Below are 60,948 nucleotides of genomic sequence, written 5' to 3'. Positions count from 1 at the left end.
TACATCTTAAAACACAAATCTCTATAAATTACCCAAAAAAAAAATCATCACAATCAGGCGTGAGAATGCAAAATTATGACCTACAGAAATTTGCACACATTTGATGTACAACCTTTGATCCAATCACTGGGTGAAACTAATCAACGGTCCAACCACCCAAGGGTCAGGTCAGACGGTTTATAACCAGATCAATTTTTTACCAGCTTCTGGATTTTTCCAAAACCAAACCCAAAATCTTAGCACAAACGATTCAACAACCGGGTCTCATACACGAATCTGGGAGAGAGCGAACTTGGATCTACCGCATAAAGCTGTCAAATTCCCCGTTCGGGAGTTTAATTTGACGCAAAATTCTGAAATGGTTTGAGTATAAACGGACGGCATAACTTGGATCCATCGCATAACCTGTTAAATTCCCGTTAGGGTTCTATTTCTATAGTATGTGATGGAGAGAAAGAACAGTTGGAAGGTCAAAATGGCCTTCTTCAACCCAAGTATGAAAATAGCATAAAAAACGAACACCCAATTCTTTGACACGATTATCACACTAATCCATAGACTACATTAAAAAACTAAAGCAGCCCTGAAGTGCAAATACCCGACACACAAATTAGTCTCATGGAACACTGCCCGAAATGTTTTCAGATGCTCCTCATCATCAAGGATGCCCTGGAATAAAGATCAAAATGCTCAGTATTGCAGATGCGCAGAGCCCAAGCTTGAAACAATGTGTTTAAGAACCAACCCCAACTAAGCACATTCTGGGCCTTCACTGACTCGCTGCTTCTTCACCACCCTCTCACCTGAGCTCTCACCTGGGGATGAACTCTTGCTGGCAGAGGCATTCTTGGCTTGGGGATGTTCCTTGGAAGCATCAACTTGGGCTGGGGTCTCAAGTTCTTGATTGGGGGAGTTGGAGGTGGGAGCAGAATCTGATGCAGTGGGAGAAGGGGTACATGCTTCAGTCTTCTCAGATTCTGGACAACCGTCAGTTAACAAAGGGACAGAAGTGCCTGCACCAGATGCTTCTGCAAGAACATCACTAGAGCTCTTTTGTTCTTCAGTTATCTTTGGGGGTTTACTATTGTCTTCTTTTCCTACCTCCAGTTGCCTCTGGACCTGTTGTACTTTGAACATAAAAAAATAATAAATCAACGGACAGGTGCTCTACATGTCCAGACATGATTCAACAGCGTCAAGGTTGAAATTGAATACTCGAACACCACATGCAGAGGCTCAAAGCTTGAAATTGAAGCAAATGAATTTTCTCTAAAATCTGAATGTAAAAATTTATATTATGCAATGAGGGAATACTCGAATATTTTTAACTACCACCAACGGAATATGACAATCAAGAACAGCGTTGTTGAAAATGGTTACCTAATTTAAGTACATAATCCCCCCCCCCTATTTCTGCCACATGATCCAAAACCACTGACAGGGAACCCTCTGGATTGACCACCTGTTCAATCCTCCAGTCAAAGTCAAAGTCAACCCATTAGAGAGACCAGAAGAACATGTGGAGCCCCAAACTTACCATATGAAAGATTTCTGTCTCGACTGGCAAAACCAGTTTCCATTGTAACGCAAACTCTTCATAGATACATTGTCTCACAAGGATGGCAACAGGGCAGGTTTGGGGAGGGCTTAGTAAATTCTAGACCCCACCCACCTCCCTAAACCTCCCAACCCATACCTGCCCAAAACCTGTAGCAGTTGGATTTTGAGAATCCAAACCCTACCCGCACATGAAAATGCAAAACCCTCCCTGCATTCAATGGTAGGGTGGGTCGGGTTTGGACCCACATCTAATTTCCTATTATTTGCTGTTATACATAAGCAATAAATAAGTAAAATAACACAAATAAAAAACAAAGTTTCCAATTTTTTGATTAAAACATGTAAAAAAACACAAATTATCAATTATCCTTCACTTAAAATTCAAGATATTATTAAATTCAGCACCTAATACATAAATTTTATATGCTTTCCAAAAGTATGTGGGTCGGGGAGGTTGGATTTAGCCTATATTGTATCCTACCTGTACCCAAAAGTATGTACTTAAAATTCAAGATATTATTAAATTCAGCACCTAATACATAAATTTTATATGCTTTCCAAAAGTATGTGGGTCGGGGAGGTTGGATTTAGCCTATATTGTATCCTACCTGTACCCAAAAGTATGTGGGTCACAAGGAATAGTTATACTCAGTGATTTAAAAGGCGCACCTCAGGCGCACAGGCGAGGCACATTTTAGGGTAAGCACCTCGCCCAAGTCCTAGGTACAGCCCATTCACAAGGTGCATGCCTGGTGTGCCTTTTGAAAATTTTCCGCTTTTTCCTTTTTTGAGTCTGGCGGCTGGGCTGGGAGCTCCGTCCCCGGAACCCTATGCCATGCCCCTCGAGGCTAGTTCGCTTGCTCACTAAAGCTTCGAGAACCCCCTATTTGGTAATGTTGTCCATTCATTCATCCAAATAAAATATCTTCTTAACAACAATTAAAACTATAAAATCATTATTTTTTGTGTGAAAGCTAAGAATTTAAGGCCCTAACATGGACTTGTTTGGGCTTGCCTCGAGGGGCGTGGCACAAAGGCGGCTCGTAGAATTAGGAATGTAATATGTCACATTAGCTATGAGAAAAAAAGAGATTGTGGGTTTTATATGCTTGAAAATATTTTATATGTTTGATTTCATTTTTAAATTCTCATTTGAACATGCTTTACATATTATGTTTATGTATTTTAATTTTAGATAATAGGTTTTTTAAAACATTTATTTTAAAACTTAAGTTTATATTTTTATTAATATTATGTTTTATATTTTTTTATATTTTTTAGCTTTTTTTTAATTGTGTGCCTTGCCTCAAAAAGGCGCGTGCCACTCCTTGCACCTTTTGCTTTTAAAACACTGGTTATACCTACCATATATTCTAACCCTAAGGGTATCTTGAATGCCATATCAATTGTCCATATACCTGAGGGCATCTGGAACACCATCACATCTCAATTCTCAAGGTCTTCAAGGCCAAGGTACCTTAGTCCCAAGTCAAGTACATCATAGATGTATCAACTCCCCCCTCACCCTCTTTCATGCAGAAAAATTAAAGAATTCTTGAAAGCCTGTTTGACTATTTGTGAATGCTACATGGCTTCCTTGTGCCTTAGGTTTTGGATCTCAAAGATGAGAGGGATTTTGAATTCAATTTGGATTTTGTCATGGGTGTAGAGGGGGGTAGAATGCAAGTTTGCTTTGTCTTTCCTTTTTCATTTTCCTTTTTGGAGACTTCAGATCATTCTTTTGTGCACCCTTATACTTAATGGTGTACTTTGATTACTTACAAAAGGGAAAAGAGAAAATTTGACTTTGAAAATGCCGGTAACAAATTTAAAGAGACTTGCCTCCAACTGCTCGTGCAGACGCTTTTGCACCTCAGCCTGCAGCTTGAGAGTGTCCATTTTTTGGATCTGACTGCCAAAAAATCCCCACATCATCTCAGACATGTCTCTTTAACAAGCAAAAGAGCAGTAAATGTGTTGACAAACTACAACCATCCAACCCTTTGTTCTACTTGATAATTTGGGATGTTATGAAGAACACAAAAGGTAACGGGAAACATCTCATGATCAATACAGTAGTACCTGGATGTGCACCAATGTAGAACCATGGAAGGGACTTTCAAGGTGTCAGTTTTCCTAAACTTTAAAGTATTTTAAGATCATTTGCTCACAGAAATGTATGTTACACAAAAAAGAAAATACACTTCTACTTACGAGGAGCCTTCTGTTAGTTGAACCAAAGCACGTGCTTCTCTCCCCATTTTTCCTACATTTACAATACAAAATTAATTCTTCCACAAGTTTTTCATGTGAACACATACTTGAGATACTACTATTACTATGGAAAGAGCTACCTAATTCACTTTTTAATAACTTTTTTAATCAGTAATTTACTTCAAATTAATAAAAGAATGTTCTAGGTCAGAGATACATACCATGAAGTTCTGGATGGTGTGTTGCAAGACGATATTTCTGGATGCAATATAAAATAGAGTTCAAACACAGGTAGAAATATAATGTAAGTAATAAACACATGAAAGAAAGGATGTTTCAAGGATGGCTGTGTATATTTACCTGTAAGTGGCTTTTGACATGGAATGTAGTCAAACCTAATACACCCATTGCCCTGAGAACACCTTTAGGAGTGGCCTCTGTGAGTACGAAAAAGATAAAAATGAGAATATGAAAAGTGGCTAAATAAAAGTCCTCATATTTAGACTCCTGATGATAACATGGTTGGAATTCTTTTCTTTCTTTCTTGAAAAGCTTGTTCATCGATGTTATTAAAGAATTACCACAATCCCCTTCCCCACCAGAAATCTACATTTTTGGGTACTATGTACTACTAGAAAATCTATTTGGTAATTCCATAAAGTAAATAATTCACAAAACTATCTAATCATTTCTCAGATTCAAGTTGCAGTAAATTGACTCACAAAATGAAAGGAAAGAAAACCATGAACAGGACTTCTCAAAAAGAAAACTATAATGGAGTCTGGACACCAAATTCCAGATTCTGAGATGTTGCCCTCTGAAACAGAAGGTGGGCTATGGTACAACAGTTGGGTTGATCCATTGCAACCTTTGTGACCAGGGTTCAAATCTTGGAAACAGCCTTTTTTATGTGCAGGGGTAAGGCTGTGTATATCTGTCCCTCCCCAGACCCCACATTGGTGAGAACCTTGTGCAATGGGCTATCGAGATCTCATCTCAAAATGTCTTCTAAAACACCTTTCTAGTCCACCATTAGGATTTCTATGCCATGCATCTAGACTTTTGAAAAAATACAATTTTGTACTGATTGACTTCACAATCACTTCCAACATCTACCAAGCATCACACATGGGACATCACATTCACAATATACCAAACTCAAATCAGATGGGCTTTGGTTGAGATAACTCACTGTCTGGACCACCAAGTTTTGCCACAGCATCCACAAAGCGTTCGTGGAGCTCATGTGTCCAACGCAACCGTTGCCTGGTGCTCAGAATTGGACTGTTCTTGCTACTGTTGCTAGTTTCAATAATGCTCCCTCTGCTGCTAGATCCCATTGCACTGTCAGTGCTATTTAGATGCTGGCGAGGAAGTAGCGCATTGCTGCGAACAAGACTTGAACTAGAAGTAGACTTTGGTTGATGCATTTACCATCTACCTATGAATAAGGAACTTAGATTTATCACATCCATGAAGATATATTGTACAATAAACTGTCAATAGCTATTGTATATTGTATGTATGCATACAGAGACACCCACACAGAAACACTGTCACCTTTCCCCAATGGCATCTAACTGCATCGACCATATTTTTATGCATCAGTATATGTTTGCAGAAATATAATATCAGATGAAGAATACCCAGCTGCTGTATCCCAGTGACATCAGATTTTTCTGAAGCTATGTTACATTAACACTTCAAAGTGAGTGCTTTATACATATTGATAAGTGATGACACTGATATTTACATTGAAGCTGAAGCAAGTCTCAAACATGGTAAGGTTTAATATAAATGAATTTACAATACTTGGTAGTTTAGTATGTGTATAACTAATTATGAATTATTTTCATTGTCTAGTATTGTCTGCATTGACATATGCTTCTAGGTTTAATCTGTTTTCTTTTCTAACAGATAATCCATTACATAAATAAAATAAAACTAAATTATTAATTTTTATTATAAAGATAAACAATTAAAATTAACATATTTAATCTGCATTGACATATGCTTCTAGGTTTAATCTGTTTGAAATATTGAAATTAATGGATTTAATATGCTGTTGATTTTTTTGAGGGTAGAATGATGTTTATTTTTAGGAATAATGAACTGTCATGCTTAATTCTTTCAGAGGAAAATTAATGTAAAGATCAGTGCTATTATATGCATGCTGATTAGTATATAAAGCTATGGAACTAACCGAGAATTTTTTTTATTGTAAAATTCTATAGCCTAGACAGGTGACTGGGTGACTACATAGCCGCTCACTTAGAATTGGCTATATGCCTTGACAACTATGAGTTTGCCACCTCAGAACCATCAGTTATCGTGACATAATCCCAATATCCTTGTCAGGTTGGTCGGAAGTGACGAACAAAATAAAGGGAAGGCCTGGTGCTATTAAGCATAAGAGAATCTCAGGGAGCTTGGTTTTGTTTTGAGCTCTTTCATACTGTTTAATACTAAACAAATTCACAGGTATCGATCCTCCTTATGTCCCATGGCGAATTCATTTGTGCAAATGCCCTGGGCTTGTGTTCCATGCTCATAATAACACTAGTTATTTCCAGATTCTCTAACTCAAGCCCAAACTGGAGAACTAGCACCACCATGACCACTGAACAACAAGAGCATGCATCATGGCGAGTTATGATCAGTACATCTTGGCAAAATCGAGGAAATTCATAAGTTTATGCGATCTAAGGCTAATGACATAAAAATCTAGCCCAAAATGAAAAAAAAAAACACTAAATGGCTTTAAACTCATCAAATGCCTGGGACCAAGAAAACAAAATCCAAGAATAAAGCGTTTCATCAATATTCAATTCCCAAAAACAACTTTCTGAAAAGCAAAGAGAAAGGAAAAATATTAACAAAACAAAGGCCTATAGTACATAGGACAAATGGACGTGTACATTCATTTTCAGCTTTGGTTCCTTGATTAACCCTCAAGTAGGTTTTTCCTTGATGAACTATACACACACAAAAAAAAAAAATAATAAATAAATAATTAAATAGCTCACATGTTTGGTGTCTCCATTCCCAAATATGCATGTAAATGAAAACAGAAAAGAATCTGTAGAAGAAACCTAATATTTCTAAAACTAAAGGGAAGAGCAAAGTCCTATTTCCTAAAACATCATAGACCAAAGCCCCTTTGGAATTACAATTTATGTTTTTTCCACTAAAACAAGCTCATAGTAAACCATGTCACTAACAGTTGAAATTTACAAATTGGCGTCATGAGTTGGTAGGAATAGGATTCCAAAGCGAATAAGAGAAGATCCAAAAATACTTAATATAAATCTTCCACCAAAAACCCACTGAGAGTCTTCCAGGAAAGAAATCCCACTTTCTGAATTCAAAGTTTAGCCCAGGCATGCAATTTCCGGTTAAAACGACAAAAAACCATATTACAAACAGATTAGTCACACAAAGTTGCCTCATAAATTGATATTACTAGGGTTCCAAAACCACAGGTAAATGATAATCCCCAAACTACATCAGAAAATGTATATAATAAGTAAATAAGACTCAATAATCTTCTGAGGTAAAGAAAAACCAAACTTATAAATTTCAAAGAAAAAAAAAATAAAAATTTCCTATCAAAACAACAAATAATCCACGACACTATCTCTAACAGCAGAAATCTACAAGTTCATTTCATAGATTGATACTACTAGGGTTTCAGAAAAAACGAAAATTCGCAAGCTTCATTTACACTTACCACAGGCAAACAACTTTTCAACCAAACCCAAATCATCTATTCTCGGGAACCAAAAACCTAGATGCGAATTCAAACACACACACGACCTTCCACTCAAATGCAGAGAATCTAAACTCTAAAGATCAACCAATTCAAACACGAAGAAAACGCAGATCAAGAAACAAAGAACAACTCGGAAAACAATAGAGAGATGAGAAGGGAAAAGAAGAAGAGGAAAGTAAAAGAACCGTTACCCAGATCGAGAATCCTGGAACTCGTCGGATGATAGAGGTGCTCGGAGAACCAAAACCTGAGTTTCAGAGGTTTTGCCAAGACGGGTAGCCGAGATTCGGTGCGAAAAAGGGCTCTCCGGAAAGAAGCTTAATTTATTTAACACGCGTAAGAATATAGCTGTATCTACAGTGTTCGTGTAGATTCCGTACGTTCACCGTCAGATTTTGATCTTGTTCCCCATGAATGGGTCCAGATTTTGTGTAACGTGGATCCAAAGAGTCCTGAGCCCTTGATCGAGGGTTAGTTATATGGACCACCATAATGAGGTGGTTCTTATTTGTTGTGCCATTCAAGAATCGTACGTGTCATTAAAAAGCGGGTTCAGAATCAACGGTCGGGGTGAACAGTCCACAACACATGAAGTGATCTGAGTCATCTGACAATCTAGGGATCCGATGCTTCGTCGGTCCTACCGGAGGATGCAAATCCCTAGGACGTTTCAGATCAACGGTTCAATTGTCAGAGATAAATGTTTAGGCAAAATCCCTTTGTCCTCTTGTGATTCGGCATCTCCGTGACGGACACGGCCCGTTATGCTAGCAGTGCACAAGGACAAATTATACTTGGCGGAGTACAAGGTGGGCCCGTATTTGCCGAGGCATTACCTCTGTTGGATGAGAACTTTTGGTTTTTGTGATGGTAATTTCCCCCCTCCACGGAGACCCGATGGAGATTGTTTTGGCGAGGTGGAGAGAAGGACGGGGATTAATAAGAGTTTTCTATCAAAGTTGGGGCGGGCAGGGAGGGGATGGAGATTGACGTCCCTGCCCACCCCGACTTATTTTTCAACGGTGTTCAAACCACAACAGAACGAGGACTTTGGATTTTAATGGCAACAACAATGGTGTTGACGGAAAGTTTCAAACATCGAGTATTCAGAGGAAAGTTGATATCTATGTCTAGGGCTTTTCATCTTTCCTTATTGAATGCCGATGATACAATCGCTTTTTATTTTCCTTTTAATTCCAACAAATAGTAATGTTGTATGGATGTTTGGAAGTATCCATTTTTTGTGCTATTTTACATTTGTTGTTTGAATTAACTTATATTCGTTGGTCAGAAAACTCCAACTCTTAATGGGAAGATAAAGTCTTCTTGCGGTTGTGGCTTTGGATTTGCAAGACAAACCCAAGACACGAGGCTGTCTTATTCTTCTCTTCCATGTGAATCTTTTTCTTCGTATAGACAAAAAATCTAAAGCTATTAACTCAAATCACAATCCCATTCTCTTGGACACCCTACCCACTTGTATGCCTGGCTCCCTATGTGGGTAGACCATGCAGCATGCCAAGAAATCATAGTCAGAAATTGGAACAAACAACCCCCTGGCTCTACAACTTTCAAAATTACAAAAAGACTAAAGTTCATCAAAAGCGAGTTAAAATCCTGGAACAAAATAACTTTTGGTGACATCTCCCAAAGCAGCAAGACCAATGTGGCGCCTTACAAGAAGAACTCCAAGGTTTGGAAAGTCAGTACAATTGTTGGTTAGCCTATGAGGAAGAATTATGGAGACTGAAATCAAGAGAGCTATGGCTCAAAGAAGGAGACAGAAACGCCTGATACTTCCATCTCCAAACAAAACACAAGTGAAGATGGAATAACATCGAATGGTTAAAATTAGGAGCCCAATCATGGATCTTCGGGAGAGAATAGATAGGGAAGGCTTTCCAAGAGCACACTCTTAAAATATGTGGACAGCCTGAGAACTTCAATCCCAACTCTCTGGACGGGCTGATCCAACTGGTCATCTCAACATCAGAGGGAGATCAACTTATTCACACACCAACAGAAGAAGAGGTCAAAAAACTCTCTTTCAAATGAACCCTCACAAGACGTCCAGGCTTGATGGTTTCACTCCCTTCTTCTTCCAAAAGTATTGGCACATACTAGGAAGCGACCTAACACAACTCATTGTAAATTTTTTTCACAGCCAACACCTACTTAAAGAGCTAAACCATACCCACCTAGTCTTCATACCAAAAAAAGTAGGGGCGGGGTCAGTAAATCAGTACCATCCAATTAGCCTCTGCAATGTGGTCTACAGGGTGCTAGCAAAAGTAATGGCTAACAGGCTCAAACATCTTATTCCCAAGATAATTGCCCCAAACCAGACAACCTTCATCAAAGGCAGAAACATTGTCGATAATGTAATCTTAGCTAAGGAGATAACCCACAAAATCAAGCACTAGAAGGGAAAAACCAGATGGGCAATGTTAAAAGTTGATATGGCCAAAGCTTTTGATAGAATGGGGTGGGAATTCCTCATCCAAGCCCTAAGAAAGCTGGGGTTCCCAGAGAAATGGTGCAACCTTGTCAATCAGTGCATCACCACTGTCACCTACTCAATAAAACTAAATGGGAGCCATCTTGAATTATTTCATACTAACAAGGGACTCCGGTAGGGGGCCCCCCTATCACCCTATCTATTCATAATTGGAATGCAGGTGCTAACAAAACTTCTGGAGAAGGAGGGTACGGAAGGCAGGCTGCAAGGCATAAAGTTAGTCAGGCATTCAAAACCCCTTTCCCATCTCTTGTTTGTTGATGATTGCCTCATTGTCAGTAAAGCCACTCTAGAATCCCTCATTGTTGTCAAATCAACGCTTCTCTAATTTGAGCAAATAGCTGGCCAACAAATAAACTTCAACAAGTCAGGCATTGTTTTTAGTAGGAACACACACAGAACTCATCAGAGGCTCATGGGCCGTCTGGTAGGCATGAAATTAATGCAACCCAGAATGAAGTACTTGGGCTTGGATGGATGAAGCAAGAGGAAGCACTGGCCCTCATGCGAAAATTCTTACAAAAACAGAAAGCCAATTGGACACTTGGAAAACTGAAGTGCTCTCTCAAGTAGGCAGGACTACCATGCTAAAAGCAATTGCCCAGAATATACCTGTCTATCAAATGTCCACCTTGTTATTCCTAAAGAAGACTTTGAAGAGACTGGACCAAGTCCAAAGAAATTTCTAGTGGCAGGGTGAAACAAGCAAGCAAGGAAGCCACAATATCCCTTGGAGTAGGATCTGCAAACCTAAATCTAAAGGGGGGCTAGGCCTCAGGAAAGCAAAACCAATGAACAAGGCATTTTTTGCAAAACAATTTTGGTGGCTGCTAACAGGAGAGCGAAACCTATGGGAGGATCAAATTCAAGCAGAATACTTAAGGAACAAGTCCATCTTTAAAGTCCAACCAAGGAGATCTCACTTGTATTGGTGGCAAAACATCCTATGTATCAGAAATAGTCTCACACCACATCTTTGTTGGAAAGTGGGGAATGGAACTCGCATAAACTCTCATGATGATCCTTGGATCCCAAGCCTTCCCTCCAATAAACCCTAGCCCCAACAACTGCAGGACCCAAGTGTCAGAAATTGGGTGGTTAAAGACTTCATCACTTCTTAGGGGGTTTGGAACTCCCAATCTTTATACCATGTCTTCACAGGTCCATCAGCTGAAGCTATCCTAAACATCCCTTTGACCCCACAAAGCCAAGAGGACAAGCTTCTTTGGAAAAGATCAAAGGATGGGGAGTACTTGGTTCAATCGGCTTACAGAAGTTTCTCAAATTCCGAAACTGTGGGTCCCACTCTAGAACAAATCAGGTGGTCAAAATTATGGACCACAAAATCCCCCCTTCGATGTCAACTCTTTGGATGGAAAGTTTTAATGAGCGGCGTAAAAATGAAGCAGTCAATTTGGTTCCTAAGACACTCGGGGGACTCCTTTTGTGTCCTTTGTGGCACTGCACTGGAAACACAGGTGCATCTTATCTTCGAGTGTCCCCTAGCAAGGGCAGTCTAGCTGTCAGTGCAAATTGGCTTTAACCTAGATGCCTTCACCCTCTCAGGAACACCAGACTTCCTATCTTGGTGAATTGAAAGGAACCTTGAAATGAAAAGCCTCACAGACTTCTCCTTGGCTAGACTGTTAGCCATCTTGAGGGCTATATGGGATCACAAAAATGAAGTAACCTTCAAAGGGAAGTCCCCGGACCCCCTTGAAGTCATAAGAAAAGCCAACCTGTATGTTCTAGATACAAAAGTTAAAAAATGGTTTCAGTTTCACCACCAATTTGAACAAAATGACACCCACCCACAATCTACCCCTCGCATCTCACTCCATTGTGATAGTTGATGGATCTTGAAATCCAACAACGACTTCAGCCTCGATAGATTTATATATAGTCTCCTACACACACAATGTTTGCTTTGCAGAAAGACAATAATGCAATGCCATTAACTCCTCAGAAGCTGAGCTCTAGGCAATCATCCGAGGCCTAAGAAGACTTATCTTGTTGGGTATCAACCATGCTATCATTTTGTCGAATGCGAAGGAGATCTTGCAGAAACTCAAGGAAACCAGAGTAGACACAAGGTGCAATGAACAGGCGCTGAACGAGCATATCAAATTCCTTTCCTTTTTTTGTGGAACTTAAAAAAATTATGTAAACAGGAATGATGTAGGCCCAACTCATATAGCAAAAAGGGCCAATATAAATAGATCTTACATTCTAACTCCTAAACCCCTCCCCCCAAGACACAACTCATACCTCAACATGAGGGGTCTTCTTTTGTATCCTTAGCTTTCTTTCTGTGCAATGGATCTTTTGCTTACAAAAAAAAAAAAAAAGAAAATGCTTCCTAAAGACCTTTCTGTACATCCAATCAAAGAGTGCCATGTAAGCACTCTCTTGTGTTAAAATTTCACATGTGTGAGTTAGAGTAACAGACGTTTCAAACGTATTCCTTATTTTTAGTATATTAAAATTTTAAAACAAATAAAAAATACGGCTAATTTTTTCCTTTTTGATTCAAATATAAAATGCTAAAAGGCTGAGGCGATTCTCCGACTGATAAACTAACTGGAATCAATAATCAAACGATGGAGAATAAGAGTTATGCCTTGACTTTCGATTTCTAGGAATTAAACGCGTGAACACTGAGATGATTCTCCAACTGATAAACACGTTCTTCTTCAGCACCCCTCTTTAGAGGCTTTCTTTCTCTTTTCTCCTTTAGTTATATTTTATATAGAGCATCGTTGACTGGTTTCTGTTTTAACTCCAAAAGGATTTCTCCTTGGTTTTCTTTCATGGGAAGGAAGAGCAAGAATAAAAGAATCAGATCTTTCTCGGAACTCGACGATCGATGGTTTTACTTTGAGTAGAAATAGGAAAAGTAGAGGCAAGTCATTAAGCATCATTTCTTTGACATATTTGCAAAAATATATTTCAGATTATTTTTTGTAATCTTAACTTTCGATGGTTGATCACGGTTAAGATTGGTTTTACTTGCTATTTCTATGAACTTATACTAAAAGTAGGGAAGACGTTTGAAACGTCTGTTACTCTCTCACACGTGAAATTTTAACACAAGAGAGTGCTTACATGGCACTCTTTGATTGGATGTAAAGGTCTTCAGGAAGCATTGTGTAGGAAATCCGGACTCATTAAATAAGGGGAAATGATAAGCAAGAACCATATTTTAGCATCCGCAAAAGGTGCCTTGGCCTTAGGCTTCTTCAGTCTAGGCAATTTTACCAAGCGGTATCTCGGTAAATGATACAATAACATTTTCGTGTCCGTTTTGCAAGTACTTGGCTTGGGAGCAGATCCTGAGCAAAGTCAAGTGGCTGATGCATTAGTACCCAGATGAGGAACTGAGCATAAACATGATGCATCAGTACCCAGCTAAGTGCTTATAACATAGCAGAGACGAGTGTGAATGTGACGGAGTACGACCAAGCGGTTCTGGTGATGATTTTCTTATTCTCAGAACCGAGAGTTGGGATTATGAGCTTCAAGGTTAGAGGTGTAAATCGCCCGGCACGAACTTGACCAGCCCAGCATGGCCTGACACGATGGTCCACGGGCCATGCTAGGCCTGGGGTTTAAGGTTCATGGGCCAGCATGACACAGCACGACCAAGCGGTCCGTGCTAGCCCGCAAGCCGTGGGCGACATGACCCATATATATTATTTATATATATAAATTTATATATACATATTATATAGTTATATAATATTATATAAATTATAATTATATAATAATATATTAATAAAATAAATATTTTTTTTTAATTTTATTATACTAATTTATTTAATTATTGTATATATAAGCAATTTTATACACAAAATTCATATAAAACTAAAATTTTAAGATTTTGTCAAATTTTTAAATAAATAGCTTTGGCCCGATGCTTGGCCTAACCTAGCCCAAGGCTCGGCCCACGACACGGCACGGGCTCGCACGGGCCTGGGCCGTGGGTCGTGCTGGGACGACCCCCAAAATTTTCACCGGGGTGGGGGCACGACCTGTGAACCAACACGACACAGCCTGCACTTTGTGTAGGTCTCCTGTGGGCCATGTCGTGCCAGCCTGACATGTCCCACTTTACACCTCTATTCAAGGTGCGGGTGGAGAGGTTGGGAGGTGAACGTTCATGACCGGTGCCAAAGGTTTCAGGTATACTGTTCAACGAGTACATGCCGGAGTTGGTTCACAATTGGCACAGTGGTTGTCATGGTGTTACTCACACGTCGAAGTAGAGCTCATACTGGACCACAAACACTCTCTTCCTCGATTTTTATATTTAAAAATATTTTATTAGTCATAAAGCTTCAACCGGTTGTAGGTAATGGCCTGTTGAGCATCGTTTGACATGTCAAAATTTTAGTGGACTCAAAAAGAAAGTCCCTCTGAGTCCAAATGCACTGGATCCAGAGTCCCACCAGTGGTAGTATGAATCTAATTCATATTCAACTTATGGATTTAACCCGAATGCTAAGAGTTATGTATTTTGGGTTTTTTCTCTTGTAGCCTTTAGCTTGTGAGAGAAGTTGAATGACTTTGGGTGTATTTGGGATTTTAGGCTTTTATTGTGAATGAGGTGATGAATGCACAACTTTGTATTTTTCTCCATTGTTGATTTTGTAGTGAATTTTTGCTCCTCCTTTGCCCTTAAATTTGATTAACCAATACATTTGATTTTTTAAAACTGAATCGATCAATTTAATTAATTTAATTTTACATTTTTTTATGAACACTTCTAGCTACAATGCTAGACTGATAGGATGGATCACATGTATTAAAGTGAAATTCTAGCATCAACTATAAAAAGACTAGCAGGGACTCATGCAATGCACGGGAAAATCTGAATTGGTTACCGAGAAACACTGGGATGAGAAGGGATTTGATGAGAAAGGAAAATTTTATATCCTCAATTTGGGTACCTGTGTTTGTTTGTTGAGACATTATCCCATAGAATTTACTTTCCAGTGTTTGGTTGATAAGAAAATTTTGTGGGATGTTTGATTTTAGTGAACTTAGTATCCAACTCCACAACACAACCCTACCCTATTTATGGGATGACATGGAAAAATATTATTTGATTCTTGCCACATGGTATGCTGACATGGTTATATTAAAAACATGTGCATTGAGAAGATTTGATGCTAATTGAGTTTTATGTTATGGGGTTAGAATAATACATTAAAGCAACAAAAAACACACATAAACCAAACATATTAAAGCAACAAAACACATTAAATAAACAATATTCAATAAATAACATGAGAAGCTTAACACAGGCCGATTGAGGTTCAACAATGTCTTTCCTCTATCTTAAATTGGGGAAATTGACACACCAACTTGGGATGGGAAGTGTTAATGGGTGGAAAATGATCGAAACTATAGTCAATCCAAGGAAATAGTGGGAGATACATCAGATCTTGAATGAATACATGCATTCACGTCATATCTAGAACACTAGTGTTAAATAGCAACGGATTTGGATCGAGCACATGAATTTTCTAGATCTGTAACTAGGGTTAAACTAGGCACTAACACACCAGATTAGGATAAGGGATGACTTCTTTCTACTTGTCGACGGTGAAAAAAATCATCCGACTGACCATGATTGAAGGTGCAAGATTTCGAGAGGCCAATGGAGAAGAAATCAACGAAAGTGAATGAAAATGGTACAAAAATAAATGGAAAATGTGAGAGAAAGTTGGATCTATACTTACCGTCGCAAGAAATCGTCGAAAGTGTCGCTGGAGAGCTTGTTGTTGGAGGATGCATAGTAGAAGATGAGTGCCAAAGTGTTGGTGGTCTAACAGTCTCGATAGATTTTCTTAGTATACTCGATCTATTTTTCTCTTCTCAACGAGGTCTCACCATTTTGGTATGACCCCGTGTTCTCACTTTTGGCAACCCACGTTCCTTTATTTTCTTGGGTTTCTATCAAAACAAATATGAGAAAGATGGGATATTCCATCAATATTCTTCCCACCCCTTTCCTTTCTCACAAACCAAACGTACCAAAAAGGAAGAAGAATAAAGGAAAGAAAGAAAGAAAGGAAGGAAAGGAGGGAAGGAGGAGGAGGAGGAGGGAAGAATAATGAAGAGGAGGAGGAGGATTCGACCTTCACCGATGATGATAGCAATGGCAACTATAGTGACAATAGAAACATAGATCTTATATCTATCTCGGATTTGAGATTTGATTTCTCTCTAGCCTCCAACCTTTGCAATCTTCTTCTTCTTCTTCTTCTTCTTCTTCTCTCCTGTACCTGGATCTCATATTTGAGATCGTTCTTGTCTCAGGTCAGAGATGCTCTTCTCTTTTTTTGCTTACCCGTGAACCACTATCTGAGTCGAATGGGTTGGGGATTCAACCGCCTGGGTCAGTGGTTCTTTGACCAAGTCAACGGGTTTTGGCCCAGGAACAGGTTAAGGGTGAAACGAAACCAATTACTTGGATAATTTTTTGGGTTGAACGGTATGAACTTCTGGGTCAACGACGGTTCAAAAACACTAGTCTACACATACTTCACATCCAATAGACTTTCAGGTGGGGGCGTGTTAGAGAATAAAAACCTATTCAAGAACCTCACCTAGGAGCTTATGCTTTTAGGTTAAATGAATGAATGGTTCCTTGATACTCCATGTTCATATAGTATGGTTATTGAATATTACTATATATATGTATGTTTTTTTCTTTATGCCATTTTTGTTGAAAACAAACACTTGAATGTTTTATTAGGTCCCTGCTACTTATGGGGTTCACATGATAGGTTGTCCAACCCATTTTTTATGATTTTTTTCTTCAGCCAATGGTAACAAAACAACAAAGGTAGAGCATTGGGAGAAATCGAGTACTCCATCAAGGTTTGACTGTTTTGGGTTCCTAGCATCCCTCCAGGAGTGCTAGATAAAAGATGGCCCAGTTTGAGTTTTGAACAACAGGGGTTATGATGTGGAAGTTTGCAATATTCCGGTTTCAATTGTCACCATCTCAACTACTCTTTCAAAAACCAACATTGACATTAAAAAGGCTCAGTTTGGAAAGAATACAAATATAAATATGTAGAGTGCAAATACAAGTTTAATAATACAAAACATAAGATTTTGCACTATATATATTTGTATTTGCACTAATTCCAAATTGTTGGGGCCTCACAACAATCACCCACAATACAAAATCACAAGGTATTTGAAATAACAACCACGGGAAATCTAATAGAAGCAAAAGACAAAATCCAAGCAAAGGCAAATAAAACAAGTGCCACAAAGAACACAATGATTTACGTGGGTCGGCCTTACCGCCTATGTCCACGGGAGAAACAAAATCTATTCTTCACTATGAAAGAAAACTGAGAACAATACAAGTACCTTGCGGCTTGCAGCCCAAACCAACCCTTAACCCTTGTATACCCGTTTTCCCTTTTCTTTCAACTCGAAGAACAAAACAAGAGAAAAACCACTCTCACACAAAGAGCACTCTGTATTTTTCTTTTGCACCTTTTCTCCAAAAAACCTTAACCCTACATACAAAAGAAAACTTTTATAAGTAAAACCTCTTTAACTTAAAGAGGGACCACACCAACTGTTAGATTAAAATTAATCCGGTGGTTGTAAAATAAGACACAATTCCAATAATCTCCACCTTGGCTTATTTTTCAACCACCTTAAAGATAGTATTTGTGCCTTCAGCTGTATGCAAATACCGCAAATCACCATTGGTTGTAAAACATCACTAGCTACACATAATCTGAATCATTTGGTCCTGACTCCACCTGATTCAAACAACACGGCCAATGTACTTGTGTAACTATACCCAAGCTAACAATCCTAGTTAACTTCAGAGAGGGACCTCGATCATTCCTCTCTTCCAACATGAATCTTCCTCTCACCATTATCTATACATTGAAAACTTGCAACACTTGGCTCCACTCTATCTGCAAAAGAGACCTTCTATGTGGCCACACTACCTTGCGCATTTCGTTTTCAACATTACGTCGAGGTCTTGGGAATCACTATTCTCCCAACCAGATGATACAAACCCTTGCATTTTTCTCCCTTCATTAGGACTATACTGCTACGTGTGATTTTGATGGCTCCACTTGCAGCAAAAACCTTGCATCCCTTGGAGTCTAACTGGCTAAGTGATATTAGATTCCTGTACATTTTTGGGACATATTCCACACCACCCAAAGTGCGAACCACTCCATCAAACATTTTGATTTTCATTGTTCCAACACCCATGATGTTACATGTAGATCCATCACCCAAGGAGACAACACCTGTCTTCCTCTCTTAGAATGTATCAAAATATTCCTTCCTGGAGCAAATATGCATAGAACATCCAGAATCTAAAATCCACTTATTTGGAGAAAAATTTAATATACCTTTAGAGACTGTGAGAACGTCTCCATCATCATCAAATGTAATTGCTACGCTTCCAGATTCATCCCCTCATTTTTTTTTGTGCAAGGCAATCTCTCTTCATGTGGCCAAATTCCTTGCATTTATAACATTGTATCTTGCCCTTTTCCTTGGTCTTGGATCTAGACCAGCTGCTCTCAAATCCCCTATCAGACAACCTTCCTTTTTGATCCGTTTTCATCGTGACCAACGTAGAGTCTTGTCCGCTCTCATAATTGGGCTTCCTCCTAACTCATTGGATAGAAGAGATGCAACAACTTCTTCCAGTTTCATTGTATCTTTCCTGTACAGCAATGTTGTCACCAAGTTTTCATACGAATCAGGAAGTGAGGTAAAAATCAAAAGGGCATTGTCTTCTTCCTCCACCTTGACATTAACTTTCCCTAGTTGATCCAAGATATCGTTGAACACATTTAGGTGTTCCAGGAGATTCACACCGTCTTCTATTTTCAGCCTGTACAATTGCTGCTTTAGATATAACTTTGTATTTAAGCTTTTTCCCAAATAAAGCTTCTCTAGCTTATCCCACAATTTTGGTGCAGAACCTTCCTCCATAACATTAAACATAATGTTATCATCCAGAAGCAATCGAATCGTATTAACACACCTTAACTCGATGTCCTTCCAATCAGCATCCTTCATGTCTTTTGGCTTCTCATCCTTTCCCTTCAAAGCTCTAGCCAAGTCTTATTGAAGCAGGATGCCCTTTACCCTTCTTTGCCATATGATAAAATTATATTTGCCATCAAACCTCTCAATCTGGAACTGAGAACCTGTACCTTTTGCTGCCATTATATTTTAAGCAATTTTATAAATACATTGTAAACACTAACTTGGGAGCTCTGATACTAATTTGTTGGATCCTCACAACAACCACCCATAGTACAAAATCACAAGGTATTTGAAATAACAACCATGAGAAATCTAATAGCAGCAAAAGGCGAAATCCAAGTAAAGACAAATAAAAACAAGTGCCACAGAGAACACAAAGATTTACGTGGTTCGGCCTTACCACCTATGTCTACAAGAAAAACAAAATCTTTTCTTTACTATGAAAGAAAACTGAGAATAATATAAGTACCTTGAGGCTTGCAGCCCAAACCAACCCTTAACCCTTGTATACCCATTTTCCCTTTTCTATCAACTTGAAGAACAAAACAAGAGAAAAACCACTCTCACACCAAGAGCACTCTATATTTTTTCTCTCACACCTTTTCTCCAAAAAACCTTAACCCTACATATAAAAGAAAGTTTTTATATATAAAACCTCTTTAACTTAAAGAGGAACCACACCAACCGTTAGATTAAAATTAATCCAATGGGTTGTAAAATAGGATACAATCCCAATACAAACTGAGCTTGGAAGGATATTTGTATTTGTACTTTTTCCAAACTGAGCTTAAACTGAAAGATTATCCCAATCTACTCAAAACCCACCCATGAATTTTAATAAATAACACCTTATTCGCCACTATGTTTATGATTCCAATTTATTGGTCAGTTGTTTTTTGTCATATCTTTTCCATATGATAGTTGAACCCTTGAAGGGAAAATCCATACATAGTCTAACAACTTGAATAATTCAACTAGGATATTTGTAATGATCAAAATCGGTTAGACTCATTTGGGAGTGCAAGTACAAATACATATATTGCAAAACCCTATATAGGATATTTTTAATTTTAAATCTTGTATTTGCACTTTTTTGGGTTCAGTTTGAGAACAATACAAAATACAAATATATATAGTTTAAATACAAGATTTAAGAATATAAAATGATACAAAATATAAGATTTTACACTATACATATCAGCATTTTCACTTTTCAACCCGCTGTTGAGCCAACTAGTTGAACCACTTGAACCATCACTTGGTCAAGATTCTGGGTCTGGTTTTAGTAAAACCCGGTGGATGATAAAAAACCATTAGACCCAGACAGTTGGACCATTGACCCATTCGACCTGGCGACTAGGTCATGGGTTGCACACTCAATGTGTATGCAAAATTCAGGAAGTCATAACTTTGCATTCTGATGTTCAATTGAGATGATTTTTTTTTTGGGAAATTTTCGAGGTCTATGCGTTCCAAGGGCCATATGCGCCTTGCTCGTTATTTTCATCAAAAACCTTTTTTTGACCTTAAATTACAAATTTTAATATTTTTATAAATAAAAAAATTAAAACAGAATTAAAAACATAAATTAAATATAAAGCAATACACATATATTACATTAGATCATAATTATACATTATTTGTTAATAAAATACATGCTTGTGCATATGTCTTGGTGTGGTATATATATGTACTAGTGTTTTAAAAACGATTCGGTATCCAGGTCTTTTTTAAAACACTAGTACATACTTCCAAACGGAGGTTTAACAAAAAAAACCAAAATCAAAAACAAAATGCCCAACCAACAAGGTGAGGGTGTGACTATATATAGTCAACGATGGCTTAAAAACATTCCTATGGACTAATTTAGAAGAAAGCAACCCACAAAAGAGATATTTGAGGCTGCCAACCTACCATCGATTGATTTGCGTGTTGGAATTGGGGGGTTTCAGTTGACCTTGAAGGCATTTAGCCACCCAAGTTAGTTATTATTCATGCGAGATTGAAGGAAAGGAGAATCACTGTTTATTTCACGTCAGAATTTATAGTTCCACCGTACAGGTGGATGAATCCAAACCGTGAATTGATATCAAATTTACGGGCATGATGTGATTTATAAGGAAAGAGCTACTCATAGATTATAGAGATTGTAATTTCAGAATTCTGGAGAGGACTATAATGTACTTCTCCCAAAAAATCGTGGGGCTCAAATAACCAGTGAAACCATAACCATTGAACTTAGAACTTTCCAGAGTTTTCGGTCCAATATTGAAGAGATATGACAAGATGGTAGGTAGGTAGGATTCCACGGAAAGACACTCTATATATATTTTATATAACAACGTTTGGACATGTCATTTTATGTGTACCATGTCGCCTAATGGGCAAATAAGACCAAGAGTTGCATAAATTAATTGTTTATTTATCATTCAAGATAAATATTGCTCGTATTGTTTGGAATTGTGGCGTCTGTCTTGAATTTGTTCTCTGCACATTTTATTCAGAATTTCCACTGCTCAATCAAAGGGGGCAACAAACAGAAGTTTTTTTGGAATAAGGCATTTGGAATCGGGATTCTAAAATCTGGGCCATGTTTGGATTAAATGTTTCTTGAGAGGTGTTTTTTGAGAAAACAGTACTGCATTGACATGCCGTTTTCTCTCTCTCTCTCTCTCTCTCTCTCTCTCTCTTGTTTGGGACCATTGCTGGTTGCTGCTACATAGGTGTTTCTTAATACCACATGAGCATATAATTGCTAGCAACGGTAAAAAACGAGAAAATAAAAAAGTCATTTTCTAAAATCACACTTTTTTCTGATTTTCAAGACATGGTCTGAGAAAAAGTTTTTCAGAAAAACATATAACCAAACATTAGGCGCGGTACGAAGAAATGGATTTCACATGTGGTGCCACTTTTCAATAAAAAAAGAGCGTTGGTTCCAAACACTTACCCAATCTGCCCAGCTGGTTTTTCACCATGGTCCGACCTTCTTCTCTACTGGTCCAGCTAAAAAACCAATATCCTTTCAAAAGTGGGCCATGCCCGGAATATATATTTTAAGGGTATATCCTACTAGATTGTTTTCCTCTAGTGATTGGCATCTGATTTGTGACAACCAAGGTTTTGGTGTTTTCTCTACCTCCAATGACCTATTTTTAGAGTATGGTTAAAAGAGGGGGAAAAAATTCTTAGTTTGGTTTATTTTCTCTAAGGTTAATGTGTTTGGTTTGACAGAAAGTAAGAAAATAAAAGAAAGTTGTTAAACCAAATGCTAAAAGTGCAATCTGTGGGTCAGTTGGTGGCTCACCGAATTAACAAAACGGTGGCCCACTGACTGAGCCCAATTAAAATCGGTGGCTCGCCGAGTGAGTCCACATTTTCATATTACTTAGCGGTGAAGACAATTTTACCGTTTAAGTATTAAGTCTTCAAAATATCTATTATACCCATCTATACAAGTATAAATAAGGGTCCCCTCCTTTGTTTTATTCATTCCATTTTCATTTCATTGTATACATTGTATACAATGTGTTGAGAGGAGTGTGGTGTTGGGTACAGGTGAGGTTCTGGTGAGATCATTTTTATTGTATTCTCTTGTTTATAGTGAAAAAGCAAAACTTCGAGCTGCTGTCTGTGAATGTAGACAATTTGGCTGAATCACGTTAAACCTGGTATTCTCTCTTCTTTTTTTTTTTTTTTCCAATTTCTTGCTATCTGCATTTGTTTCTTTCTGTGTACATACAAATTATATTATCCACTGTGCCATTCCAACAATAGAAAAAGTAATTTGGTTTTACTTTTTGTTTCTTATTTTCTGTCAAACCAATAAGACTAGAGACCATGGTGTTTGCATTCCAGCTGATGACATTCCAGCGAATGTCAAACCAATAAGACAAAGCAAAAATTATGTTCGTACCCTGAGAGCATGGCATCCAACTAAAAGATCCACAAGCATGCGAAAAGACAAAAAAGCCAAAAAATCAAGAAATTTCAAATGAAAGTTTTTGATCTTTCTGCATTGGAAATAGATTTTCCAACTGTTTTTACCAGCTTGGTACCATGACAGAAACAAAACAGTCTTGATCTTTAAAGACAAGACCCCAAAAATTCAGTGCGTCTCATTTATTGAGCTATTGAAAGATCTACCTAAAATGACTTTCCAAACAATCCCTTTGTTGAGTGTTTCAAATACACTAAAGGCCTTGTTCGTTTGCAACATTGCAGCTTACTTACCCAGGTACCTGGTAAGTGCACTAAACCCATGTTCTTTTGATTTTTAGGATTCCCAAGTAAATAATAAAATGACATTTCTACCCATAAAAACTAATTATTAAAATGGGTAAAATGGTCTTATCATGTTTTGTAAAAATTTCTCCCAACTGGGAAAGTTACTTACCCACCTAGGAGATAAGTAAGTTTTATAAAAAAAAGTAAAAGTAACTTTACTATTGGGCCCATTGCTTAATGCCAAAAATTCATAGGAAAGTTGGTCAATGGGAAAAAATTACCCATTGACCAACTTTCCCATGCATATTTAGTGCAAACTAATGGGGCCTAAGTACTACATAGGAATAGGAGTATAGGATAATAGGACAAGTGAGTCATAAATGCTTTCCTGGTTCTAAGAAATGCCCATCATTATAGGGTTCGGATGTAGTAGGCACGTTAGGTAAGCACAATGAGTGAGCACGTAATAGTTGTCTGACACATGTCCTGATTAATGTGACTTTCATCCAAACTCTTTGCTCTGTTAGATAGAAATTATCCATTATTTTATTATCTTTGTCAATAATTAAAAATAAAAAACAATAAAAAAAAGAACGTAAATGAGTCCCAATTCCCAACACGTTTAGGTTTTCCTTTTTCATTGTTTTTATTTTTAATTATTTTAACAAAGATAATAAAATAATGAATAATTTTTATCTAATAGAGCAAAAAGTTTGAATGAAAGGCACACTAACTAGAACATGTGTCACACAACTATTATGTACTCACTCATTGTGCTTACCTAATGTGTCTACTACATCCGGACCCATCTTTACATTTCTTCCAATGCCTCCTGCTGCAATACTACGAAATGTATTGCAAATTGTGCTGTTTCCATTTCAAGTTGAATCTGCTCCAGCAAACATGAGATTTTTGAACATTAAAGTTGAATCATCTATGTGATGCTATGTGACAATGATTCGACCTAAAATGGTAAAGCTAGGAAACACCTTAATCATGTTTTTATTTATGCAAAAATGGATACCTTGAAAAATAGCTGAGATAGTCACACGGTGGCCCTCCAAATGAAGGCATATAATCAAACCCACATAAGTACAGGCTCTCCATTGTAAAGTCACGTCAATGGACCTCAGGTGCACCCTGCTGTTCCCGCCCCCTTAATCCCCATCCTCTGTATCCACTATCCAAAGGAACATTGGGACATCTCCTGTACTTGTATGTAACATTCATGGGGAGACGTTCCGGGTATGAAGTTAGATGCCGTGCTATTAACCTGTTAAAATGCTTTATGTTGGTAGCAGATCTCGTCACCCTCCGTGGTAATTGAGACTCACCCCTAAAGAGTAGAGCCTAAACATGAAAATGGAAGCTAACGCCTAACGGTTCCTATATTGATTTTCAAAGAATTGGCTTACCAAATGCAATTTCCCAGAGTTATATGCTGTGAATTGGCTAATCTGGTAAGATGAAAAAGTGGTATTGGTGAATCATGAATAACCACAGTTTTTTACCTGATATATAAAATGTAATTAAACATTTGAAAAGACAATGAAAAATATAGCATTGAAGTGCAAACTGCATGCAAGGATGCATATACTAATATCACAGATCTCTTAATGAAACATTCTCAAACTGATCTCCATTGCAGTGTGATCTCCCCAACGAGGGATCAAGCTGTTCTCTGATTGGGAAACCTGAGCATGGCTGCTGGAAACTAGAACTCAAGCTCGATTCCAGTATCTGGTGTGTGAAGATCATCTCAGGTTTAGCAGATACTGCATCCATCCCCACCCGCTTTTGCTTCAGTGGCCTCTCACCTTTTGGGCTTTCAGAAGGGGAAGTGACATGGCAGACGGAATCTGGTGTCAGTGGCTCGTGATATGAAGAGATGGACTCGTTGCAGGAGAGACTCTTGGCTGGTGCACATTCTTGGGCGGTCTTGTTTTGGAGGGGGCACTCAGAAGTTGGAGCTGGAGTTGATGGGTCGGTCTTGTCAGATTCAGGAAAGTTGCTACCTGAGATAGGGGGAGGGATCATCAAATTGGATTCCCCAAGAAAACCACTCAGCCTTTGTTGCTCTTCGATTATTTTCTTCAGATACTTTCCTTGGGCTTCTATCCTCAATTGTAGCTGCCTCTGTACCTGTTCTTCAAATGAAAAATATTGCGAGGTCAGAGCTACTCCTCTTACAAAAGGAAATTTTCCGACACCAGTGAACCAAAGGAAAAGATAACATGCACTTTAGAACTTTCCTTTCCCAAGGAAACACAAAGAAGGCTAATTTACCTGATACATTGGTGGATAAACATATAAACAGACAGGAAAGTCATGGCAGTACAAAGATTTATCATTTATATTCTTCAAAATTGTTGGATGAATTCTACATCTTCCTCTTACAGCAACATATTTCTGCTTGAAATATTGGATAATTTACCTAGTCATGCTGACCATAGCAGAAACTATATTTGGGATCAACACCATGTGACATGAGAAGGGGCACCCTAAACCTCAGGGAAAAGTAGGGCTGCAAACAGATTGGTTCAAATCCAGATAGGGGCGTATCTGACTCCATTCTGATAAGAATCTGGGGGATCTGAATTCAATTCAATGTCCAACAGATATATGGAACACGGTTTTGAATTTGATATCCAGATGTCAATTTGAATCTTGATTTGGTTTTCTTGTTTTGCTAGTTCAAGAGCAATTTGATCTTCTTTAAATAAAACATATTCAAGAATCTCCAAAAGTGAAAAACATATAATGAAGTTGTAGTGATTCAATCAAGAAAGAGATAGTATAGAAAAGAGAGAAAATTTAATAATATGGGCATGTGCCCTTTCATGCATATCTCCATAAAACTAGCATAAATCTACAAAGTCAAATATAAAACAGAAAGAATATATGTTGTTAATAGAAAAAATAAAATTGTATAAACCCCAAATCCCACTTAATATTAGAGAAATTTAACTTTAAATTCCAAAAAAAGTCATTTGTATGTCTGTATCAGATCAAGAATATCCGAATTTGGTACAGTAATTATATAGATCATATTTTTTCAAACCTGAACCATTTGGAGACCTGAGGAAAAGAAAACAAGACTGATGATATACCTATTAAAGACAACAATTTCACAAAATGTTTTTTCCCTCCTTTGGCATGCATATGTGAAATGTAAATTTTTATCCATGTTTTAAGTCAATGGCGATGCTTTTGACTAAGATAACCTTTGAATGTCCATAGGTGGTATTTGACATCTCCAGTTCAACCTAAACAAGTCTTCTGCCTACAGTGGCACTCTTTAATTAATTTAGAACATGTTAGACTTCTATGAATCCAAAGTTTACACCATCTTAGAGGGCATTATGTCCTGCTCTTTGACTTCATGAATCAGAGATAAATCATAACAATTTACATATCTCAGATTCAATTGCTTGATGAAATTGTAAAATCTCAGGCTGATTGCTTAGCCAAGCAAGGGGCAACTAGGGAACAGTTGTAATATATTTTAGTTTTGATGGGTTGGAGAGGTTACAGCTCGTGTCTCTCCAAGTATCTTTGTAATTGTTATCTGTTTCTATCCTCTTCCCTAATAAAATCTCTCATTTATCAAAAAAAAAAAAATTGTACAATCTCAGGCTGACAAGGTAGGAGTGCAGGTCCAAGTCTGAGAGCAGTCACTTAGTGAAAAAAGAAAAGAAAGCCAAAGGTTAGGTCCACATCCAATTGACCCAAAAGGCCCCAGATAGTTCAGACCAACATTGGGTAATGACCCTTCTTAGATAGGTATTGCCAAGAATCGTAAGGAAAAAGACTTGCCTCCAATTGTTCATGCAGCCGTTTTTGGACTTCCATCTGCAACTTTAGTGCTTCTGTTATTTGCATACCACTACGAAAAGGTAAATAAAACAAATTAACAATAAAAAATGGTAAATAAAATTCTTGACCTGAGATCATAGATCTCTCAAGTAAACCAGAAAAACTGCATAGAATACAGATAATAACTCCACAAGATGGCTGCAATTATGATTATTATTCCACAACTGATTTCCATATTCTTTAAGGATTAATGTAATGGATTAGGTTGTTAGGGTTATCCATCTAACTGTGGACAAGTCCTAAATGAGTGGTCAGTTTGGTGGGCAGTCAACCCAGTCTCCAAATGCATCAAGTAAAAATTGAACTGCAGCCCAGTAGGGAAGAAAGCATGAGCTAGTCAGTTTTTCACATTATAAACCAGGTTTGGTTGTTGCCCTCAACACAGAGAACAGGTGCTTATTGTAGGGCTGTCAATGGGTCAGGCCTGACCCGATGGGCCCAAACCGATCGGGCTGGTTCTGGTTCCAGGATCTGTACCGATGGGTCGGTTCCAGTTCCTAATCTATTGTCCTGATTATTATCAGTAGGATTGGTTCTACCCAGTCCCGACTGACTCAGACCCAACCCAAGCCATATATATATATATATACTAAATTATAATATTTTTGGCAGGTTTATTATAAGTGGTCCCATCAGGTCAGACCTGATTGTCCTGAGAACATTTGGTTCTGGGTCTAAAATTACCCTATAGGGTCTGGTTTGGTTCTTGGACCTTGACATTTCTTGTTGGGTCGGTTGCAGTTCTACCCTGTACTGACCCAGATACAACCCGTTGACAGTCCTAGTTCATTGAGACTAATTGGGTGAGGAGTGTAATCCCAAACCCCATATAAGAAGAGAATGGAATTGAAGTAAGAACTTAGAATAGGCATCCCTGTATATTTGTACAGCTAAAGATTTGGTTTGACTTCCTACTATTCAGCTTCCACAAAAATGTAAGCACTTTTAGAAATTTGAACCACGAAAGGAAAAAGAAATACAAATCTTTTACTTACGAAGAACTACTAATGGTAGAAAGTAATTCACTTGGCTCTTTTTTCTCAGACTTCTTAACTGCATTCAAAGGCAAGTATCACAAAACTATCTTCAGAGGAGAATCTATTTTAGCATACTTTTTTGATAGCAGAAACAACTGAAATTTATTAATAAATAAAAAATGAAAAGATACATTGAAAAAAGTGTTAAAGCAACATCTTGATACAACTAACTATAGATATTCAAAAGGTACGACATTTGGCATTTCAAAGGCAAGTATCATAAAATTATCTTCAGAGGAGAATCTATTTTAGCATTTTTTATAGCAGAAAAAGATGAAATTTATTAATAAATAAAAAACAAAAAGATACATTGAAAAGTACAACATTTGGCATTTCAATAGATTCCAAAAATCAATCACCAAACTCTGATCTAGGTGTCTGGGAAAATAAATTTATTAATAAATCAAAAATGAAAAGATACATTGAAAAAAAGTGTTAAGGCAACGCCTTGATACAACTACCTATAGATACTCAAAGGTACAACATTTGGCATACTTTTTACAGAACACTGGGATGCTATACATACCATCAGATGTAGACTCTGGGAGATATTTTGCTAGCCGGTATTTCTGAATATACAAGGATAACATCATTAGTCTTAAAAAAACCAATGAATATGAAGAGGAAAGAACCTATCAAATGAAGGTACTTACTACTAGATTAAATTACCTGTAAGTGGCTTTTGACATGGTATATAGTCAAACCTTGTACACCCATGATTCTGAGAACACCTTTAGGAGTAGCCCCTGTAGAAGAAGAAAAAGAAACCTCTTATGACATGGCATGATTATACACAAGCACCATCAATAACATAAGTTGCCTGCTCAGTTGAGATTTTCAGAATTCCTCATTTTTAGTTGAGTTTTCTGAAGAGTTTGATCAAGTCTCATGCCTTCAAATTTTACTACATGTTGAACTGGGCATTGTACTTCTCTCCTGATATCCAGCTTTTTGGGTAGCCAGGGGTTTCACTGAATGAAAATTTCACTGTTATTTATAAAAAATATCAGGGGATATGAATACAGGAAGAAATATCCCCAATGCAACATCAAGTCATTTATTGCATGAATCCAGAAATTGATAGACAACAATGTTTTAAAAGGCTTACACCCTGAGGCATGCCTCCAAACAAGGCATTGGGGAAAACCTTGAGGTGCATGGTGGAGGTGTACACCTCAGGATAGTGGAACACCTCACATCACACCTCTGCACTTTAAAACATTGGTAAAGAATGATGCTAGGGTCCGACTTATGAAGCATAAGCTAATCACAGAAGACTGTTTATTCATTTTTCTCTCCCTTTTTATCTTGTATGCAAGGTTCAAAGTATCGGAAACGCAAAGTGTATCGGAAAGACAATTTTAAGAGACATATCGGGATATGCTTTGGATACGCATAGATACGGACGAAAAATTAAGATACGTATATATATGTTAGGAAATTCAAATATGTCCTAAAAAATATATTACAAACAATAATTATAAGTTTGAAATGATGTAAATAAGTTATTTAAATGTAAAAGTCCATATTTACAATCATTTAATTGTAAATAATTACAATTAATAACTATTGAAAAATGATGGATTAAATAAAATGTGAAAAACAAAAAAAAAACTAAAATATAAATCTGTATACATCAATTTTCAAATAATCAATATAAATGTTGTGTGTACATCAATTAATGTTAATATTTATTAGTATATAAATTTTAATAATTAATTCTAGCATTTATTAATAAGTATCCATTAAGAAAAGAGAAAATTTACTTAAAAATAATAATGCATATGACCATAACAAACAAATGGGCATGGCCTAGTGGTGACTTACGGTTGTTAAATAGTAACTAAGGTTCGAATCTTGCCATTGTTTAAAGTCTGTAGTTTTTATACTAGCAAAATGGAATTAATGAGACAGGATAAGTAATTAGCAGAATTAATGAGAGAGTATTATTAATTAGTGGAATTAACAAGAGTATCAATAACAAAACGAAATTAATGAGACAAGATCATTAATTAGCGGAATTAATGAGAGAGTATCATTAATTAGTGGAATTAATAAGAGAATTCGAATTAGGTGCTAAAATTCAAATTTAAATTTAAAGTAGGAGTAATTGACTAATTAATTCTATAGCAGTAATTAAAGAGATTAATGAATGAAGGGCACCAAAAAAAAATCAAGTGTATTAGGCTGTATCGGACTGTTTCGGACCCTTATTGGCCAATACAGAGCCGAAACAGCCCGATACGGGCCTGTATCGGTGTGATACATACAAAAAGAAATGGAATGGATGATTTCTACACGTTCCACGTATCGGGCTCTTGTCAGAAGACTCAGAACGATACATATTGGCCTATATGGCCTGATACATTGCGAGATTTTGAACCTTGCTTGTATGGCATTAGCCTGTAATCTAAAACAAGAGTCTGGATCTGCCACAATTTAGTTACTATAAAATACTGGTACACTGTACATGAACAAGGAATTTCCACCTGTCTTAAACTCGTGCAGCACCTTGGGTGCATGCAAGCACAAGCACATATCACTAAAGCCTACTTCTTTGGATGAGAACATTGAAGGGAGGAGAGCACTTCATCCTCTTCATTTACACACCATGGCCAACCCTGAAGAGAGAGGAAATTCTCTCTGCCACAGGTATCTGAATCCCCTTCTCTCATTCCATGGACCAGTCCTCCGGTATGAAAACAAACTGCATGATACCAGAAAGTGGTTTATCCCTTAAGGATCAGCTCCATATGTGAAACACCCCAAAGATGGGTTGATCACATCTTCCCATAATCAGAGACTGTTGGGTGGTTAAAGCTTGAATTCTCTGCCCAGTACTACGAGTTCTAAAAAAGTATCTGTTCATGGAGTTGACGGGATTGAAGAATCCAAGTGCAAAATTTTTTCTTGCAGGAATAAGACTTTTCCTATTGGCAATCAATTGGTTATACGTAGTGGTGTCAACTTCCCCCTGGCATGATATTGCATAAAAGCAGGATACAAGGAGAGGAGAGAATCATTCACTGTGTTCTCACCCTCACCCTCACCCTCTCTCTCTCTCTTTCTGCTTCTTCCCCATCTCCTACGCACAACCACCACTCTCTCTCTCTGCTTCTATCATGTGTGTCTTGGTCTCCATGAGCTCCTATAGGTGTCTCATTGTGGTTGGTGTGCAAGCAGTTTAAATTCCAGCAGATTTAGACTCCTAAAACAAGCAACCTTTCATGAAATATTTCTTGAAAGCTACCAGAAAATAAGAAAATAACAGAGGAAGCTATACAGCGAAAAATGGATCTTTGAAACTTAAGAATGGAAATAAAAGAACATACTGTCTGGGCCCCCAAGCTGGGTCACAGCATCCACAAAGCGTTCATGAAGCTCATTTGTCCAACGTAGTCGTTGCCTGGATGCTATGCTAGAGCTGTTAGTGTTGTTGTTGAGACTGCTCCCTCCACTGCAGTGAGCCATTGCACTGACACTATTATCCATGTTCTGTGCATGAACTAATAAGTTGCTGCTTGCTAGATTTGAACTAGGGACTGCCTTTGGTTGAAACATTTATCATTTATCTATCAACAAGAAACAGAAATAAATGGTGAAATTGCACCACATGCATGTTAAGGGAATGACAAAGATATTAAAATTGTCAGGTAAAATATCAGCAAGAAAAGGAGTAACAGAATATCATGAACTGAGAAGGAATAAATGTCATGACATCTCTAGCTCCAGTACCCACCTTACATACAGTTGGAAAAGGAATGACCAAGACATTAAAAAAGTAAAGTAAAACTTCAGTCGAAAAGGAGTGGCAGGATACCATGAACTGATAGATAGTAAAGGCTATGCCTTCAAACCCTCATGAAGACCAAACCTCCTCTTTCATCCATTCAATAAATGGTCAGGTAATCTCCAACAATGTTGGCTCTAAATAGAAAAACTATACATCTTGTACTTGAGCATTTAAGTATTCAACCATGCTCCACCGCACCAGTCTATCTCAGTTCCTGAGACAGATGTAGTCAACCACTAGAAAAGATTGACAGGTGCATAATATGTAGACAAAATACCATGTACAAAACCAAGCTTCAAAGTGAAAGCGTGAAGAGGAGCAATTCTCAATATCCAGGTTATATGCATGTGAAGTTACTATTTGAATCAAACCAAGTCATCAGACATACCAAACCTCTAGAAAATAGTAAAAAGTAAATTCAAGCTAGGATATTTAACAATATTTGAACCCAAACATAGTGAATGGAAACTTAGTCAACCAAGACATCCATATGAAGAGCCCAGATCTGCTGGATATTAATTTGCTAGTTTTATTGCCAGAATCTGAAGAACAATTCATTGCATGTCCTAGAACTATGTGAATGTAGGCCACGTGTGCTACCTGCATTCACACACATTCACTTTTCATGATTCATCCACATCTTCATGATTCGCTCATTCAATTTAAAAAACATAGAACATCTTTTGCACATAGTCTGCATTCACATGGTAAGAGAATAGTTGGCACATTTCTTTTGGGATCTAGCCATGGATCCAACTAATAGGTAAATATAAGCAATATTTTAGAAGGCGTGGGAGGTGTATGCTTGGAGGTGCATCTATAGGTGAGGCGCCCCCAAAATGCCCTGAGGCACATGCCAAAGGCACTGATATCTTCGAGGCATATGCGTCAGGTGCTTGAGGTCTTATAATTTACAGTATGATTCATGATTTGAATTGTGAATCCCAAGGGTTTAGATTTAAATCTTATGTTTGAATCCCTTTATGCAAAAGTTTTACAATTTTTGCTTAAATCCTACAATTTGATTCGTAAGTCTTACAATTCATATGATTCCTGTAGTTCACCAAGAATCAAATAAATTCATCTAAGAATTAATTCTCTACTTTGTCATTAATGGAGACTTGTTTTTTGAGAAATGGTGGATTTTATTTATAAATGGATAAAAAAGACTGTTGAGGGAGAGATTTCCTTCCCAACCAAGGAAAATAGCAATGAAAACTTCAGTATAAGACAAAAGTCTGACAAAACAAAGCCACTTTCCCACAAAATACAATTCCAATGATTAGAGAAATGGCTGAACTAGAAATCACTAAATAGATTACTGATCAATGCCCATTTGATCAGGCTTCTTTCCACTTGACCCTGCAGCTTATTGATAGGAAAGGACTGGTCTTCAAACAAACACCCATTTCTTTCCTTCTAGATACACCAACAGACGAAAAAGTAATTATGTTCCACAAGACTCTGCCCCTTTTACTAAAAGCATTCAGCTGCCAGGAGGATATTACAGTTTCTATGTTAGGGGGGGAGTTCCAGTTCACACCAAAAAGCTTCAAGGCATGGAACCACAGGCTGTAAGAATAACTGCAATTGATAAGGAGATGTTGGATGTCATCCTCAGCATGTCCACACAAGCAGCATCAATTAACAATGCACATTCCTTTCTTTTTCAGTGTACTGATAGTCTGTATTCTACCTTTAATAGCTACCCAAAGGAAAAACAAGACCTTCGAAGGCACCTTGACACTACAAAACCAAGTTCATGGAGGAAGATCAGCTTCCAGACAAGTAACAAGAAAAGGCATTGATTTAACAGTGAAAACATTAGATTTCTCAAAGGGCCACCAAATTCCATCTTCAATCATAGGCTGCAGCTTAACCTGTTCTAGGGACTGGAACATAGCTTAAAATGCATCCATATCCCAATCATCATCTACATTCCTTCTTAGCCGAGGAGTCTAAATTATCTGATTGGCATTGGTTTCAAAGCACTCACAAACTCTAGCATCCTTATCTTGGGCTAAAGCATAAATAGATGGGAAAGCAGTGTAAAGGGGGCTATTACTACACCACCAGTCCTTCCAAGAGAGGATTTTGCCACCTGATCCTGGTTTTGAAAGAAGCAAATTTAAAGGAATCTTTGTTGTGAATTATTTCCTTTCATAAGTCTATTCCATATGGCTCATTCACTGAACCTGATTCCCACCCAAAACCAGCTTCTTCGCACTCACTTTTGATCAAGGTACTTGTTTGAGCATCACTTTTAGAAGCAAGCCTCCATGACCACTTAGACAGTAGAGCCATATTGACTTGTTTTAAAGCCCTAACTAGAAAATGGTTTATTTATGTTATGTAAGACCAAACATTGAGTTTGTTTTCCATCATATGTAGGTTAAAGAGCCATTATATGTGGATTATTTGAATTTCAAGTCAAGCTTGATTATATCATCTTAGGCTTCTATTGCAAAAGTGGTAAATTCTATTGTTTTAGGTACATATATGGTAGATATAGATTAAAAATAGGGTAAAATCACTTTTTATATTTGTCCTTTTAGTATATCAATCTTTATTTTTTGACAAGTTTGTCAAAAATAGAAATTATCTTATGATTTATGATACAGTTTACGATTTGATTCAATTCAACTTTCATTACAATTTATGATAAAATTATGATTTTGAGAACATTGATCGAGGTGTACACCTCGTACACGTCTCTTCTTCTTCTTCCTCTTCCTCCTTTGGAGGCTTATGCCTCCTTGTGCTTGGGAAGCTTACACCTCTTACATTCCAAACTATGTCTCATACCTCCGGGTAGTGGAACACCTCGTGTCATACCTCTGCATTTTAAAACATTGAATAGCAGATTTGGACTCATATGGAGTTCCATATGGAAGTTGATCATATGGAAATAATAGAAACCATCAGTTTTGGACTCCAGTATGATATAAACATATCCAACAAAATAAAAGCCATCCACAACCCACCCCCAAACCATAAAAAAGGGAAGCAGGAATATTTTCCATATTGAAGGTCCAGGCTCCTATACAAGCCAAACCAGAGATCTTTGGTTGAACTGATCAGCTATTTTCTATTTTGTTTTCTTTATTTTTTCGAGACTTGGGCCATATTTGGAGGATATGGTTGGTGCAGCAGTAAGTGCAACTCAGTGATTCTAAGATCATTGAATATTGGAGTGTAACTGCTGACAACCTGCACACTGAAGATCTGAGGATACCATCCAGAGAGGGGCAAAATTAAATTCCATGACAGCATTCCTATGGTGTGCCTTGGCATGTACAAATTGATAATGCCAATATATGTTTTTGTTTTACTTTAAGCTACTGCTGTTAGCAGAACTTTTAGGTTGAAAAATAACCCAGAAATCGAAAGAGAAGAGAGAAGAAGAATAGGAGAGGAATGGGGGCAGAATGTTCATACTGCCGCCCTAAGCAGTATTATTTATATGTGTTTAACAAAACATTAGGTAAAAGGACAAAAATGCCCTGCTACCTATAACAGTACAAGAAAGCAAGCATAAAACAAAAATAAGCAACAAAAAACTGAACTTATGGGACCACAAGTAAATATATCAGGTCTGGTCCACTGTATCACTACAGTCCCCCTCAAGTTGGGAATAGATGTTGATCATTCCCAACTTGCACAAATCTGATTCCAATTTGACTTTGGTGACTACTTTGGTGAAGAGATCAGCAAGCTACATATCAGAGGCAACATAGGACAAGCAAACATCTTGAGAAGCAACTTTCCCTCGGATGAAGTGACGGTCAACCTCAATATGTAGTTCTGCCATGCTGGATGGAGTTGTGAGCAATATTTATAGCAGTTTGATTATCAAAATACAATCTCAATGGATTCTCATACTCAATCCCTAGTTCCTCAAGAAGAGATCTCAGTCATAACACTTCAGCCTCATCATGAGCCATGAACCTATATTCTACCTCAGCACTTGAACGAGCAACAACATTTTGCTTCTTGCTACGTCATGACACTAAGTTACCTTCAATGAAAGCACAGTACCTTGAAGTCGATCTTCTATCATCAACACATCTAGCCCAATCAGCATCAGTATACACCTCGATTTTCATATGATCATTGTTTTTAAAGAGTATACACGACCTAGACATCTCTTCAAGTAAGCAAGGATTCTTTCCACAGCCAATAGATAAGTGGTTCTACGAGAATGCATGTATTGGCTGACAACACTAACAACATAAGTTATGTCAGGATGAGTAAGACATAGATAAAGGAGCTTTCCGACTAATCGTTGGTACATGCTTTGTCTTCAAGAGGCTTACCTCCTTTGACACTTATCTTATGATTCAATTCAATAGGTGTGTCTGCTGGTTTAACTCCTAGTTTCCCAGTGTCCTCAAGGAGATCAAGGACATATTTCCTCTGTGAAATGAAGATACCACGTCTAGAGTGGGCCACTTCAATTCCCAAGAAATATTGCAGATCACCAAGGTCTTTCACTTCAAATTCCTTATTAAGCAATTGCTTGAGAGAATCAATCTCATCACCATCACAACCGGTCACAACAATGTCGTCAACATACAATGCAAGAAGGGTGAGAGAAGCACCATTTCTCTTAATGAAGAGAGTGTGATTGGAGTGGGCCTGTACATAACCAAAACTTTCAAGAGCCAATTTAAATCTATCAAACCAGGCTCTTGGAGATTGTTTTAAACCTAAAGAAAACAAACCTTGAGAGTTCGGCAATGAGGGTTTAGAGAATGAGAGTTTCGAACATTACTCTCTCTCTAACACCCTAACACTATTTTATTAAGATAAATTTTGAATAATTACAAGGAGGCCCTTAGTTGGGCAAGAATTTACAAAGACCATAACATAGAAAGAATGGGTCCAGAGTAAGGCCCATTACAGAAAAGAACATAAACAGTAAGAAAGAATAAACAGCCTATGGGCCATTCGGCCCATCTTCTCTACACTCCCCTCAAGCTGAGCATAGATGTCAATCATGCCAAGCTTGCTAGTATCATGCTGAAGTTTTGCCTTGGGAATGCCTTTGGTGAGAAAATCTGCCAACTATCCTTCAGATGTGATGAAAGGAAGACACATTTCACCCGAAGAGACCCTTTCTCTAATGAAGTGTCGATCAACTTCAATATGCTTAGTTCTATCATGTTGCACTGGGTTGTGAGCAACGTTGATGGCAGCCTGATTATCACAGTACAACATCATTGGCTTGTCATGTTCAACCCCAAGTTCCTCCATCAATGATTTTAGCCATAATAGTTTAGAGACTCCATGTACCGTGGCCCTGTATTCCACTTCAGCTGAAGACCGAGCAACAACCGATTGTTTCTTGCTTCTCCTAGAAACAACATTACCAGCCACCAAGATGCAATACCCAGAAGTAGATCTTCTGTCATCAATGTTTCCGGCCCAGTCAGCATCGGTGTAGGCTTCAAGTTTCATATGACCATGCTTAGCAAACGAAATTCCCTTTCCTGGGGAGCCCTTCAAATAACACAGGATTCATTCTGCTGCTGCCATGTGAGTGTCTCGGGGAGCATGCATGAATTGGCTAATACAACTAACTGCATATGCAATATCTGGCCGAGTCATGCATAGGTACAGAAGTTTCCCAAGAAGTCTCTGGAAGATTCCTTTGTCTTCTAACAATGTCCCATATGAGGCAGAGAGTTTATGACTCATATTAATAGGAGTAACAATTGGTCTAGCACCCATCTTCCCAGTTCTAGAGAGCAAGTCAAGAACATACTTCATTTGGGAGATAAAAATCCCATCCTTGGATCGAGTAACTTCTATGCCAAGGAAGTATCTCAGTTTCTCCAAATCTTTAATCTCAAACTCTATATGGAGGAAAGATTTGAGATCATGAATTCTTGAAACATCATTACCAGTCACTACAATATCAACTACATACACAATGAGGTATACTGCCAGATGTCCACTCTTCTTCACAAAAAGAGTATGATCAGACTGTGTCTGCACATAACCAAAGTGAACACGTGTTGTTCTAAATCTCTCAAACCATGCTCTGGGGGACTGTTTTAGTCCATAAAGTGATTTCTTTAGTCTGCATACCTTTCCTTTCATATCAGTTCCATACATCCCCTGGAGGAAGAGACATATAAACCTCCTCATGTAATTCACCATTCAGAAATGCATTCTTCACATCCAATTGATAAAGGGGCCAGTCAAAGTGAGTAGCTAAAGATAGAAGAACCCGCACATATGTCATCTTGGCAACAGGTGCAAAGGTCTCCAGATAATCAATCCCATATGTCTGTGTATAGCCTTTTGCAACCAATCTGGCCTTATACCTTTCAATGGTGCCATCAGCTCGATATTTAATAGTAAAGACCCACTTGCAACCGACTGGATCCTTCCCTTCAGGCAAGTCAACCACTTCCCATGTGTCATTCTTGTGTAGGGCATCAATTTCAGATGTCATAGCATCCCTTCATTCTGGAATATTAAGAGCTTCTGACGCAGACCTGGGAATAGGGTTAGAAGCAACAGAAGAGAGATAGGCAAAGTATGAAGGTGAAAGCAACATGTAAGAAAGGTGTTTGGAAATGCAATGTGCAGTGCACTTTCGTTTTCCTTTCCTAACAACAATGGGAATATCAAGGTCAGGGAAGGATGACCCCAAGGGCACTAAAACAGTACCTGCTGTCTCATCTGTGACTGGAAGTGTATGAGGCTCATGTGTTGTGGGAGAAACAACCTGCCCATTTCTGAATCTTTGCCTTTGATACACTTTGGGATTGAGGATAAGATGAGGAGGTAAAGGAGGAATAACGCTAGGACAGGGAGAATGGAACGACTTATCCGCCCTTGATTCATTTGAAGGAGAAGCAGACTCATCAAAAGACTCAACTGGAACAGGAAAAGGAAGAGCAAACACCTGTGACAAATCCTCCCCCTGTGGACAATGTCCTTCCAGAGATGAACCATAAAAGAGAGAAAGCTCATCAAAGGTGACATCCATTGAGACATACCGAGTGCCAGTCTTTGGATCAAAACAATAGTAACCCTTCTGTGTGGGGGAATAACCAAGGAAGATACACTTGTGGGATTTTGGTTCAAATTTATGCCTTTGGACACTTGGAACATGAACATAACAGGTGCAGCCAAAGACACGAAGAGGAATAGGAAAAAAGTCATTGTCCGGATGAAGGAGATTGAAGGGAGACTTAAACCCTAAAACCCTGGATGGCATACGATTTATAATGTAGGTAGCAGTGAGAACGACATCACCCCAAAACCTTGTGGGAACATGTGAGGCAAATAAGATACTTCTTGCAACTTCAATAATATGGCTATTTTTCCTCTCAGCAACTCCATTATGTTCTGGGGTCCTAGCATAGGAGCTTTGATGAATAACCCCCATGTCAGAGAGATAGCAGGATAGATTCTTCTCAAAGTATTCTTTTGCATTATCAGATCTGAAGATTTTAATCCTGGTATCAAATTGGGTTAGAACAAATTCAAGGAATTGTCTTACAAGTCTTGGAACTTCACGGGATTTCATCAGGAATATCCAAGTGAATCGAGAAAAGTCATCAATAAACAAGATAAAATATTTGTAGCCACCCATGGAGGGTAAGTGATAAGGACCCCACACATCAGAGTGCACAATATTAAAAGGAAAAGAAGATCTTTTATTACTCAAAGGATAATTGTTTCTACAATGTTTTGATAATTCACAAGACTCACAATGAAGACTGGACAAACTAATTCCCTTAAACAGTTCAGGGAATAGATGACTCGAGGCAGAAAAAGACAGATGACCCAAACGATGATGACACAACATAATTCGACTAATAGACTCTGAAGAAATAGACTCAAAAGCAACATTCCCAAGATGATCAGTGCATTGTCCTGGAGTATCAAGTAGGTATATTCCGTTCGCCTCATGGCCACTCCCAATCACCTTCTAAGACTCCAGATCCTGAAAAACACAGTAGGAAGGAAAGAAGGTTACACAACAGTTTAGTAATTTGGTTAGACTACTTACATACAAATTTGTATTTAGTCTACGTACATGAAGGGCAGAAGGTAAGAACAAGGAATCTGTAGCCTTGATGGTTCCCTTGCCAGAAATAGGGGCAAGTGAACCATCGGCTAAGGTGATTTTATCACGTCTAGGAAGCAAGTCATATGAAACAAACATGGTAGAAAGGTTGGTCATATGATTAGAAGTACCTGAGTCAATAATCCAAGGGATTTTAAGATTACCTGAAGTGGTTGCATGATTGGCAAAAGCCCTTGTACCTGAATGAGCAAACGCAGAAGAAGCTGAATTTCCTGAAGGGTTAGAAGTCACATCCTCTAGATGACTGATCATCTTCCCAAAATTTTCATATTCTGCTTTCATGGCTGCCAACTATGCACAAACAGACATTTCTTCAATATAGTACTTATCACTATCTGGCCCAGCAGCCACATTTGCACTCCCTGTCCCTTTACCATCATGTTTTTTTCTGAAACCGAATTGGAACAAGATCAGGATGTAATTTCCAGCACTTGTCTTTGGTGTGCTTCGGCTTCTTGCAGTACTCACAAACCACTTCTTTCTTTCCAGAGCCACTAGAAGTCCCAACAACCCTTTTGGATTTAATCTCCATATTTGCAAAGTGATCACTAAAACCAGCCCCTTGAACCTGGACAGCCCTCCTACTCTCTTCACTGCTCACCAATGCATAAGTTTGTGACAATGTGACACTCTCCTTGGATAGAATGTTCTGTTTTGTGATATCATATTCTGAGTTTAGTCCGATTAAGAACTCAAACACCCTGTTTCTTTCAACCAGTTTCCTGTAGGTCTCTGCATCATTAGTGGTGTCCCAGGTTACAGCTTCTATCAAGTCTATTTCTTGCCACAAAGACTTCAAGGTTGAGAAGTATACAAATAATGGTTTCTCCCCCTACCTCAAATTCTTCACATCACTTCTCAACTTGTAAGCTCTAGCCATATTTAGTTTTTGGGAATAGGTTTCAACAACACTATCCTAGATTTCCTTTGCTGAATCCATCCAGAGATAGTGCTGGCTGATCTATGGCTGCATTGAGTTCACAAGCCACCCAATAACAGTGTAGTTCTCTTGGATCCATTTCTCATAAGATGAATCATTTTCTGGGGGAGCCTTCTTGCTCCCAGAGATAAAACCCCACTTTCCTCTACTACATATATAAATCCTTACCGATTGTGACCATGCTAAATAATTAGTTCCATCTAGATTAACTGTGGTCATAGTCAATAAAGAGTCAACAGGAGCTCCTGGAACCTGTCCGAATTCAGCAACAATCTTGTTTTCAATCTCTAATGAGTCCATCCTTTTAACCACTTCAAAATAAGATTTCAACAAACTACAACCAAACAACACCGGATGAGGATGAACAAGTGTTGTGTTAAACCAGCCTCAAAGAAACAATACACAAGGCTGAGTCACACCTAAGCTGTGAGAGCCAAAAAAAACAGAAGAGGCACCTTGTTGACTGCACGAAACACCAACAAACTTGGTTCGGCCTTCAAGAATAAATCAGAAAACCACCAAACACTGTGCACCCAGTCCAAGCTTTTTTTTTTCTAAACAAAAAAATTTAGGTACTTGCCAGACAAGTACCTCAAAGGAGAAGAGAACAGTCCTTACTGATGAAGAGACCTTTTTACAAACACAGAGTGGGCAGTAGAGAAGACCACACTGCCAATGGTGAAAACAACCATAAAGAATAGTCTGTACAGGGGCCCAAAAAACAATCCAAAAAGAACAATAAACAACAGTACTGATTTTAGAGGTATTTCGGCTACTTGACAGTCCAGAAAAGAAATGAAAAAAACAATCCAGAAATCTCTGGATTAAACCTGATCAGAGGATAGCCGAATAGCTGTCTTGTTTCCAAAGGAACTTAATAGTCCAGAATAGAAAAAATAACCCAGAAATTTGAGCAAAACTTACAATATTTAAGCTTCAAATCAGAAATCGAGTTGTTTCCCCCCTTTTTTTCTCTGATTCTTCCTGGCCACCGAACCACTTCTCCAAGAGATTCAAGTCTTAGGCAATTTCCAATGACCTCCAAGAATCAAGCAACACGAGCTGAAGCTTCTAGCCCTAGAATACTGAAGTTCAGGCTTGCTCTGATACCATGAAGAAAATAGACCTTGAGAGTTCGGCAATGAGGGTTTAGAGAGTGAGAGTTTCGAACATTACTCTCTCTCTAACACCCTAACACTATTTTATTAAGATAAATTTTGAATAATTACAAGGAGGCCCTTAGTTGGGTAAGAATTTACAAAGAACATAACACAGAAAGGATGGGCCCAGAGTAAGGCCCATTACAAAAAAGAACATAAACAGTAAGAAAGAATAAACAGCCTATGGGCCATTAGGCCCATCTTCTCTACAAAACCATATAGGGCCTTTTGCAATTTGCAAACTTTCTTCCCTATAGCTTCATCATAAAACCCAGGAGGTAACTCCATATACACCTCCTCCTGCAAATCACCATTAAGGAAAGCATTCTTGATATCCAGTTGGAACATAGGCCATGAAAATTTTGCTACAAGGGATAGCAGAAATCTAATGGTATTCATCTTGGCAACAGGTGCAAAGGTTTCTAGGTAGTCAATGCCATAAGTTTGAGTATACCCCTTTGCAACCAACCGAGCTTTATACCTTTCAACTGAGCCATCTGTATTATACTTCATAGTGAACACCCATTTGCACCCAACTGATTTCTTCCCTTCTAGCTTGTCAATTAGCTCCTAGGTCTTATTTTTAATGAGAGCACCCATCTCTTCCTCCATTGCATTCTTCCACTCAGGTACCGCAAGAGCTTCCTGGATAGACCTAGGAATAGATATAGCATATATAGATGTCGAGTAGGACCTAAAGGATGGTGAAAAACGATCATAGGTGATAAACTGAGATATGTAATGGGCAATAGATGAAATGCACCGATGCTTCCCCTTGTAGACTGCAATGGGAAGATCAAGATCATCTAGAGGGGGAAAGGGATCAGAAGGTGAAAGTGATGTATCAACAGGCAAGGAGGGAGAAGTACTTGAATTTGGAATTGCAGAGGAGAGAGGAACTATCCTAGACTGATTATGAGCACCAAAAAAGGTAATGAGAGTACTTGAATTTCAAAAGGAGCATTGCTTCTTTTATTACTCAAAAAATAGGAGGATCTACAATGTTTTGCAAGCTCACAACTCTCACACTTCAAAAAATACATTTGAACTGACTTAAACAAAGTAGAAAACAAGTTTTTTAAAGACCCAAAAGATAAATGACCCAAACAATTATGCCAAAGCATAATCTGACTCATAGATTGAGAAACAAAAGACTTTACAACTCCTTTATCACTCCAGGTGGGTGGTCGAGCAAGTATATTCCATTCATCTCATGGCCAGTCCCAATCACCTTCCTTGTCACTAGATCTTAGAAAATACAATGGTCAAGAAAGAAGGTTATTGAACAATTTTGGCTTCTTGTAAGATTACTGATTGAAAGTAAATTAGTGCTAAGCTTAGGTACATGCAAAACTGAGGATAAGGTAATGGCATCGGAGACTCTAATGTTTTCCTTGCCAAAAATAGAAACAAGGGAGCCATCAGCTATCGATATTTTATTTCTGCCTGAAGACAAATTGTATGAAGTGAATAATGAAGACAAGCTTGTCATATGATATCATAGTTGTCGAGGCAATGCCCAGGCAACAAGGCGCCCTTTAAGGCTTGCCTTGCCTAATTGCCAAGCAATTAGGTACTATGTATTGTAAATTATTTTTTTATTTTTTATTTTTTGACATTATAATTATAAAGTATTCATTTTGTGTGTTTATATACTAATTTGTTTTTATTATTTTCTTATTTGCTAGGATTTAATCAATACAAACATTGCTAAATGCTGTATTGAACCCCCAAAGACTTTAAAACCTAAACCAATAAGGAAGAACTTAAAATTTTGTCTAATCAACACATTTTCTACTACTACTACTACTACTACTACTACTTTTTCTTTTCTTCTTTTTCTATAACAAAAATAAGGGTTCAGCCCCTATATTTTTTGAACTTTCTTTTCCTTCTTTTTTTTCTTCTCATAAATATGTTGATTTTTGTTAGTGTTCAGCTGAACTGAGAAGACAGAGAAAGAAGAGAGAGAAGAAGAAGAAGAAGAAGAAGAAGAAGAAAGGAGGAAGTGTCGAACTACGAAGACAAAGAGTCTAACCCAATCGACCATATATTTAAACTTAGTAAATAAGTGTACAAGGACATAAATGCCCCTGTCATACACTACTGATATAGAAAAGACTGAAAATGCCCCTATTTAGTTAACTGTAACACTTCCCCTCAAGCTAGAGAATATATATCATATAATCCCAAATTGTTACATATGTAGCTCACTCTTCCTAAACTTTTCCCTTACATGCTCTGTCCTTATCACACCATTGATGACATTTTCCCTTACAAAGTGACAATCTACCTCTATGTGAAAAGTTCTCTCATGGAAAACTGGGTTGGATGAGATGTGAATTGCAGCCTAATTGTCACAGTATAGCTTCATGGGTTTACTTATTGAGAACCCGATTTCTTGTAATAGATTCTTCAACCACACTAGTTCACATGCAGTGTGTGCCATGGCCCTATATTCTACTTCTGCACTGCTCCTTGCTACCACAGTCTGCTTCTTGCTCTTCCAAGTCACAAGATTTCCTCCAAGAAAAGTGCAACCCACGACCTAGAGCCCCTTCAAATACCGCACAATCCTAAGAATTGCATCCTAGTGAGGTACTTGAGGACTTTGCATAAACTGGCTTACCACGCTGACAACAAATGAGATATCAAGCTCAGTGATAGTTAGATAATTCAGTTTTCCCCCTAGCCTTCTATACCTTCCAGGGTTATCAAACAATTCACCTGTGTCACTTCCCAACTTCACATTCAGTTCCATGGGAGTTTCAGCTGGTTTAGCACCTAGCAACCTTGTTTCTTCCAACAGGTCAAGTACATATTTCCACTTACAGAGGTTTATGCCTTGCTTTGATCTAGCAACTTCTATACTCAAGAAATACTTCAACTTCCCAAGATCTTTTGTTTGAAAGTGATATTGTGGGAAAGTCTTCAATCTATCACTGCCAGTTATGACTATGTCATCCACATAAACTACCAGCAAGATCTTCCCGGCCACAGAGTCATAGCTAAATTCTGAATGATCAACTTAACATTGTCTCATTCCAAACTCCTTCACCACCTCACTAAATTTTCCAAACCAAGCATCAGAAGACTGTTTGAGCCCATAAATCACCTTCTTGAGCTTACACACCTAACCATCCTCCCCCTGAGCAATGTACACATTCTCTAGAAGATCCCCATGGAGAAAGGCATTTTTAATATCAAGCTGAAATAGAGGTCAATCATGCATGATAGCTAAGGAAATCAACACATGTACAGAGGCAATCTTTGCAACTGGAGAAAAGGTTTCGGCATAGTCTACACCATAAAGTTGAGAGTACCCTTTTGCAACTAAACGGGCTTTCAGGCGTTCCACTTTCCCATCTGGTAGATACTTAACAACATACACCCATTTACAACCAACAACATGCTTACCTGGGGGAATAGTGGTAAGTTCCCATGTATGATTGTGATGAAGAGCAGAGAGTTCCTCTTCCATAGCTTTTCGCCACCCTGGCAATGTAAGAGCCTCCTGAACATCCTTAGGTATGGATATAGAGGACAATAGGATAATAAACTGGCGATGTGAAGCAGAAAGGTGAGATACAAAAATATAATTGGATATGGGGTGTAGCGTGCAGCTACGTTTACCTTTCCACAATGCGATAAGGTTAAGATTAGAAGCCAATTCAGTTGTGGAAGGTGTTGGATCTGCCGACGGAGTAGAAGGTGATGGAGGTGTTGGTCTCTGTCGATGAGTATACACTTAACAAATTGGTGGTCTTTCAGTACGCTCCTGCAGTGGGAACAGGGGAGACTCAGGCACAAGGGGAACCATCGGAATGGAATTATCAACCGGAAGAGGAAGAGGAACCTCTGTAGGCAAAGGATGGATATCAGAACCAGAGAAGTATGACACCGATTCAAAAAATTTAACATCAAGACAAACAAAGGATTTCCGAGAAATAGGATTGTAGCATTTATACCCTTTTTGGGTCCTAGAGTAGCCAAGGAAGATACATTTAATGGAGTGAGCATTCAACTTGTCTAAACTAGGACCAAGATTCTGAACAAAGCACACACACCCAAAGATCTTGGGAGTCAGGGGGCATGGAGACAAAGTAGGAAACAAGGTAGAGAATGGAGAACGACCATAAAAAATGAACGTGGGCATGCGATTAATGAGAAAACAAGCAGTAAGGACTACATCACTCCAGAATCATTTAGGAACATTCATATGATGAAGAAGAGACCGAGTTGTTTCAAGTAGATGTCGGCTCTTTCTCTCAGCCACTCCATTTTGCTGAGGAGTGTGGGCACAAGATGTTTGATGAATTATACCATGTTGTTCCAGGTATTGCTGAAAGAAAGAAAGAAAACAGTCTCTACCATTGTCAGAAAGAAGAATCTTAAGTGAAACACCAAATTGGGTACACACTTTAGTATGAAATTTTTGGAAAATGGAAAATAATTCACTTCTTTCTTTCATTAAATAAAGCCATGTCATTCTTGAATAGTCATCAACAAAGATAACAAAATATTTGTAACCATTTTACGACTCAATTCTAATTGGACCCCAAACATCTGGATGAACTAAATCAAAAGGACTCAACATACGACTATCAACTCTAGGACTAAAGGAAACCCGATGGTGTTTCCCATACTGAAACGACTCACACTGCAAAGACAATAGACGACTCAATGATGGAACAAGAAGCTTGAGAGATTTAAGAGATGGATGGTCGAGCCTACAATGTCACTATAGAGGAGTCAAGGAGGTTTGAAGCGCAATTGTAGAGCCTCCACTATCAAGATAATACAATCCGCTAGCTTCATGCCCTCCATCAATCTTCTTCCCCGTTGTTAGATCCTGAAAAACACAAGAGGAAGGGTAAAAAGTGATAGAAAAATTGAGGGATTTGGTTAGTTTACTAACAAACATAAGATTAAAAGGAAACTTGGGAACGTATAAGACAGAAGACAAAGATAGAGATAAAGTGGTAACATTACCAACACCGTAGATGGGGGAAGTAGATCCATTGGCAAGGGTAACATTATTTGATGTAGAGGTTGGAGAAAGGGAGGAAAAGACACATGGAGTCCTGGTCATGTGATCAGAGGCTCCAGAGTCAATTATCTAGGGTGAAGGTTTGGATGCTAGGCAAGCTATACCTGAATGAGCAAGGGTGGTGGTGTTCTAATTTGAAGTGGCCTGAAGAAATCTCTCATACTCCTCTTTGGGAATACTCATCATCTCCTTCCTAGAAGTAGTTGTGACTGTAGAAGATGTTGGATCAACTGGTTGAGTATCACTGACTTCACTACCACCAACAGCTGCATGATTAGCCCATGTGGATAGGGGGCCATATAGATCATAACAAAAGTTAACTATGTGTCCTTCTCTCCCACAGTGTGTGCACTTCCTTGTTGTGCTCCCCCTTCCTCTGCCACGGCCTCCCCCTGAATCATGACCTCCACTGGTACGACCACCCATAGGATTACCACGGCCTCCCTTAACCATACGACCACCTCCTCTGTGCCCATAAGAACCACCTCAAGTACTAACCAATGCTGATTTGTTGAAAGTTGTGTTACTCTCTGCAGGGCTAAGAGATCCTATAGAGACGGGCAAACACTTCTTCTAGAATAGGGAGAGCAGATCATCCCAATATTTGTGCTCTAACAGGTTCATACTCTGCTTTCAGTCCCACCAAGAACCATGTAACATCAAGTTGTTCCCTTTGTTGTTGCTGAATTTTAATGTCCGATGTTAAGGGATGATAGATGTTAAGTTCATCCCCAATATTTTTCATACTGGCATAATATTCTTCAAGAGTCTGATTTCCCTGCTGCAAATTGAAGTATTCTTGATAAAGCTAATAAACCCTTGTAGTGTTGTCTTGTCTAGAATAGAGTTTCTTGGCATGTTCCCATATATCCCTTGTTGTATCTAAAAACATGAAGTTAACACTGATTTTAGGTTCCATATTGTTCCACAACCACATCATGATCTTAGCATCCTCTTGCTCCCAATCACTAAAATCCGGGGATTCATCACTCGGTTTCTCCTCCCGTACATGCTTCACTTTCTTCTTAGCCTTCAAAAACACTTCCACCGACTTGGCTCACGGAACATAGTTTTCACCGTTGAGTTTGATGGATGTCATCTGGACACTTAAAAAATCAAAGGAGATCATCACACTCGATTTCTAGTCACCATTCGAATCACCCACTGACACCATCTCAATCTACGAAACTGATTCTACCTGTCACACACGCAAAAGAGAAGTTTCAACCACTAGCTTGCCCTAGTATGCATTCATCCACTTTGAACACCACTGATCCGCGAACAGGCAGATTTAAAAACATAGAGAATCCCTCTTAAAACTGCTCATTAGATGGTTCAGACCACAACTACTACACCTACTCGACCACCACAGCTGTCACGCAGTGACAGCAGTCCACACACACAAAAAAAAAAAATTCTTGTTCACTCGAACTGCTATAGTTGTCTACTGTTACCAGAAGTTAACCCACCAAAACCCTAGATGTTGCCACAAAAACTTGGGTTTCTTGGCAGTCCTCTAACCTAGATTTCTCACACTAGAAAAAAAAATGGAAAAGAAATAAGGAGAGAAGAAAGTTGCAGTTGACTTCTATTAGTGGCACTTTGATACCATGTTAGTTTTAAGCTGAACTGAGAAGACAGAGAAAGAAGAGAGAGAGAGAAGAAGAAGAAGAAGAAGAAGAAGAAGAAGAAGAAGAAGAAGAAGAAGAAAGGAGGAAGTGTCGAACTGAGAAGACAAAGAGTCTAACCTAGTCGACCATATATTTAGACTTAGTAAATAAGTGTACAAGGACAGAAATGCCTCTATCTAGACAGAAGGCATATAACTCATACATTATTGATATGGAAAAGACTAAAATGCCCCTATTTAGTCAACTCTAACAATTTTCTATACTTTAACATGAACTCTATACTTTTCTTATGAAAATTACGAATAATAGTTAAGAAAATATGGCTATGGTACCTAGGGAACTACCCTAGGATCTATGTTTTCTATATAAAAAAAATCCATTGCTTAGCGGGCGCCTAGGCGACTAGGTGTCCCCCTGACACTTAGCCTCGCCTTGGTGCCTTGAAAACTATGTATGATATGATACATCAGAGTTTATAATCCAAGTAGGGTTGGTGTTACTTGGAGTAGAGGCATGAAAAACAATGGCTCTTGTACCTAAGTGGGCAAAAGGCCAAAAGCTAATGTGGGGGAAGGAGGTGCAGTGGTAGCAGAGGTAGGATGAGATGATCCTACAAGTCTAGCTTCATTCTCCAATTGAGTCAAAGCTGCCCTGACCACACCAAAGGCCTCCAAAGAAGTAGATCGAGGTCCCGAAAGGGAAGAACCATTTGATGTAACAGCTCCATTTGCAATTCCCTTCTTATTTTTAAGTCTTTCTGGTACAATATTGGGATGAATCTTCCAATTGTGTGCCTAGGTATTTTGCAATACTCACAAAACACACATTTTTTTACTTCATTCTTCATCTCTTTCTCCCTCTCACCACTATACTTATGTCTTGCAGCTGCTAATGTTACCTCCATTTGAGAATTTTGTAGCATAACCTCCTTCCTACTCTCTTCACTGTGCACTAGGGAGAAGGCTTGAAACAAGGTAACATTTTCCCTAGTGAGAAGCTGTTGTCTAACAATGTCAAAATCAGAATTCAGACCCGCAAGAAACTCAAAAACTCTATTTATCTCAACCAACTTATTATAATTTGCTGCGTCCTTATTACTCTCCCACTCAATTGTTTCAAGGTGATCTATCTCGTGCCATATGGATTTTAGAGTAGAGAAATAAATTGATACAGGTTTCTCCCCAATGGTCATTATGGCAGATTGAGTCCACTCCAAATAGTTTGAACCATCAAACCTGATTGTGGTAATCTGAAAAGGGTTGTCATCAGTCATACTAACAGCCCTTTTAGCAACTTCTCCAGCAGGTTTTTGTTCACTCCCAAAGAACTCCATGCTGAGCTCAACATAGAGAAGAAAAAGAACATGCTCGACTCCCCTTTCAAATAGAAAAAAAAAAAATAAAACTGAGAATAGGGACAACAATCTAGTAGATTTATTGCTTTTAAAGGAAATCGTAGAAATAGTCTTGGAGAAAGATGAAAAAAAGAGCAGCCGCTCCTCATAGAGATTTCAAAAACCCTACCTCCTGTTACAAAACTTTAGGAGAGTTGAAAAGATTACCCAGAAATTTCAGGGTGGCACCTTCAACCTGAGATTTAAACCCTAAATCTCACCTCAAATTAACTTTTTTATGATTCTTCCTGACTGCTAGGCAATCTCCAAGAACAGAAGTGTCATGGGCAAGCTTCGAACTCCACCAATCTCCAAGAATCAGGCCACGAAGAGAACTAAATCTCCAACCCTATTAAAATCTCATGTAACCGGCTAGGAAGAGCTCACGTGAGATTCATGAGCAGAACTAAACCTGCGCTGATACCAACTTGAAGTTACTGCTGTTAGCAGAACTTTTAGGTTGAAAAATAACCCAGAAATTGAAAGAGAAGAGAGAAGAAAAGCGAAGAAGAATAGGAGAGGAATGGGGGCAGAATGTTCTATTACTGCCACCCTAAGTAGTATTATTTATATGTATTTAACATAACATTAGGTAAAAGGACAAAAATGCCCTGCTACATATAACGGTACAGGAAAGCAAGCATAAAACAAAAATAAGCAACAAAAAAGTGAACTTATGGGACCACAAGTAAATATATCAGGTCTGGTCCACTGTATCACTACAGATTTTTTAGATATAATATATTTGTGATGCTAATGGAATTATTGCTATTCAAATTTGGTACAGTTGCTGCTATTGCATCTTATAAAACTTGATTTCAGATTCTGAGTACTATTTATTTGGTACATAAGGCCATAACTCAATGTTGGTTCTGGCCATCTGGAGTCTTGGGAGGGGTATACTTATACTGGATACTGTCCTAACCTTAGGCACTTTTTCACACAAAGTGGCCACTCTCAGACTCAAATCCACATTACAATGCTTACCAGACCAAGATTTTACCAGTACACGTAGTACTATTTATTTGGTACATAATTTGTATTATTCAAAATACTAGAACTTATTGTATATTTATTGTTTAAATTGATCCATTTTCTCCAATAATTTAGATGGTTCTTCTCTATGGGGTTCAACATGGTTGAGGTTGAGGTTGTTTACTAGATTGTGACCAGATAGATTTATGTAAAATAGGACTGCAGCCCCTTTGCAATTTCATTAGCAAGACTAGATCATTCATCATTGGTATCCAAACTAAACATCTTGCTTGAATAGATCATGAAAAAATAAGGGATAAGAAGGGATTTTCTATATAGAGGGAATTCCCTCAAGAGTACCAGAATAATGGAGGTTCATCATGTTTCTCTTACAATGATATTGCAGATCTCTCATAGAGGGTTTTCTGGGTTTTGTTCCCTAGTCTGCAGACCTGACATTTCACCTTTTTTCTCTTACTTTCAATAAAATTTACCAACTAATTATCAACCAATTGAGATTGTTTCATGAATACCTAGTATCTATGTAAAGAAAACAAGAAGTTAAAAAACAGTCACTCCAATAAACTTTATTAGACCTCACTAAAATGATTTGCTGACCAGAATATATGGAACAATTGTCTCTTAACATATAATTCTCATCGGAAGTCAATATGAAGCGATGGACCATTCACAACTTCAAGTAGTAGATAGATTGAGGCAAACAAGCTAAAAATAAAAAGCAAACAAATAAATAAATATGCATCTAAGAAATGGAATGAGAAACGCTAATGGAAGATTTGATTTATGGTAATTGGAAACTTAACATAAAATAAGCCACCAAATAGATGATAATAGCTAACATGATTCTCCACTTGAAAGAACAAAATGCACAAGAAAAATGTTGGAAGAAAGGAGAGTGTGATGCCCGGATAAAGGTGAGTTGTGTCAGGTCAGGAACCAGCATAAAAACCTTTCAACTCCATTTGAGTATCAATCCTGAATTGCTTGCTATATGCAATTTTAGGGCATTAGACATGGTTCTTGATAGGGTTCAATGCCAAAGACAGATTTCGTGTAGCTGACCCCAAATAGTTGGAATTAAGGCGTTGCTGAGTTGAGCCGAGTTTTATGAAAAATATGATAAAGGGCTTTGGTTTGTCCATCATTGAATCTGTGATTTTTTTTCCTGAGAATTTAATCAATTCCGTAAAATAACCAGGGAAAAGGAGGGAGGGAGAGAGAGAGAGAGAGAGAGAGAGAGAGAGAGAGAGAGTAAAGGAAACATTTCCTGTAGAGATCTAAAAATTTCCAGGAGAAGAAGTAAAGAACGGAAATACAAACAATTTTTAGCGTTAGAAACCAAAACCATAAAAAAAAATGGTTCACCCATATCTTTCCACTAAAATGATAAAAAAAAACAAAAAGAAAATAAATAAAACCCATGATATTAATAGTAGAAAGTTTCACATTTTACATCATAAATTCATTTTTTCACATTTCAGTAAAATAAAGTCCCCGAACGCATAAACTCTGTCCAGTGATAAATAAGTTCCAGACATAACCCGGTTCATAATTTCTTCTTCAAATTCAAAATTTAACCAGTCTGTGTGCAAAGCTGTCATGAAAACCAGCAGAGAAGTCTACTACCAACCAGAACCAGTCTACTAACCAGGCATTAAAGAAAAAGAAAAGAAAAGAAAAGAAAAGAAAGCATTTTGAATTCACAAAACAAGCATACCCAGATAAAAAATAGTGTGCTTTCACCAATCCAGAACTATCCCAAGTATAATAACGTGAACCCAGAAAATTCTGCTTCCCAAAAGTTCGTGAGATACACACTTAACCAAAGAAGAGAACAGTAGCAGGGGCGAGAAGGAAAAAGAAATGTGTATTTGTTGTTTGTATTAACCATTGAACTGTCAATTTTCTTACTGATTACCTTGTTTTGAAGTGAAAATGGTCTGAAACGAGCATAGAATTCAACAGCTCACACCAATCATAACGCCTGGTCTTCGCCCACGAAAAGGCAATGAACTCAAAGCTGCCCGCGGTCAGGTATTCGAGCTGCCCGAAATACCCCTTCAACGTTACCGGAGTCTCTGATGACCAGTATGATTGACGGTACGGAATCTTCCCTGAAATAGCCTAGTCCTAGTGAAGATAATTCAATAGTATAATATTGTAATTTTAATTTTTAGGGTAAATTGATGAAAATTGTTGCTGAAACCTACACAAAAATTTGGTAATTGCACATCCCTTTCTTTAAAAAAAAAAAGGCATAAATCATTTCCCCTTCTTTAAGAAAAAAGAGATAAAAATATTCAAAATACCTATATAATTACTTCTCACAAAAATATTTATTTTTCAAATTTTTTCTTGTTATGAATCATTATCCCAAACCCACCCACCACTCACACACCACATAGTCTACTAGTAGCCCGTGTGGCTAAAGAATTATAAGTTGGGCTGATGAGTCATTCTTTTGAAAGAAAAAGAGAAATTTCATTTTAGTACCCTAAATTTTGGGGTAATGTTAAATTAATATCCAAACTTTTAAACGTGTTATTGTAATACTCAAACTTTCAAAAAGTGTTTAATTAGTCCTATCGTTAACCGACCACCGACCGTCAATTATATCATCAAGTGATGATATATACAATTTAAAATTTTTGATAATATCAAAATTATCATTCAAAAGAAGATACTGTTCATTATCTTCTACCTTGATACTTCATGAAAATAAACCAGCCTTTGAAGGAAATTTCTAGTATTCTCCCACAGAATCTCCGATATCTGGATTTGTCTTTCAATGAACTCTCTAGCGAGTAACTTCTCTCTTGTGGTGCGAGTAACTTCTCTCTGCAACAACCGAATCACCGGAGAGATTCCGGCTAGCTTCGAGAACCATGGGATATGCATGGTAACGCCCATCATGCACAACTCTAAACACAGAAGATGGGATGCCTTGTGACAACGTCTGTGTCATGATGCCATTGCCTCGATATATATCCAAGATGAGCAAATTTTGCTAATTCCAAAGCACTCCATGCTCAGAAGAACAAGGAGAAGAAAGATGCAAAGGGATGCATGCAACGACTGTCGTGGCTACAGAAGTACTACTGAAGCTGATAGCATGTAACGTTGTTCTTGATTCATCAATATTAATAAATGGGTTGCCTATTGAATGTGGGCACATACGGTGCAGACAGATTGGACCTAATAATTAACTAGGTTAACACAAATTAAGGACAATTCATTCCACCTTCCAAGTAGTAGGCTGCATTTTCTTTTGACTTGTGATTTGTGAAGCAAAGTAGATAGTCAAGACCTTGTCAGTAGCCATACGATGGGTATATCCAAAGTCGGCCTGTAATTCATATTCATGGTTACATAAATGATAGCTGGTGATTTACCATTTTTTAGCTTCTCCAAATTCTTTCTTCTAAGCAGCTAAGTGCTAACAATTGAAATCAAATGATTGACGAATGAGTTATTATTTACACCTTTTTAATAGGTGATTATCTATACAAACTTACAAAGGATCGGCAACATTAGATGAATTGTTTGCGATCTCCACTGGAACCGGACACTTTCCGATCTCCATTGGAACAACACCATTAAATGAATTGTTTGTAAGCATGATTTTTTTTTTCATTTTAATTACTTAAATTTTAGATATATCATAATTAAGATATAAATTGAAAATGAATGAAAGTAATAACATGACTAAAAATAAACATAAATATTTGTATTAAATGTGTACATGCAGAAATTTTAAATTACAATAATAATAATAATAATAATTATTATTATTACTACTACTACTACTACTACCAAATTTTGTGTTCAATTTCTGTCTTAAATAAAAATAAATTTTATTTAATACGATGATTATATAACATTAGAAATGCTCCAAAAATCTCTTTGACAACACTCTGTAATTTTTTATTTTTTGTGTTCAATCTTTTTTTAAATACTTATTATTCAATTATGACATCATGAATTTCTTTAAAAAGTTGGATCATTGACCCATCATTTAGATAAGAAAATAGGTTTACTTTCGGATCAGTTTTAAATTATATATTTCATCTACATTATATAAATAGTTTTTACTTATTACACTTAATTTTTGTTTGACATAATTAGTATATATTTTTTTATATATTATTTTGATTACTTGTACTTTTTTATTACTTTTTAAATATTTATTATTTAACTATCATATCATCAATTAATCCACTTGACCTAAACCACTAACCCATGACCCAAAAAAAAGTTTGATTTCTAGGTTGACATTAAATTTTGTATTGCATTTCCATTATTGATAAAATTATATCTTATGTATTGTATTTATTTTTGTTCAATATAATAAATGTATAATATTATAGATGTGCCCAATATTTTATTTTTTATAAATATATAACATTATATCTTATGTACAAAATTTATTTTTGTGATTCTTTGTATTTTCTATTTTTTAAAATTTTATTATTTGACTATAACATTATTTTATTTCTAGGTTTATTTTAATTTTGGCATTCCATTTTCATCATTTATAAAAATACTTCCTACATTTCATACTTATTTTTGTTCAGTATAATGACAATTTGGTAAGAATATATGATGTAATGGACTAGGAAGGTTTTTATTGTTCAGTCCACCTCATAAATCTTTATGAATTTGTATAGTTGGGAATAGTAACAAGTGGGAGTGGGCCTTGGGCTAAGTTGGGCCATATTTTTCATTTTCTTTCTTTTTTTGTTTTCACTACAAAAAAAAAAACAAAAAACAAAAATAAACAAAAATAAAAGAAAAAAGAAAATTTGGAGAAAGATGACAAATTCAATGATTGTAAGTTGTAACAACAATTTGAAAAAAAAATCTTAAAATTCATTCCATATGAATAATCAAGTTCATGCAATAAAAATATAAACTAGTTAAATAAAATTGAAAAAAATACAATGAAATTGAAAATGCTCTAACAAAATAGAAAATAAAAATTCACAAATAACTTACAAGGTACAAATAAAATTGATGAAAATCTCAAAATTTATTATAATCTAAATTTTCTTCAAGTCTATCTTCTACATCAAACCAATTTTTTAGACAAATGTACATCTCCAATGTTTCACCAATCATCCAGTTCCTCCTTTCACCCAACACTCTATTTCCTACGCTAAAACAAGATTCCAATGCTATTGTAGATACCAAAGGGGTTGATCACGTGCCATAGCGATAAATATAGGATAATTATTTTCTTGTACTTCCCACCAAGTTAAAATATCAAAATTTTCTATGTTGGATATCTAACAGACTGTTAGATGTCTTTTCAAATGGCCAATGCCAATTAGGGGTGAGCAAGGTTTAGATCGGTTTAGTTCCAAGTTTTTGGAAATAAAACCTACCCTGTGAAGTTCAGTTCTAGCCTTGGTGGTTTCAGAGTCAATTCTAGGGTCTACCCGTGGAACTTGTTCTTTCTTTACTCCTCCCTTCAAAAAAAAAAAAAACAAAACAAAGTGTATTCTTTAAAAACTTGATTTTGAATAAATATAATATATATAGTTTAAAACTTATATTATCTTTATTAATTAAATTCAGTAACTTAATATGTATATTATCATTATATGGTTCAAAACTTATAATTTAAATTTATATTCTGTAAATATTACCTTTTACATTACTTATATTGTACACATTCAAATATTAAAATAAAAACAAATGATCAAATAACTTAAGTAACTCAATGGTCAAATGAGATCATGGCCTTTGTAACTATAAGTGCTTGGGTTCAAATCTTCACATCCCCTAAAGTATTTTGGGGTTTATTTCAAGGCAAGGTAGGTTCCACCAAGGCCAACCAAGGTCGGTTTGGGTAGGGTAAACCCTTAGACCCTAGAATCAACCTGGGTTGGGGTCGGTTCCAAGAATTTGGAACTAAACCCTACCTTGTGGCAAATTGGGTAAGGTCAATACCAAGGTTGGTTTGGGTAGGGTAAACCCTTAGGCCCTAGAGTCGGCCTGGGTGGGGGTTGGTTCCAAGAATTTGGAACCAAACCCTACCCTGTGACAAACTGGGTAGGGTTGGTTCCATTCGGTTCCGAGTAGAACCTACCCATTTGTTTACCCCTAGTGCCAATACTACTATGACTTTGATAGTAAAAATCACATTTACATTTAATGCAAATTTCTCTCATGCCCTTTCCCAATGCATCCATCATAGTAAAATAATTTCAAACATCACCGATTTTCTTTATTAGTACCCTAAAATTACTAAGGCCAACATTAGATTGGGTTTGAAAGGAGATATGAGAGGAACCAACCATTTTAAAATTTTAATAAATATTAAAATCTAAAATTTATAAAAGAAAATCCAAATAACCTAGCAACTGCACTTTGGTCCTCGGAGTCCGGTCTACTAATTTGGTATTTCAACTTGAATGCAAAGCTTTTAAGTCTCCCAAATTGCCGATTTCAACTTGAGACACTTGATCAAGCTTAATTTCTTGTTGAAATTAAAAAAAAAAATTAGGAATGGCTACGAGGAGAGGGTGCTCCGCCCCGCCACCCTATCCTCCGTGGCGGGGCGGGGCACCCCCTCCTCGTCCCTACCTCGTAGTCAAGATATTTTGCCCCAACCCCACCCTATCCTCGGTGGCTGGGCAGGGCAGCCCCTCCCCATCCTTGCCCCGTAGTCAAGATATTTTGCCCTGTCCCTGGTGGTGGGATAGGGAATCCCTAAATTTGCCTTACCCCGAGGCAACCACCTAAATATTATTTAATTTGTGGAAAATTTACTAATAGGATTTTAGGAATTTGGGGGTATTTTAGGAATTGAATTAATACAATTTGGGGGGTATTTTAGAAATGGAATTATGGGATCTTGGGATTTTAAGTATTTAGGGAAAACTTAGAGACATTTTAAAAATCAATATTAAATCTAGGAATATTTTACTAATATGCCATCAAGTTAGGGGAATTATATGCAAAACCCATCTTCACCTCGTCCTTGGTTAGGGGCAAAAATATATTCCTCGTCCCCGCCTCGTCCCTGTTTAAGGTCGGGGAAAACTCACCCCATTCGAGGTGGGGCAGATCGCGGCCTTAGTTTTATGGGGGAAATTGTCGTCCCTATAAAAAATTGAGAATATACTATAGAGTAGTATAAAGTATAGTATGAGAGTATAAGAATGAGAGATTGTTTTTGATTGAATGAGAATGATTGTTGTTGTGATGAAAATGGTAAGGCTTGAGGTATTTATAAGGGTTCGAAATAATTTAATTGACAGAAACATCCTCCTAAACTAGTCATTTATAGTTGTTTATAGAAGTGTTTTGGTCATTTATAAAGTGTATTTATCGCTTTGCTTGAAATGTCCCCTAAATTAGTTGTTTATAGTGTTGGGGGCATTTTAGTCATTTTCACACCCCTTTTTGTAAAATATACAAATACCCCAAAAAATAGTTGTTTATAACTGTGGGGGGTTATTTTTTCCATTATACCCCCTTATGATGGGTATAAAATGACTACAATTGACGTGGCCAATGACACATGACATGTCGTGTGCATGTGAGCCATGCCACCATAAGCCCACACAAGTCATAGGCCATGCTGTGTCACTGACCAAAAATTCCCAGCTTATCCCAACCCAAGATGACATGCATGCTAGACACAACCTGCTTGTAGATGGCCCAACCCATTTTACACCTCTACCATAAATTTCCCTTCATTTTAATCTGAATGTGTATTAGGAACATCTCCCATTAATAGTAGCATACTAGAATGGGAGATGTTCTTGATCTGTGGCTAGAGCATGCTATGAGGTCGGTATGAAAAGCACTCTATGAGGTTGGTGTGGTGTTGTCATTTCAAGCAAGGTTTTAAAATCCAACCTAAAACTAGAACCATCTAGGCACCAGTTTACAGGTCGATGATTTGACCATCCAATTCGAGCAGACATGCTATTTTGATGAAAAAAAAAAAAAAAATTTTAAAAAGAATTAAAATAAATAATGGTCGAAAAACGTTGAGCAGGTCGATGGGTCAATCGCCCAGGTCAATGGATCGTTGACCAATTCAGCGGTTTTTGGCCAATGACTGGTTTTGGGGCAAAACGGAACCGGTTGCCTAGATTGTTCCCGGGCCAAATGGTCTGACCGTCCAAGTTACCTATGGTTCGAAAACATTGGTTTCAAGTACACTAGGCGTCATGGAGGTGTTTTGAGTTTAATGGTAAAAATGCCTATTTGGATGGATTGTTTCGAGAGAAAAAAAAAAAAAAAAAAAACTGAAATGCCTTACAAAGTCCCCAAGGCGTTTATTGGGGGAGGGGGTGTTTATCAAAAAAAGTTTATATGGAAAATAGTGCTTTAAACTCTTTTTATTCTTGTTGATTGGTTGGGCATTTCAAGTAATAGCCCATAAAGTTACTTTCCAACTCAACAATAATAAACGTTTCTTTGGCTGTTTCAAGAAACAACCATATGGGTGATTTAGTATGACACTTTTATTTGATATTTGGGTACCATTGATTTGATTTAATGGTCCAAATTATTCATGCTTGCACGTAATGGTCGATTTTGAGATCCAACAGTGGATCTTGGATGCAAACCACATCCAACGGTCAAAATGACTGGTATAGGTTCTTAGTGTGAAATTGATATCTAACAGTGTGTCTTATATGAAGATTATCCTTTTTTTTTTCTCCTAAACTTATCTCAGCCTTGGCCCGGCCCAACTACTTGGAGTCCGCTAACTGCCATCCCCTTGTTCTTTTGCATTTTTGAATATATGTTTTAACATAAAATAAAAAGCATGTTTTGTGCAGAAAGCTTATTGAAGTTCTTTTACTTTTTTCTCTATACATAGGAGGGGACGGGCAAATATGGAGCCCTTGGATCTCTCTGTATCATGGTTTAAAAAAAACAACCTGGAAAGGGAATTCACCGGTTTCCAGGTTGATGGTTTGACCATCTAGTTTGAATAAATGGCATGTTTTAACAAAAAAAAATAAAAAAAAAATGATTAAAAATAAAAAACGATAAAAAACCGTTGAACGGGTCGATGGGTCATCGGTTCAACCGCCTAGGTCAACAGGTCATTGACTGATTCAACAGTTTTTTGCCAGAAATCAGGTTTAGGGTAAAATAGAACCGATTGCCTAGATGGTTCCCAGACTGAATGGTCTGACCATTCGGGTAAACGGCGGTTTGAAGAGCATTCTCTGTATAGTGACTGGTGTAGGATCTTTTCTTGCAATAGACAGTGAAGACAGTGAAGACAGTCATGAAGAACTTCGATTAAATTTAATCAGATAATCACCACTCTTTTTTGTTTGTTTAAATAAAATGGGTCGGTAATCTCTTTTCTAGACGACCCATCTTGTTTCATAACTTGGTTTGGGTTAATGGTTGGTTCTAAACATAGCATCTGATAAGAAATTCCTATTCAATAAACATATGAAGGCTTCATCTCATTTACAAAATTAGATTCATGGGGAGAGTTGATTGAGGAAATAAGATGCATATCTGTGCTTAATCTCTCTCCATGGGAGGAATATGGTTTCATACTTTCATGCCAATCTATTCCTACCCTCTCTTGCCTAGTACCTGGTCTCCAAGTAACTAGCAAGAGATAG

The 60,948-nt window shown here is 37.6% G+C and overlaps 2 protein-coding genes and 1 long non-coding RNA gene across 9 annotated transcripts; 1 reads left to right on the top strand and 2 right to left on the bottom strand.

Annotated features, from left to right (window-relative positions):
- Positions 1–401: 401 nt before the first annotated feature.
- Positions 402–8,023, bottom strand: LOC148874927 (myb family transcription factor PHL6-like). Of its 2 annotated transcripts, none has more exons than XM_088963887.1 (7): positions 7,738–8,023; positions 4,967–5,211; positions 4,135–4,211; positions 3,996–4,032; positions 3,775–3,826; positions 3,403–3,472; positions 402–1,119 (listed from the first exon to the last, which is right to left on the bottom strand). In XM_088963887.1, the coding sequence occupies exons 2-7, from the start codon at positions 5,202–5,204 to the stop codon at positions 751–753; spliced, it is 843 nt and encodes a 280-aa protein (XP_088820013.1). In that variant the 5' UTR covers positions 5,205–5,211; positions 7,738–8,023; the 3' UTR covers positions 402–750. The 2 variants fall into 2 exon arrangements, with proteins under 2 accessions (XP_088820013.1, XP_088820011.1); XM_088963885.1 differs by having other exon boundaries at positions 4,967–5,215; positions 7,738–7,990.
- A 13,478-nt stretch (positions 8,024–21,501) lies between these two features.
- On the top strand, positions 21,502–25,142 carry LOC148874926 (uncharacterized). The gene is made up of 2 exons (XR_016104836.1): positions 21,502–22,792; positions 24,997–25,142. It is a non-coding gene; the product is annotated as an uncharacterized LOC148874926 (long non-coding RNA).
- Positions 24,828–53,828, bottom strand: LOC148874925 (myb family transcription factor PHL7-like). Of its 6 annotated transcripts, none has more exons than XM_088963884.1 (8): positions 53,253–53,828; positions 32,082–32,268; positions 31,594–31,833; positions 28,931–29,007; positions 28,788–28,830; positions 28,220–28,277; positions 27,165–27,234; positions 24,828–25,490 (listed from the first exon to the last, which is right to left on the bottom strand). In XM_088963884.1, exons 3-8 carry the CDS (start codon positions 31,820–31,822, stop codon positions 24,951–24,953), a joined length of 1,017 nt encoding a protein of 338 aa, XP_088820010.1. In that variant the 5' UTR covers positions 31,823–31,833; positions 32,082–32,268; positions 53,253–53,828; the 3' UTR covers positions 24,828–24,950. The 6 variants fall into 6 exon arrangements, with proteins under 6 accessions (XP_088820010.1, XP_088820006.1, XP_088820008.1 ...); XM_088963880.1 differs by having other exon boundaries at positions 53,052–53,435; XM_088963882.1 differs by having other exon boundaries at positions 32,082–32,256; positions 53,253–53,435.
- Between the last annotated feature and the right edge of the window lie 7,120 nt (positions 53,829–60,948).

The sequence above is a fragment of the Nelumbo lutea genome, chromosome 1 (genome assembly GCF_056320005.1).
Source record: "Nelumbo lutea isolate HS-2025 chromosome 1, American lotus-T2T, whole genome shotgun sequence".
NCBI lineage: Eukaryota > Viridiplantae > Streptophyta > Magnoliopsida > Proteales > Nelumbonaceae > Nelumbo > Nelumbo lutea.
This window is presented reverse-complemented; position numbering and strand designations above follow the sequence as displayed.

What these genes read in the sequence shown, in the direction of transcription:
- LOC148874925 (XM_088963884.1), bottom strand. Translation starts at nt 31,822, where the DNA reads ATGTTTCAACCAAAGGCAGTCCCTAGTTCAAATCTAGCAAGCAGCAAC. An exon ending in ATGTCAAAAGCCACTTACAG is followed by an intron (nt 28,831 to 28,930) that starts GTAATTTAATCT and finishes TTGTATATTCAG; the next exon opens with AAATACCGGCTAGCAAAATA. An exon ending in CCCAGAGTCTACATCTGATG is followed by an intron (nt 28,278 to 28,787) that starts GTATGTATAGCA and finishes CTTTGAATGCAG; the next exon opens with TTAAGAAGTCTGAGAAAAAA.
- LOC148874927 (XM_088963887.1), bottom strand. Translation starts at nt 5,204, where the DNA reads ATGCATCAACCAAAGTCTACTTCTAGTTCAAGTCTTGTTCGCAGCAAT. An exon ending in ATGTCAAAAGCCACTTACAG is followed by an intron (nt 4,033 to 4,134) that starts GTAAATATACAC and finishes TATTGCATCCAG; the next exon opens with AAATATCGTCTTGCAACACA. An exon ending in ACACCATCCAGAACTTCATG is followed by an intron (nt 3,827 to 3,995) that starts GTATGTATCTCT and finishes TTGTAAATGTAG; the next exon opens with GAAAAATGGGGAGAGAAGCA.